General features: G+C 37.3%; 5 protein-coding genes and 1 pseudogene across 10 annotated transcripts; 3 read left to right on the top strand and 3 right to left on the bottom strand.

The window, feature by feature from the left end:
- The first annotated feature begins 7219 nt into the window (after window positions 1-7219).
- On the top strand, window positions 7220-15264 carry LOC110768136 (Calcium-binding EF hand family protein). Of its 3 annotated transcripts, none has more exons than XM_088253140.1 (13): window positions 7220-7633; window positions 8247-9318; window positions 10133-10351; window positions 10435-10673; window positions 11524-11598; window positions 12345-12416; window positions 12496-12594; window positions 12905-12976; window positions 13060-13174; window positions 13713-13781; window positions 13952-14255; window positions 14358-14430; window positions 14524-15264. In XM_088253140.1, exons 1-13 carry the CDS (start codon window positions 7499-7501, stop codon window positions 15043-15045), a joined length of 3066 nt encoding a protein of 1021 aa, XP_088109266.1. In that variant the 5' UTR covers window positions 7220-7498; the 3' UTR covers window positions 15046-15264. The 3 variants fall into 3 exon arrangements, with proteins under 3 accessions (XP_088109266.1, XP_088109265.1, XP_088109267.1); XM_088253139.1 differs by having other exon boundaries at window positions 7221-7633; window positions 14355-14430; XM_088253141.1 differs by having other exon boundaries at window positions 7222-7633; window positions 10435-10661; window positions 14355-14430.
- Window positions 15265-15669: 405 nt separating this feature from the next.
- Window positions 15670-18537, top strand: LOC110768132 (Pentatricopeptide repeat (PPR) superfamily protein). 2 transcript variants are annotated; one of them, XM_021971815.2, is made up of 6 exons: window positions 15670-15905; window positions 16031-16149; window positions 16582-16764; window positions 17042-17098; window positions 17573-17637; window positions 18073-18537. In XM_021971815.2, the coding sequence occupies exons 1-6, from the start codon at window positions 15774-15776 to the stop codon at window positions 18111-18113; spliced, it is 597 nt and encodes a 198-aa protein (XP_021827507.1). In that variant the 5' UTR covers window positions 15670-15773; the 3' UTR covers window positions 18114-18537. The 2 variants fall into 2 exon arrangements, with proteins under 2 accessions (XP_021827507.1, XP_021827508.1); XM_021971816.2 differs by having other exon boundaries at window positions 18103-18537.
- A 2039-nt stretch (window positions 18538-20576) lies between these two features.
- On the top strand, window positions 20577-25192 carry LOC110768142 (U-box domain-containing protein 43-like). Of its 2 annotated transcripts, none has more exons than XM_021971828.2 (4): window positions 20577-21072; window positions 21896-22464; window positions 22552-22861; window positions 23409-25192. In XM_021971828.2, the coding sequence occupies exons 2-4, from the start codon at window positions 21910-21912 to the stop codon at window positions 24983-24985; spliced, it is 2442 nt and encodes an 813-aa protein (XP_021827520.1). In that variant the 5' UTR covers window positions 20577-21072; window positions 21896-21909; the 3' UTR covers window positions 24986-25192. The 2 variants fall into 2 exon arrangements, with proteins under 2 accessions (XP_021827520.1, XP_021827519.1); XM_021971827.2 differs by having other exon boundaries at window positions 20578-21072; window positions 21893-22464.
- A 350-nt stretch (window positions 25193-25542) lies between these two features.
- On the bottom strand, window positions 25543-28873 carry LOC110768146 (F-box/kelch-repeat protein At5g42350). Of its 2 annotated transcripts, none has more exons than XM_021971835.2 (2): window positions 28677-28873; window positions 25543-27734 (listed from the first exon to the last, which is right to left on the bottom strand). In XM_021971835.2, exon 2 carries the CDS (start codon window positions 27674-27676, stop codon window positions 25934-25936), a length of 1743 nt encoding a protein of 580 aa, XP_021827527.1. In that variant the 5' UTR covers window positions 27677-27734; window positions 28677-28873; the 3' UTR covers window positions 25543-25933. The 2 variants fall into 2 exon arrangements, with proteins under 2 accessions (XP_021827527.1, XP_088109158.1); XM_088253032.1 differs by lacking the exon at window positions 28677-28873 and adding an exon at window positions 28465-28665.
- A 1468-nt stretch (window positions 28874-30341) lies between these two features.
- Window positions 30342-31137, bottom strand: LOC110768154 (putative galacturonosyltransferase-like 10 pseudogene; annotated as a pseudogene).
- Window positions 31138-44132: 12995 nt separating this feature from the next.
- Window positions 44133-44447, bottom strand: LOC148294357 (uncharacterized). The gene has a single exon (XM_088253716.1). It carries the CDS (start codon window positions 44445-44447, stop codon window positions 44133-44135), a length of 315 nt encoding a protein of 104 aa, XP_088109842.1.
- Between the last annotated feature and the right edge of the window lie 14045 nt (window positions 44448-58492).

Below are 58492 nucleotides of genomic sequence, written 5' to 3' on the forward strand. Positions count from 1 at the left end.
TAGCCATACGATGGTAATTCAACTGCTCACTTGCTTAGGTTCATTAGAAATTTGTACCATCATTTTATGCATATGAAGAAGTGTAGGAATGTTACTATTGATGATATTTACCGGGCTATAAGACACTATTTTCCTCATTAGATATGATACATTTTGAATTGTAGATCTAACTATTTTTATGTGTGATGCATATGTGATGTCGCAAGAATATTACCATTGATGTTCTATTTTGAAATGAAGATTTGAATAAGCTTTTTGTTGTTCTTTTTTTTCTTTTCCTATATCATTAATGTTGCTCGCTAGGGGTGGAATCGGTTCGGTAACCGACTCGATGGGCTCCAACCGATAACTGACCGAGGGTAGTCGGTATACCCAAAATTGAAATCGCTGCCGACTCCGACTATGTCGGTTTACCGAATTTCGGTTGAACCGAAACCATCGGTCGGAATGGTTCGATGATGGTAAAAAACTAGATAGATCGATAGATAGAGAAAAAGAGGAGGAGAAGAAGAAGAAAGATGAGGAGATGAAGATGAAGGCCAGCGGCAAAGAGGAGAGAGGGAGGAGGAGGAGAAGAAGAAGAAGAAGAAGGGTTGCGATGGGGACAAGAAGAGAGATGGAGGAGGAGAAGAAGAAGAGATGGTGAGATGAACTTCGAAGAAGAATGGTGGCAGCGAAGAGGAGAGAGAGGGAGAAGAAGAGGAGATCAGCTCGTGAGGGGGTTGAAGAAGATGGCGGCTGGAGAGAAAAATAAAAAGAAAAAGATAGGAATAGGATCTGGAATTAAAGAGATGCTAGGGTTAAAACCCTAATTTTTTAAAAATATTTTTTAATTCTTTTTAGAAGCTATTAAATACTCTTGTTGTACAAAGATTTAATAAGAAAGTCAAGCAGTCAAGTGGAAAGATGGAATGATTTGAAACCCTAGGTCAGGGGATCAAATCCTCTATAATACATATTTTTGCACAATTTCACACGCATGTCGATTCGGTTCAATGAACTGTTGGTTTGGGGTTTCCTCAACTGCGACCGGTCCGATTTGCTGTGGTTTGGTTCAGTTTGCAAATCAAAAATCAAAATTTGAGTAACAAATGTTGAACCGATCGGTTTAGTTCGGTCTGATTCAGTCGATTTTATAGTTTTTCGGTAGAAAATGCTAGCCTTATTGCTCGCTAACAGGTTTCTTGATATAAAATTTTGTTTGTTTACCCTTTGATTGTTCTTGCGATCAACATTAAAATCTCGAGAAGTGGTTGTTTGTGCATATTTTGGCATGAGAATTAGAGCATTGGAGGATCCATGATTTTTTTACAGAACGTGCAATATTTAAAAGACTAAAAGCTCATTAATCTAACAAAAATAAATAAATCTAACAAAAATCAATCTTAATTAATCTAGTCAAAATAAGATTACAATTTGATTAAACAAATAAAAAGAGAACAAACAGAAGAAAAAAAGTAGTATAGTCGGACACATACGAGGTCGTACCCACAAGGATTGAGAAGTTCATATTAGTTATGTACTTAGATTACCTAATTCAAAAACAAGGAGTTATAACTAAAACAAAACTGAATTTAAAAAACAAGGTTTTAAAAATGATCTGAGAAGATTGATTTGAGTACATTAAGAAATAAAAAAACAAAGATCTATTTCACATAATGAATTACTTTATTAAGCTTACAAATTTTAGTGGGTAGAGGGAAGGTGATCTCCATGAGGTGTTTTATTATGATGCTTTTAATATTTTTGTTGGATGTGATGTAAGGCTTAGGACATGTGATTTTCTTTTGGAGTTGTATAAGTATTCAGGACTTCAATGGCCATATGATGGTACTTCAACTATTCACTTGCTTTGGTTCATTAGAAATGTGTACCATCATTTTATGCATATAAAAAAGAGTATAAATGTTACTAGTGGTAATGTTGACCGGGCTATAAGGCACTATTTTCCTAAATTTTTAGATATGATACACTTTGAATTATATATTTAACTATTTTTGTGTGTGATGCATTTGTTATGTCGCAAGAATGTTACCATTGATGTTCTATTTTGAAATGAAGATTTGAACAAGCTTATTGTTATTCTTTTTTTCCTTCTCTTATATCGTTAATGTTGCTCGTTGGGGTGGAATTAGTTCGTTAACTGACCCGATGGGCTCCAACCGATAACCGACCGAGGGTAGTCGGTATACCCAAAATTGTAACCGCTACTGACTCCTACTCCGTTGGTTTACCGAATTTTGGTTAAACCGAAACCATCGGTCGGAATGGTTCGGTGATAGTAAGAAACTAAATAGATTGATAGATAGAGTAAAAGAGGAGGAGAAGAAGAAGAAGAAGAAAGATGAGGAGATGAAAATGAAGGCCGCCGGCAAAGAGGAGAGAGAGGGAGGAGGAGGAGAAGAAGAAGAAGAAGAAGGGTTGCGACGGGGACAAGAAGAGAGATGAAGGAGGAGGAGAAGAAGAGATGGTGAGATGAAATTTGAAGAAGAGGAGAGAGAGGGAGAAGAAGAAGAGATGAGCTCGTGAGGGGGATGAAGAAGATGGGGTTTAAAACCCTAATTTTTTAATAATATTTTATAATTCTTTTTATAAGCTATTAAATACTCTTGTTGTACAAAGATTTAATAAGAAAGCCAAGCAATCTAGTGGAAAGATGGAATGATTTGAAACCCTAGGTCAGGGGATCGAATCCCCTAGAATGCATATTTTTGCACAATTTCACACGCATGTCGGTTTTAGGGTTTCCTCAACCTCAACCGGTCCGATTTGTTGTGGTTCGGTTCGGTTTGCAAATCAAAAATTAAAATTTGAGTAACAAATGCCGAACGAACCGATTCGGTTTGGTCTGATTCGGTCGGTTTTACAGTTTTTTGGTAGAAAATGCCAGCCCTATTGCTCGCTAACATGTTTCTTGATTTACAATTTTGTTGGTTTACATTTTGATTGTTCTTGCGATCAACATTAAAATCTCGAGAAGTGGCTGTTTGTGTATATTTTGGCATGAGAATACAAGCAGTGGCAGATCAAGAAATGTTTTAGAGAACGTGCAATATTTAAAAGACTAAAACCTCATAAAAAAACTTAGACAATCAAATGCCCTGATAATTAATCAATATTATTATTTATTCATAGAAGAAGGAAAGAAGAAAAGATTACAATCAAGCTACAATTGTTGCCAACTTTAATCAAAATCAATTAATCTAAAGAAAATCAATATCAATATAAATTAATCTAACAAAAATCAATCTTAATTAATCTAGTCAAAATAAGATTACAATTTGGTTAAACAAATACAAAGAGAAAAAAACAAAAGAAAATAAAAACCAAAAGAAAAAAAATAGTATAGTCGGACAATTACGAGGTCGTACCTAGGAGGATTGAGAAGTTCATATTAGTTATGTACTTAGATTACCTAATTCAAAAATAAGGAGTTGTAGGTAAAACAAAACTGAATTTAAAAACAAGGTTTTAAAACTGATTTGAGAAGATTGATTTGAGTACATTAATCAAGAACAAGGATCCACTTCACATAATGAATTACTTCATTAAACTTACAAATTTTAATGGGTAGAGGGAGGGTGATCTCCATGAGGTGTTTTATTATGATGCTTTCAATATTTTTACTGGATGTAATGTAAGGCTTAGAACATGTGATTTTCTTTTGGAGTTGTATAAGTATTCAGGACTTCAATAGCCATAATTCAAATGTTCACTTGCTTAGGTTTATTAGAAATGTGTACCATCATTTTATGCATATGAAAAAGTGTTGGAATGTTACTATTGATAATGTTGACCGGGCTATAAGGCATTATTTTCCTAAATTTTTAGATACGATACACTTTGAATTGTAGATTTAACTATTTTTGTGTGTGATGTATTTGTGATTCGCAAGAATATTACCATTGATGTTTTATTTTGAAATGAAGATTTGAAGAATGTTTTTGTTGTTCTTTTTTCTTTTTCCTATATCGTTAATGTTGCTCGCAAAGAGATTTTTGAATCTACAATTTTGTTGGTTTAGCTTTTGATTGTTCTTGCAATCAACATTAAAATATCGAGAAATAGTTGTTTGTGCATATTTTGGCATGAGAATACAAGCAGTGGGGGATCTAGGATTTTTTTTATTTTTATAAATAGAACGTGCAATATTTAAAGGACTAATTAATCAATATTATTATCTATTCATAGAAGAAGAAAAAAAAAATACAATAAAGCTATAATTGTTGTCGACCTTAATCAAAATAAATTAATTTAACGAAAATATATATATCAATATAAATTAATCTACCAAATATCAATCTTAATTAATATAGTCAAAATAAGATTACAATCTAATTAAACAAATACAAAGAGGAAAAAATAGTATAGTCGGACAATTACAAGGTCGTACCCATGAGGATTTCGAAGTTCATATTAGTTATGTACTTAGATTACCCAATTCAGAAATAAGGAGTTGTAGCTAAAACAAAACTGAATTTAAAAACAAGGTTTTAAAAATGATTTGAGAAGATTGATTTGAGTACATGAATAAAAAACAAGGATCTACTTCACATAATGAATTACTTTATTAAACTTACAAATTTTTGCGAGTAGAGGGAAGCTGATTTCCACGAGGAGTTTTATTATGATGCTTTCAATATTTTTGTTAGATGCGATGTGAGGCTTAAGACATGTGATTTTCTTTTGGAGGTGTATAAGTATCCAGGACTTTAACAGCCATATTAATGCCAAAAATTGGTTCAACAGAAGATGACCACTTTGAGATCGAGGTCTAGCAATTCTTCTGGACTAGGTTAGCATGACCAACCAAGTCGTCCTCCAGAACCTGCAAAACAGAAAAGCTAATGGTGGGTGACACCGATGTGGTGTCGGCCAAGGGCCCTCCGATACTTAAGTCAGTTGAGTGTTTGAGAGTAAATTGGACAATGGGTTCTAAGTCTTAGAATTGCATACCTTTCATGGATGGTGGCCTTAACCTTTTATATATCATCCTAGATGACCTAATCCTTTTAGGAGTAGAACTACAAAGCAAACCAGCTCTCCTCGAACTAGGACTCCATAACAACCTAGTCCTCCTTGGACTAGGACTACATTTAAATAGGCGTCTTGGTGATCTCGAAACATCCCAACTTCTCTAGGACTAGAAGTCCTTTTAATGATATGTTGCCTTAGGCTCGATGAGATGCAATTAATTGTAAATCTTGCACCATGTAATTTAATCAAGGTATTATTCATAGCTGTGTTGGCGTGCAATTTTCTCACGGAAATAGTCAAATTATATAAAAATTGCAATAGTAAAACTTAATATGGTGTAGAAGAGTTATTGTTTTTGTAAAACTTAAAATGAAGAGTGATGGGGTTTGTGGAGTGTGTGTATAGATGTACTAAAAGTTAAATATTAAGTTGGATGACCTTTTTTGTCTTTGTACACAAAAATAAAACTTAAGCTTAATGATTTACGTATTGGGGTGAACAAAGGGTTTAGGGCTCGGTATATAGAAAAACTCTAATATATAGGGCTCAGTATTAGCAATCCCATGAGGAGGTGTTTTTGATGGCCTTGGTAGTAGCAATCCCATTTAAGACTAGGAAAGAATTCTTAGGTTTACATGCGTGCTCACAAGTAAAACCTGTCATTAAATTCCATCCAAAAGTCTGTTAAATTGATGACGTGACACACATATAAGCCTCACATATCCAATAATATGACGCCATGTGGATTAAATGAAAATATATATATTTTAAAAAATATTAAAAAATGATAAACAAAAACGACACAACTTGTTAGTTTTGAGAATACATTTTGAGATAAAGAGCTTGAAATAAATTAGAATGATTTACATGAAATAAGACACGAATAAGTATCTGCTTCATTGCTCATCTTTGACTCCCATCATACATAGCATCTCTTCACATACATGCAATCTTTAATTAGTTCATAAGAAAAAATATATATATGAAGATAATTTTTTTTCCTTTTTGTTTTGGCATGGACTAGATATATATATAGATATTGTACAAAAAAAAAAAAAAAAAAAAGGATGACCATAGATCGATGAAGAAGGCTGTGATGTACAGAAACCAAAAAAAAAAAAAAAAAAAAACAGCACTCAAAATAATAATAATAACAGCAATCATAAACCCTATATATATATGATAAAATAGAATAAAATAATAATAATAATAGCAACAAAAAATGTGTTGATATTTAGCAATATGTACAGCAGCAAATATTTACAGCAACAAATGTGTTGATGTTGATCTATACATGACGATGGCAACAACAACAACCATTCAAGCATCAGCTATTCATATTATGATGTACATCGATATATATGCTATTGTTCATCGAAATATGGTGATCTACAACAATAACAAATATTCAAATACACAATAAAAGATCATACATATATAAATCCACTTGACAAGTACACATGTTCAAGGACTGGAAAGCGTAGAGTACGTTCAAAGTTTCTAGGGTCGACATAAGATTTGTTAGGGCCTTTTTTTATATATACTTACCACTTTAATTTCTAACGAAATCGGGCAACTTATTAATTTCTTCAAAATAAATTACTTTTTGAATACACATAAATTTTATTTGATTTTTAAAAAGTCATAATTGAATACACCTAGATTTCGATGTATTTTTTATTATTATCAATTGAAATCTGAATTGAAATACCTAAATTTTTACAAACTCTTTTAAAATCTGAATTGAATACACCCAAACTTTTAAACTCTTTTAAACTCTTTTAAAATCTTTATTTAATACACCCCTCTTAAATATATATATATATAAAGCAAAAGGCAGAGAATGAGGAAACATTCAAAACATCACAAAATACTCTCGCTTAATTAAAACATTAAGAATTGAAATTATGAATTAAATGAGGATAATATGGTAAATTCACTTTTTTCATATTAAAAAAATTAAAATTAAAATAAAATCATATAATATGTCCTATTTTTATGGAACATAACTACCCATTTTATCTTTTCTTAATTTTATATAAGTTTTTGTAATTATATACACACATGCGTCAAGGGGCTAATGAGTTATTACATAAAATTAATTTTTTGGCGGAGTTATTACATAAATCGAGGTAAGTCAAGCAAATTGTTTTTGACAAAAAGAAAAAGAAAAAAGAAAGTAAGTTGTTATATTAATCCCAAAAATATAATTACAATTTGAGACAACATGCCACAACTGTTCTGATGTATTTTCTCTCTAAATTATTTTTTATATTTAAAAATAAAAATAAATAAATACCCACATTTCTCTCTGTCCTCGCCTCTTAATCGATCCAACCAGCAACCACAATCTCTCGATCCCACGCATCTAGCATTCGATTTGCCATCGTTTCTGTAAGAAATTCTTGAGAGATTCAAGCAGTGTGTGCGTATATACACATGTATATGTGTTTGATTTGATTTGGGGCTTCGGATTTTGTTGAGTGGGCGTGGTGGTGATCTGGTCTGAAATTGGAAGAAAATGGCGGGTGCGTATGCGGATCAGCTGGAAGCCTACTTCAAGAGAGCAGATTTGGATGGAGATGGCAGGATCAGCGGAGCTGAAGCCGTCGCTTTCTTTCAGGGTTCCAATTTGCCCAAACAAGTTCTTGCTCAGGTTCCTCTCTCTCTCTCTCTCTCTTTCTAATATTTGTTTGCTTTTTCTCATATATATAAAGATCAGCCTCTGTCTGTGTGCGCATTTTTGGATTGATAAGATTCAATGTCTATGTCTTCGCCTTTCTATGTCACCAATTACCAATTATCGTAAATAGTAAGTAGTCTATGACTTCTGTAATTCGAAAACTAGGAAGAGTACGAGTTGATGGATTTGCGATAGACCAACTTCACATTCACTGACCTTGTTCTCATGGAAATGAATCTCTAATTTGTTCTAGTCGATACCGGTGAACACTGTACAAAGTTAGTTAGTCACATGCTGTCCTGGGCTCTTCATCTCATTATTATATGTGAGCTTATGATTAAAACTTAAAAGAGAGTTCAGAGTGTTTATGCTGCTCATGCTTGTGCTTATTGGAGCTACTGTAACTGTGTCTATGTTTCATTTATGTCTCTTTTAGTCCAATTTTCTCTTGATTATAGAACCTTTTTGGACTTATTTAATCTATTTACCCTTTTTATTTTTGGATTTATCTTTTACTCTGAAATTTGAATTTTTATTTGGCATGGCACTTCTGGCTAATAAAATGTTGTATGTTTATGAGTTGCAGATATGGATGCATGCTGATCAGAACAAAACTGGTTTTCTTGGTCGCCCAGAATTTTATAATGCTCTCAGACTTGTGACTGTGGCACAGAGTAAGAGAGAACTAACGCCGGATATTGTCAAGGCTGCATTATATGGTCCGGCCGCTGCAAAAATTCCTGCTCCACAAATTAATCTTCCACCCACATCTGCACCTCAATCAAATCCAATGGCTGCCACCTCAGCTCCACAGATGGGTATGGGAACCCCGCCAACATCTCAAAATTTTGGATTTAGAGGACCAGGAGTTCCTAATACAACTATGAACCAGAATTATTTTCCGCCTCAGCAAAATCAGTCCTTGAGACCTCCTCAAGCCATACCGGCTGGGATGCCTACTGGTAGCCATTCTCGTCCACCACAGGGTGTTGGAGGTGGTATGGGGGCTCCCAGTGTTCTGAACTCAAATGTCTCAAGTAATTGGCTTAGTGGAAGCACTGGTACACCTCCTGCTGGGCCCAGAGGGCTTAGTCCTTCCATGCCCTCATCTACCCCAAAATCACAACCTCCAGTTTCAGCATCTTCCCTGCCAGCAGCTAATGACTCCAAAGCATTAGTTGTTTCCGGAAATGGGTTTGCATCCAATTCAGCTTTTTCAGGTGATTTATTTTCTGCAACCCCCGCTCAACCAAGACAGGAATCTTCTGGATCAACATATTCTGCTAGAAGTACACCCACCTCATCAGCCACTGTGCCAGTTTCCAGTGGGCCCCAATCTTCCAGTAAGATTAGTGCACTTGATTCACTGAGTGCATTCACGATGCAGCCTTCTGGCACTCAGTTTCAGCGGCCCCAGGGACCCTTGAACCCTAGTCAGCAGGTATCAGCTCCAGCTTCTTCCTCTTTTGCATCATCTGGGGTTTCAGTTGGAGCGGGAAACTCTACTTCTGAAAATTCACAGATTCCTTGGCCGAAGATGAAGCCATCTGATGTTCAGAAATATTCAAAAGTGTTTATGGAAGTAGACACTGACAGAGATGGGAGAATCACTGGTGACCAGGCACGGAATCTATTTCTGAGTTGGAGGTTACCAAGAGGTAAAGTTTTTTTTCCACCTGAAAGAAAGCATAAATGATACATTGGGTTGGATGACTCATCTTTGAAAATTGGAATAAATAACCTAGTAAATTCTTCTTAAAATCAAGTCCATCATTCAGTATTTAATAGGGTTATTTTTTGGAGTTTCATGGTTTAGTTTTAGTTCAGATTTTATGTCTACATCACACTTGAACCTCTTGATTATTGACCCTGTGAAGGGGTTGATTTAAATTATATCTTTGGGTGTCATTAGTGGTAAATTCTGTAGGTCATATGGTGGATTCTAATCAGTAAAGTCTTTGCAAGTAATCAGGATGTTGGTTTACATTTTGATGGTGATTTGGCTGATTCAATTCAGTTTCGCATTCATCTATGATTGGGTAATCAATTTACTTTTACTATGATGTAAGTGTTTGTTATTGGACAGGTCAAACACTTCTCGTTGATTTACATTTTGGTAGATAGTGGCCAAAACTATTTTTTTTTGGCTCTTCTACTTCATTTTTGTTTACTTTTTTATCATTATTATTTTCCCGTTCTCTCTCTCTCTTTTAAAAAAAAAATTAAATTTCCCTCCCATCATTCCTTAAGTCCCATAGGTTCGATCGTATAGAATCTGACCCATTTTCTCATTGAGCAAAAGGTACGAAATAAATCATATTGATGTTTCGATCAAAAGTAATATGTGAAATCTTTGGTTAAGATAATGGTGTTGATGGAATTATTAAGATTTTCCATGAATTTGGACAATCTTTGTGAAGACGTTGTTTGGTCCTACAAATGCTCAATAATTTCAATTTTTGCCTTTCTCAGAGGTTTTAAAGCAGGTGTGGGACTTATCTGATCAAGATAATGACAGCATGCTTTCCTTGAGGGAGTTTTGCTTTTCTCTCTATTTGATGGAACGTTACAGGGAAGGTCGCCCTCTTCCAGACACACTCCCACATAATGTGATGTTTGATGAAACACTGCTGTCCATGACAGGTCAACCCAAAGTCCCATATGGAAATGCAGCTTGGAGTCCCAACCCTGGTAATGGCTGGAGTTGCTTTTTTTACCTTTAATTCTCCTTGTTGGATATTTGCTGATTAAATACGTGTTCTCCTTGCATTTAGGTTTTGGACAACATCAAGGGATGCCAGGTTCCCAGATGATGGCACCTGCTGCAGGTTTAAGGCCACCGATGCAGTTAAGCACCTCCCAGGCAGATGGTGCATTGCAACCAAATCAGCAGAATTTGAGAGTGCAAGGGATGGAGGGTTTGAGTACAACCCAACTTGGTAATGGGAAGCAGGATTCATCTAACTCAAAACCTGAAGAGCCTAAAGATGCAGGGAAAAAGGCAATTTCCTTTGTCATTTTAGTTCTCTCTTACACAATCTTGCTTGAACTGTATACAGAGTCTCTCTCTTATTTATTTATTTTTTCTGCAGTCTCAATTGGGAGGGAATAAGGATAACATGAGACAATTGAATTTGACTGTTATCCCTCACCCATGTTTGGTATGGTATCACAAATAATGAAATAATCTAGCAATCTCAGATAAGCATTTATTCATAAATAAGTTAGGCACCTAGTTGCCCCGAACATGCCTCCTTCTTCCTTTTCCTCTTCCACGCAATAAACTCATCTTTCAAGCAGATTTGTATGGGAATAAATGGAATAAGCTATTTAGTATGTATTATTACTGAAAGTTAAAGTTATTCAAATTTGAAATAAAATTTATAATTAGTGTCCTATCTGAACACCAAACTCAGGGAAATATCATACACAGTACAGTCCTATATTGTATGAAACACTGGACAACAATTAGATTCCAAAACCCAGTCCATTTTAAATGTCCAGTTCAGTCCAATGTACCGAACAAGGAAAGACAGAGAAATTACTGTTTGTTTAAAATCATTTTGAACTTCGTAATATTCGTTTACACAAAAGTGAAGCCATGATTTTTTGTTTACGTTCCTGCAATATCATTGATGTTGATATATTTTTGGATTTGAGAGTTTGTTGCGTTTGAATTTGTGATTACTCGATTCTTCTTCTACTTCTATTTACTGGTTTTAATGAGGGCGGAACTTTTATATGTTTGGAGAAAATAATGTGCTTTGTCTGGTTTCTTATTATTAAGTTTATATTTTTCTCCAACTTTATTTTTTTACTTTGCTTTTCCAAGGGATAAGAAAGAATTCTTTAATTCATGGCAGGTTGAACAAACTGAGCATGTGATTTTGGATTCAAGAGAGAAGATGGAGTTCTACCGGACAAAAATGCAGGAACTTGTCAGTAGCTTCTAACTTTTGCTATTTTTCTTCTAGTCATTTCTCAATAACGACTGTTAAATTTCTTTCCACTGAGTTTGATTGTTTGGATAGAACATGCTGATTGTCTAATAGGATGTGAGAATATAGACCTTGCTCATGCTGCTTGACATTATATTGTGTAGTGATTCTATAATCTTAGTGTTGGGTGAAGAGTTTTACTAGAGACAAAGGAATAGAATATTTGGCAGTGTTATTCTTCTCTCAAAGGAGGAAATAAATAGGATACAGCAGATCAGATTAAAGGAAAGTAATTAAGCCTAAAGTCAACTACTAGAAGTCCGCTAATTACAACTAATTACTAGGCTAAGTACACAAAGTCTTATAACTATATACAGAAAGAATACACATGTCAACATAGTTTGCTTTTGTTTCTTATCATTCAGAATCCATTAAAAAAAAAAAGAAAAAAAAAAGTGATTTGTGTAATCTTGCTACCTGTTTACGGTTACCGTCTGGCTCAATTGATCCTTGATTCAATCATAAAGTGACTTTCTGATGGGAAAACTATTAAGTTTTGGGGCATAATGCATTGTTGCATTGCCTTTGGCTCCATGTTTCTTATTGGTATTAATTAGCTATTGAAAACCTTAAGCTATTTCATGTAAAATTATCTTGTACAGTGTTATAAGTTTTGTAAGCAGTGGAATTATGGTCATAGTGCGCTATTTCTGCCTCCATTAAGTTTTCCTTTGTCATTGCTACAGGTTCTGTATAAAAGCAGATGTGATAACAGGTTAAATGAGATCACAGAAAGGGCAATTGCAGACAAGCGTGAGGTATTTTTTTATAAATATGGAATTGTACCACTAATGAGCATGGTTTCCTGTTAATTTATATTAACGAGTGGTATTGCAGTCTGAGTCTCTGGCTAAGAAATATGAGGAGAAGTATAAACAAGTGGCAGAAATAGCATCTAAGTTAACCATTGAAGAGGCCACATTTCGTGAAGTTCAGGTATTTATATTCTTTGTTTCAGGATGGCCTGAATGTTTTATTGGGTAGTAACTAGTCAGTAATAACTATACTTGCCATGTGCTGATCTCAACCATGTTTTTTGTTGCGTGCATAGATATGTACTGCTCTTTCTTCTGCTGTTTCTCCCATTTTTTCTTCTCTATCCATACATCAGTAATCATACTCAATTCTTCCCAATAGCTGCTGTATTTGTGATGTTTTGTTTAATGAGTATATTTAGTACTTTGGGGTGTGCCCTTGTTGAATGCCTTAGATTTCATGATTTATATTTTATCTGATTCATTCTCAGGAGAGGAAGATGGAATTGCATCAAGCAATTGTTAAAATGGAGCAAGGAGGTAGTGCAGATGGTATTCTTCAGGTACTCTTTCACATTAGCTATGATGAGTTATACTGTGACTATCTGCAAATTTGTCTATCACTGATGCATTATGTCTGCTCTAGGTCCGTGCTGATCGGATACAATATGATCTTGAGGAGCTAGTAAAGGCTCTTTCTGAACGTTGCAAGAAACATGGATTAAACATGAAGTCAAGTGCAATAATTGAGCTCCCAATTGGTACCTACAGACTCATTCTTTTTCCTTTGTTCTGGGATGTTTCACTTAAGCAATGATCCATATTGAAGGAGAATACAAATAATCTAGTACATCATACACATAGTAGCTAATAAAGGTTCTTACTGAACTGTGCAAGAAACATGGATTAGATATGAAGTAAAGTGCAATATTAATCTTCCAACTCATTCATGAACCCACTTAAGACCTTCAACTGAGTTTAAGACTTGAGCTTACCTGCTTATTTATTCACAACACAAATATCCATGTAGGTTATCTATGTATAAGAACGTTAATGCCCTCAGAAGTAGTGAATGTGTGATGTGGCCCTGTGGATGGGCAAGTTTTGTGGAAACTTCGAAGGAAGAAAATTCCAAGTTGCTTTACAATTTTACACCTTTTGTATATTGTTCAATGTGTTACTCATTATGCTTGAAGTTAACCTTATTGACGTCTGTATAAAGACTCTTTATTATGAGCTCTCAACAATTTGCCTTAGTATTTTGGTTGTTCTGACATGTTGCATGCGATGATTCTTAAGGCTGGCAACCTGGAATTCAAGATGGAGCAGCTGTTTGGGATGAAGATTGGGATAAGTTTGAAGATGAAGGTTTGCCAATAGTCACAGATTTTCTTGCTTTTATACCTTATGCTTCTCTATTATTATTATTTTATTTTTCTCTTTATCAAGGTAGCTCTCTAGTGATTATTCTCTAGCAACAGAGATGTTATATAAATACTTAGTCATTCTTATATATGGACGTGCCAAAACTTTTTCAGGATTTGCCAATAATCTCACTATTGATACCTCAGCAAAAGCACAATCTGTATCTGTTCAGAGAGACAAGGCTTCCCCAGATCTTAGTTCCACTCCTGATTCATCATTTGCTGATGGCAAGTCAAGGAATGGTGAACATGCCCTTGAAAGTGAATCAAGTGAATCTGCTTTCACCCATGGTGAAGATGAATATGCAAGAAGCCCTAATGGCAGTCCGGCTGGAAGGACTGCTCCAGAAAGCCCGTCTCAAGAGTTCTCAGACGTCCATTATGGTAAAAGTTCTGAAGCAGACGCAGAAACACATGGGTACGTGGTTAATACAATTCTTAACTTATTCTCTCTCTCTCTCTCTCTCTCTCTCTCTCTCTACATGCTATCGCTGATTTGATATATTTCTGGTGACAGAAGTTTTGATGAGTCGACCTGGGGCGCCTTTGACAATAATGATGATACTGACTCCGTGTGGGGTTTTAACACCAAGGTGAGCCCGGACATCCTGAAGCACCATTCTAGCTCCTGATTAATGATTACACCAAATGTATTGATATTTCCCATGTTTGATGTCAACCTGCAGGGGTCAGATTCTGATAAGCATAGGGATTTCTTTGGATCAGATGACTTTGGTCTCAACCCAGTAAGAACTGGATCCCCCCATGCAGAAACCGCCTTTCAGAAAAAGAGTCTGTTCTTTGAAGACTCTGTTCCTAGCACTCCGCTCTCCAAATTTGGCAACTCTCCAAGATACAGCGAGGCTGGGGATCACTACTTCGACAATTTCTCGAGGTTTGATTCCTTCAGCAGCAGCAGGCATGACGGTGGGTTTTCTTCGCAACCGGAGAGGTTCACGAGGTTCGATTCCATGAATAGCACTAGAGATTTCGGCCACACAAGGTTTGATTCCATAAGCAGCAGCAAGGACTTCGGCCAAGGGCGTGAGCAGCTCACAAGGTTTGATTCCATAAACAGCACAAAAGATTTCGGCCAGAGTGCATTTTCTTTTGATGAGACTGATCCATTTGGCTCGTCTGGCCCATTCAAGGTCTCATCAGAGAGTCAAACATCAAAGAAAGGTTCCGATAATTGGAGTGCTTTCTAATGCGCAATCCAATCTGTTATATTGTACCTTCACAAGAAGCCCCAATTTGTTAACTTGTTTTCCCCGTTTTGTTTGAGGGTTGTTCATTGTTGTAGCCAAATTTTTGTGTGATGTATAGCTTAGAACAATCGCTGGACACCTTTATTGTTGTTTGTATGGTTTTATTGTATTATTTGACGAAAATTCATTATTTGTTCAAGCCGGTATACCATTTGCCAATACCGTTTCTCAGAACTTAATATTCTAGCACAACACTTTGTTCATCGACTATTTATCAACCAGAGGCTATGATGAGGGGATATGATATAATGAAGGGGACTTGCATACTCATCTGACGAATGAAAATATTTATGTTCAATGATATACCCATACATTATTGGATGGCTAGATCGAACTTCTCAATGTACCCCCTTAATATGAAGGTTCGCATTTATGGTCTGTATATGACACTCTCACCATGGAACAACTCCTATCTCATTTATGAAGACTCTCACCATAAAACGACTCCTCTCTCATTATAGAAGCGGGGCAGGCCTGGGCCAATACCCAAAATAAGCATAATGGACTTCTGAATTGGGGGCCCAACAACGCCGTAGCTAACCTAACCTAACTGGATACTTGGGTAGGACCAAACCAACGGCTAACCCCTCTCCCTCTCCCTCTCCCTCTCTTCCTCCTAGTTTGGATTTGAGTCACTGTTTGAGTCTGTCTCTGTGGCGTGGTATGCGATGGAGGCGATGGTGAAGAAATACCAGCAGAGGTTCAGGAAGGTCAGGGACGAGATGGACCGCTGGTCCGAGCTTCAGTCGCGCCTGATTTCACAGTTCAGGAACGCCTCCTCCATCATCCAGAGGTTGCAGGTCTCGCTCTTCCTATCCAATTGCTACTGCATATGCCACCAAACTCTATTTATTATTATTTTTATTACAAAAAAAAAACTATTTAATTGTTAATTTAGAATTTCGGGTTGTTGGGTTGTGATTAGGTGCTCCGAGATTCCAAGAAGTATGTTCGTTTGAAGGACGTTGTTGGTATTCAAGAGGCAGTACTGGAGAAGCAGATGGAGTCGTTGCAGAAAATCTTGTCTTCCATGAACAACACCATGTAGGTTTCCTTTGTTCCTCTTCTTTTCTTTTCTTTTCTTTAATTGTAATTTTTATTTTAATGACAAATTATGGGGCATGTAAGATGACTTATGTCAGTTGGCCTAATCACGTGTTATGATTATCGTATTAGAATGAGATAATGGGGTTTATGTTTATCAGTTAATGCCATGTCTTCTTCACTAGGTAAGAATCAATCGATAACTCTGCTTTTATTCATGTGTTTATTGTATTTTACTTCAATTATTCTTACAGGGCAACCATGGTGCTCATCTGCATTTAAGTATTGGCAGTAGTTATTTTTAAATAGGATTTAAAATTTCATGAAACTGTCTTAAGCCTGCCATTTTGCAATATATATATATATATATATATATATATTTCTTTTAAAGAAAGGAAGAAGAAAAAGTTGAATTTATGTTATTAATTTCAGGGAAGAGTTTCATGGAATTGTATTGTCTCTTGGGAAGATTCATCGTGATGGTAGGCAGATGGTGAAAGGTGGCGGTTCTAATCAGCTGACTATAAAACAACTGCAGCAACGAGTTGGTGTAAAACCCAGTCTTGCATATTGCTTAGATGGGCTTATGCTTCTTCAGGAGATGCATTGCTCTGAGTATGTAACTTTCGATGTCGTAATGATAAATGTGTTCCTTGTTAGCTTTAAAATGTCAAATGAGGTGTTGCCAGATTTCATTCCTATAGTTCCTGTCACTTATGGTGTTTGTATATCAGAAAGTTTATCTAAATTGCTGCAGATATATCTGGCCCACTCCTTCCTACGCACACACACAAACTAGTATAATTGAACTTGTTTTCTGGTTATATATGGGTCAAGATCACTTTAACCTAGTTCATGCTTAATTTGCTTTTTTCTTTCCCTCCTTTATCAGGTACCTTTTGAAATCATCATTGGTTTCAGCACTCTCAGCACTTGCCTTGAAACCCAGGTGTGTGATGTACTTGTCTTCTAACCATAACTGCTAGTTTTACCTTTCTGATTTGTTTAGGAACTTGATCCGTTCGAATTTGGGGGGAGTCTATGGTAGTCTGGAAGATGTTCTTTATAATAGATTATTGTTATTCTTCTTTACCAATGTCGAGGGAGGATGAACTGTCAATACCAACACCCATCTAGGTTGTCCAATCCATTTTTCTTTTTATTTTATTTTATTTCTTTCTGGGCCTGGGATTGGTGGACGGAGGGGATTAGTAGACTGAGCTTTATTTAGACTCCGTCTACTATAAATTTTACATAGTTTGGAACTTAGGTGTAATCTGCAGATGCATAACCCATATTTTACCATGGTTGTATTTCAAGAAGTTTCTTTTCTTTCTTTCTTTTTTGAGATTTATTTAAGTTCTATGGTTTTACCATGGTGTCATAAAAATGGTATGCTTATCCTGAATAATCAATTTTCCAGTGCGAGTGATTTGGGAGCGCTCCAGCAGCTCTTGGTTGATCAGCCTAACATCCCGAATGAGGAGGGTAAGAAAAATTGTATAATGTGTGGAAGATTATAACAATATTTTCACATAAATATGCTAAGTTGAGCCATTTGTAATCTTTTCTTGAGCATAAAGATTTTGTGTTATGGCTGTTTTTTGAAGAGTTGGTTGATATGAAATCAAAATTGAAACCTTCATCCTACTTCTTAATTTGATATTTGGTGCTGATTTATCTAGGTGACACCTTTAATATGTATATGAAATACTGTGTTAGCCCGTCACCTTACTTTTATGGTCGACTTATAATATCCACACTTTAGGTTATCTCATTCTGTTTCTCTTTGATAATTACTTAATTTGTGTAGTTGTCTTCTCAGTAATTGTTTATTTTATGTAGTTGGCATCTATTTTAACTTTTACTGATGATACTGAAGTACTAAACTCATCCCCTGACTGGTAAAATTTTTGTTTGCAGTTCAATTGATCTTTGATATCATATTTGCAGAAGAAATTTGATGATGTTTTCTGTTACATTGGCTGCAAACTTCGTAGCTCTGGAAATGGGAAGCAGTTTGAAACCTCTTGGTGTTCTGTGTGAGCGGTGAGTGATGACAGTTGTATGCCTGAACTCTAGTGTTGAGACTTCAAAAGGTGCTGGCAACGTTTTATGTTTGGAAGTGCACAAGAGGGGGAATTCAAAGAAAATTCGAACTTACCTGTATATTCATGGAAGTGATGCAGCAGAAGGTTGGAATATTGAAGTTAATTATTACTGTTGTTTGTGCCTCAGAAGAAGGGATGTGTGTGAACTTCTGGATCTTTTCAATCTATGTTATTGAGGTAAATGTTTCTGTGCCCAATTGATATAGTAGTAGGAGACATAATGTGAATATCAATTTTGTAGACATTTCTAATGATTCTATTAAAATATTCGGCACCTCATGCGAGAGCCATATGTCCAGCAGCATGGATGGCTGGGGATCAACTACCCTTCCCAACTTTTTAGGCCCCTGGCCCTAGCTGCTTGTTATTGCAGACCATGAGCAGTAAGTGCCATCTCAGAATTACTCCAGCAGGTTTAACCTCGAGTCTTTTTTACCAAGTGGTTTTATTTTTTTGGGTCATATTGCCAAGAGGTTTAACCTATAGTTTTGAGAAGGATATTAATTAGGTGTGGGATGATATTTTGGCATTCCTTCCTTCCCAGGCAAACTAAACTCGGGTTGGGGTTGAGTAGAAGTGTATCATGGTTACTTCCATCTACGAGTCACGAATTGCAATTTGCGACAACCTAGCTTGTCGTTTTGCCGTCCAGTTACCAATTTTAATTTCAAAGCCTACTTTCCATTTTCAGCAAGCACCTTCCTTAATTTCATGAAATCCCGAATTTCCTCAACGTAGCTAGCTAGCTTGTCATTAGAACCCATGCATAAAGTTGCTCGCTTAAGTAAGGCATTGTATAATCAAGTAGAAGCATCATGCAATGTGAAGCCGAGGCAAAGTGAAAATGTGCTCAAATTGATAGGCAACATGTTGGCCTGTCTTCATTGTTCACCTCTTTGCTTATTGGGTTGCCTGTTGGCATCGATGCGAGAAAAACTTCCATGGGACGGGACGGTACAGTTCTGCAACACTCTTGTTTATTTCTCTTATGGAGAGATGTCTACAGGACCGATGAGACTGTCTCTATTGATGCACAGTTATGGGATGTATTCACTTATCACTTGAAACAAGTTTTGAAATTTGATATCCAAATCACCTGACCGCCACACCACTTGAAAGCTTGGCATTCAGTGAGAAGTTTCCGTAACTCCACCGGACCATTGACAAAAGGCCAAAAAATATAAAGTTTAATTTGACCTGTGGTCCTGCCGTCCAAAGCACGAGAAAATGATTTTTTATTTTTTATTTTTTTAAGTCGAAAGAAATTACAATGAGGATCCATGTCAGATTTCTAAACCGCACAAATCATTACAAATCACTGAAAAAGGACAATTACGTAACCAGATGGAAGGTTGGAATTGATCATGATTCAATTGATATTTTGAAGTAGTTAGAATTCTATGGATTTCAATTGACTTTTATAAACTCCACACATCTTATCATGGAGTTTGATAGATTTTTATAAAATTTTATAAATTCAAAATAGTGGTGGGACATCATGTTTGATGTTAGTAATAGTAGTAAAGACGATGGTGTTAGGGTGGTAGGCGTGGTAGCAATGGTTGTGGTGACAATAAGGGTGATGGTGGGGGTGGTGGTGTTGATACTGGATTAGCCATGACAAGATGGTGGTAATAGAGGTGGTGAAATAATATCTTAAGAATAAAAAAAAATTTGTAATGGCCTAAAATTAGTCTAAAATCAATCGAAATTCACAACTTTTTGTATTTCCTTTCAAATCAATGAGTTTCTTAATACACCCAAACTTTTATGGAGTATTTTGAAGTCATGATTGAATACATCCAAATTTGGATAGACTTTAAAAACTTTGGATTGAATAAATTCAAAATTTTAAAATTTCAATTCTTGAATAACCTTATTTTTAAACTTCTTTAAAATCTTTTAAAATCTTAATTGAATACACCCCATGGTGTTGTGAAAGCATTTGTTACCAAAAAACACCCGAAAATTTTGGTAAAAAAAAAAATTACAAAGATACAAAACGTCGCCGTCTGCGTGTTCACTTCTAAGTTTTAACCGGTAGTTGAAGAAAAATGCTAAGGAGACCAACTTGGGATACCAACTCTCTAATAGAGCGTGGGACCCATTGTATTGGTGGGCTCCACCTCTATTAGAGAGTTGGTACCCAAATTGGTCTCCCAAGTTGATCTCCTTAGCATGACCCGTAGTTGAATAGTAGTTGGTACGCGGGTGTAGTCGTAGAACCGCCAGCCTGGTTTCGAAAGCTTTTAGTGGGGTCGGCGGAGGGTGAAACACACACTTACTCTCTCTCTCTAGAAATTGTTTAGAGAGAGAGAGTCCGGGAGACAGAGATGACTATTCTCATTCAGTCAACCTTCTCTCTCTTCATTTCTTCCATACAAAATATCAAAAATGAATTGTCTCTTCTTATTGTTGCTGTTGTTGTTTCTCTCTTGCCTTTTGCCCTTCAGCTCAACCCACAAGCCCTTTTTGGGGTTCTGGCTTTTCTCTCTCGTCTCTTTCTCACACCTTTCTCAAATCATCAAACTTCATAATTCAAACAACATCATCATCACCAATCACAAGTTACAACTAACAAGAGGAAGAAAAAAAATTTGAAGAAAAGAAATTCCCAATTCTATTTCCTCTTAGAAAAGTCGAATTCTTTGTTTTTTTCCATGGAAGAAGATGAACTTTGTGTTTGCTCTTGCTTTTCCCAATCCTTATGCAACCCCTCAAGTTTTCTGAGCAAATTTTGACCTGAATTGGGGATTCTCTGAAATCAAAGCATCTTTGACTATAAGTCCATAACTCAAAGACACAGGCCAAGGTATGCTTCTGTTCATATATCCTATAATAATATCCCGTCTTTCTTTAATTGATGATTTTCTTGCATTTATTTCCTTGTGCTTTTCTGGGTTGCTCCTGATCAAAACTTAATTAGACATGGTCTTCATTAGCAACTATATAAGCGTTTGTTAATTCTATCTGAATTACCTGGAAGGTATACACCTAGGAATCAGATTATTCAAATCGAATCAAATCAAAACCTGCTTTGACCAATAATAAATCTGTATCCACCCTATGACATAGCTTAATTTGCAGTTTCTTAGACCACATTCTAACTGGGTAAGTACTTGTTGCGCTTTATCTTTCTTATTGTGTATTTTTACTTTGGTTTCTACCACTTTAGTTGAAATTCCAATATTGTGCCAGTGCGTGTATTCCATAAAAACTGCATCAAGCCATTGGCGTTTCATCAACATCTCCCCTACCAACTTTAACCCAAACACATACAGTTGTGATTCAACGTAATAGTTTTAATGATCTGCCTGATATAGGAGATTTGGAATGTTTGATTCTGGCTTTGAAAATCTTGTGTCTAACATGGTATTTTGCTGAAAAAGAGCTGCTTTAGTGTCTCATTGACCTGTTCTTTTATAATTTTGTCTAGAACATTCATACAATACAAAAGCTGCTGTATACTTTTTACATTGGAATGGAGTTTGAAGAATGTTCAGTTCACTTCCCAAACACTTTTCACCAGTTCCTTTAGATTCTCGTTTAATTTCAGAATTAGTTTAGTTTAACCACTTGTTCTGTGATTGTTAGTATCTTACTAAACCTTATGTTATATTACTTTGGTGCAGTAGGAGATTTAGGTCAGATGGCTGAAAGTTGGCATGGAAATTATGACTCTGGTAGCCAGTCAGATGACAGCTATAAATTTGAGAGATTGCACATTGAACCTATTTATGATGCATTTTTTTGCCCTTTAACAAAGCAAGTTATGCGTGATCCTGTTACCTTAGAAAATGGGCAAACATTTGAGCGCGAAGCAATTGAAAAGTGGTTCAGAGAATGCAAGGAGAGTGGAAGAAAGTTGGCCTGCCCGCTGACACTAAAAGAATTAAAAACCGCTGATCTAAAGCCTAGCATAGCTTTGAGGAACACCATTGAAGAGTGGAATGCTAGGAATGAAGCTGCTCAGCTTGATATGGCTCGTAAGTCATTGAATCCGAGCAGCTCAGAAAGTGAAGTTCTTTTGGCCTTGAAGCATGTCCAGCAAATCTGCCAGAAAAGCAGATCAAATAAGTATGTTGCACGCAATGCAGGGCTGATACCCATGATAGTTGACATGTTGAAGAATGGCAGCCGTAAAGTAAGGTGTAAAGCTTTGGAAACCCTTAAAACTGTGGTGGAGGAAGATTCAGATAATAAGGTAATACTAGATTTTTCTTATTCTCTGTTCATTTTCTATGAAATTACAAGCATCTAGGACCTTGTATTAAGTTCTCTTTGGTTGTAGGAAATATTGGCTGATGGGGATACTGTACGCACTATAGTGAAGTTCTTGTCTCACGAGCAATCCAAAGAGAGGGAGGAAGCTGTCTCTTTGCTGTATGAGCTGTCCAAATCTGAAGCCTTATGTGAGAAGATTGGTTCAATTAATGGAGCGATTCTTATGTTGGTTGGAATGACAACCAGCAAATCAGATAACATTTTGACTGTTGAGAATGCTGAAAAAACTTTAGAGAATCTGGAGAAGTTTGAGAACAATGTGAGACAGATGGCTGAAAATGGTAGACTGCAGCCTCTTCTGACACAAATTCGTGAAGGTACTTGCACTTTCTTTTATCCTTAGACTTTGCTCACCATGTTGCTAAAAGTAATGTAGCCAAACAGCCAATGCTCCTTGCTTAATTTCTTTCACATTTAGACATGGGCCACGTGGCTGCAAATATGGAAAATAACCATTCTTATTGTCTTTGTTTGAGAAGTAAAAAAAATCGTGTTGAATTATATTCTGCTGTTGTGTTTGATCTAAGTCAATTCATCGTATTTATGGGGAAATTTTCATTTGTTGTGTACTATAATACTTAATGTAGTTGTCCAGTCTTTGTTTACTTCTTGGTCTAAACTCCAGTACACGTTAATACATGTCTTCCCCCTCGGATTATTGTAGTTCATGGGGTTTGTCTATTGAGCAGATAATTCAGATATTCCTAATGGACTTTTGGCATAAGTTTGAGCTATGCTTCTCTTTTCTTGTTTTGGTAATTTAAACCAAGATACTCATTTTTAAATTTCTCAAATGAAACACAATATGTTTCTGGTTAATGTGTTGAGCATCAACTCTTATTTTCCTTGATGATATGATTGCAGGCCCTCCAGAAACCAAACTGTCCATGTCTAATTTCCTTGGTGAGCTAGTTTTGGACAATGATATAAAGGTCATAGTGGCTAAAAGTGTGGGTTCATCTTTGATCAATATCTTGAGAAGTGGTAATATGCAGTCAAGAGAAGCTGCTTTGAAAGCTCTCAACCAAATTTCATCTTGTGAGGCAAGTGCCAAGGTGCTGATAGAGGCAGGAATACTTCCGTCTCTGGTCAAAGATCTCTTTACTGTTGGGACTAATCAGCTTCCTATGCGACTGAAAGAGGTTGCTGCAACAATTCTTGCTAATGTCGTTATCTCAGACTATGATTTTGATTCCATCCTGGTTGGACCTGATCACCAGACACTAGTCTCAGAAGACATAGTCCATAACCTACTACATCTCATTAGCAACACTGGCCCAGCAATTGAGAGCAAGCTTCTCCAAGTTCTTGTTGGACTCACTAACTCTCCTTCTACTGTTATTAGTGTCGTTGCTGCCATTAAGAGCTCCGGTGCCATTATTAGTTTGGTGCAGTTTATTGAGGCTCCACAAAAGGAATTGCGTGTGGCTTCCATTAAACTTCTCCAGAACCTCTCCCCACATGTTGGTCAGGAACTAGCCGATGCCCTACGTGGCACAGTGGGCCAACTTGGCAGCCTAATTAAAGTCATATCGGAAAATATTTCAATCACTGACGAACAAGCAGCAGCCATCGGCCTCTTAGCTGAACTTCCGGAGAGGGATCTAGGCCTCGCCCGGCAGATGCTAGATGATGGTGCCTTTATGCTGGTGTATTCCAGAGTAGTTAAGATCCGGCAAGGGGGGAGTAAGGGCGGTCGCTTTGTGACACCATTTCTAGAAGGACTTGTACGGGTTCTAGCAAGGGTTACACTTGTGTTAGCTGATGAGCAAGATGCAATTGCACTGTGTCGTGAGCTTAATCTTGCTGCACTCTTCATTGACCTTCTACAAACCAACGGACTGGACACTGTACAGATGAGTTCTGCCACAGCATTGGAGAACTTATCACAAGAATCCAAAAATTTGACAAGATTGCCTGAGTTGCCTACACCCAGTTTTTGTGCCTCAATCTTTCCGTGTTTTAGCCAACAACCTGCCATAAATGGATTGTGTAGGCTCCACCGCGGGACATGTTCACTTAAAGAAAGTTTTTGTCTCTTGGAGGGACAGGCAGTGGACAAATTGGTGGCTCTTCTTGACCACCCAAATGAGAAGGTGGTTGAAGCAGCACTTGCAGCACTCTCTACTTTGTTGGATGATGGGGTTGATATCGAACAAGGTGTTATGCTGTTGTGTGAGGCAGAGGGGGTGAAACCTATTCTTGACGTGCTATTAGAGAAACGGACAGAGAACCTGAAGAGGAGGGCAGTCTGGGTAGTTGAGAGACTATTGCGGAGTGATGAGATAGCGTATGAAGTTTCTGGAGATCCAAATGTCAGTACTGCACTTGTAGATGCCTTCCAGCATGCTGACTATCGAACCCGACAGATTGCTGAACGTGCCCTGAAGCATGTTGACAGGTTACCAAACTTCTCTGGTGTCTTTCCAAACGTAGGATAGGCATCTTCCACTGGTTGTATTGTTATGGTTTGCGAAGCTGCAAATGGAGGGTATATATTGTTGTATACTGATTTTTCATTTGTTTTGAAAGCTGTTCATTGTTTCTAAGGATGATTTGTCCATCAACTTTCTGTTCTGCTCATGAACTGCTTTTTGTGTAGCATTTGCGTATTAAATTCTAAATTTGTTTTATGCCTTCCGAGATAATTTTCTGAGTAAACTTAGTAATCTTGGTTTACCATCCGTTTCAGAGGCTGATATTGCTTTTGACCTTTGAAATGAAGTTTTGATCTCCCCCATGTCATCAAAACATGCTTTGATTGATGCCTGAGATTTAAAACTCATTTTGATTATATGAGCACTACATAGCGATAACCATAAGAATGGACCGGTATAAATTAACCAATAAATATATAAAAATTGTTTGTATAAAGCAAATATTTTGTTAGCATGCTATGCATATCACTAAACGGATCGGAATCAGAATGCTCCATCTCCATGTATCCAGCGTGCATTCTGCACCGCTGACAACCAGAGCCAAAGGGAACCCAACCATATTAAAATTTTAAAAGGCTTGAAAGTGCCCAAAAATGTTGATGCTCATTTTAGAAATAATAACAGCAGGACCAAATTCAATATAGTTACAACACGAGGTGGGAACAATTAACATAGGGGAGACATAAATTACAGAATCAATTTTATGAATGTTGGTGAACAAATAACATCCAAGACTACATGAGCATACCTTATCTCTCTATTCGGGGTTTTTATTAAGAACCTCCATTCAAATCTACACCAGGATACAAAATGATTACACCGAGAGGATTCAACATCAAATTTGCCAAAGCAGGTACGCCCAAAGTGCTCGTGAGTGAGAGTTCAAGATCATGCGTGTAATTTTCTGTTTCTGCGAATTACAATGTGCAGAGAACTTTACAAGCTGTGCACTTACAGATGTAGTACAGCCATTGATTTAGTCAAGCACGAAGAAGCATCCAGTTCATGAGTTACATGGTTCCTTGAGATATGACTCCATTTCATCTCCATATCAGACACATCACATACAGTAAAAAAATCCAACACTTGACCAAATATTTTGAACATCTCAATGCCAAATATCATGTTCCCGTCTGCCACAAACGCAGCATTCCAGTCCATTGGAGCATCAGGATGCACTGAGACCTCGGCCCAGTTAAGGTACATGAGATCCAGCTCCCATACTTTTCTAACAGCCTTGTTTCTCCGGCCTATCTGACCATCCCCTTCACACCAGAAGACAGAGAGCATGAAAAGCCGGCCATTACAAGATACTAATTTTGGGTAATATTCATGAACACGGGGTGGGAAAGGAGAGGTTTGGATTCCAATCCAGAAACCCCTTTCTATGTCATATCCTGCGAGCTTATCACTTTCGGAATAAACATAAAACATCCCATTACAAACAACTCCAGAACAAACAATCCCAAAGTCCACAGGCAACCCTTGAATTTCTGTCCATTTCTTAGATACGGAATCATAAATTTCTCCAGAATCTAAAGGCTCATCCCATGATCCAAGACCGCCTACAGCAATGATCACAAACCTTCTATGACTCTTCATGGATGAGTGATCACTTTTCTGCTTCATAAATTTATATGACTTTCTATTGGGCAACAACGAAGACTCATTTTCATCAACAGCATATCTGCATTGACGCCTAAGAGAAAGCCTGTGAGGATCTTCATAAACATCTGACACTCCACCTAACCGTGATCTGGGAATACGTCTATCTTGGCGATTTTGATAACTTTGACTGGTGGAAAAATCTGAAGTGACCTCAGAAACTCCTAAAATAGGCATTGATCTTGCATACTTCATAGGTGAAACTTTACGCCAAGATTTAGTTAAGGGACTGAACAGCATTACCCCTTTGTGTGTCTTAAATGAGCTCCTATCCACCCTCCCAAAGTTGTTCAAGCTTGAGCAACCACCAACAACGTAAATATCATCTTGGATACTAGCAACAGAAAACATGAACCTCCCCTTTAGAATATCAGCACCTATCACATGCCATTGGTTTAGAGACACATCCAATGCATATATCTCACCAGAGCAATAACCATCTTTAACAGCACCAAAAATAAACAGCCATGGATTCTGATGTGAGCCTTCCCGTCTCATCTGCAGGAACCGAGGAGTAGTAGTCAAGTGTCTCCATTTCTTGCATACAAGGCGTGCAGTCATGAGAGTGGTTAGTGGGAGCCTCACCAAGCACATTTCCAATATGTCATCTGGAAGAAAAATGTGCATTCTGCTATTTCTTATTGATTCTTCAAGCTCAAAATCCTTTCTGTTATGTTTCTTCCAAAATCTCTCCCTTACCCCATACGAGAAGCAGTCCATTCCAGATTCCTCGGTACCACATATCGGTCTGTATCCCTTGCCTTCATCGCTGGCACTTGACCTCCTCCGGTTACTCGGATCCCCAAAATCATCCCCTGTGTCAGCACCTACTTTGCAACCCCCACCCCTACCATACAGAGTAAGACACCTCAAAGATATTCCCCTGGCATCATCCTCCTCTTCTCCTCCAGGTCTCTGATTCTTCTTCCTCAACTTCTGGCTAACACTTCTCATCAGACGCTTTGACACACTCAAAGCTTCAAAATCTTGGCGAAGAGATTCTTCACCAGAGAGTCTCTCCGAATACATTCTGTTCTATAGTCATTAGCACGAAAAGGCATGCACTGTCTTACAAATGTCATGAACCCTAATAGAAGCAAAATCATATGCATAAGATAGCAATCAAGAGTGCAAGCCCAGAAGGGTGAGTTAAAACACAGATCTCCATATATTTATGGTAATCCCAAAATGTAAATGGAATAAGAGCAATGAAACCATGTGCAGCATATTCAAGATATGGTTGGGGTTGTTAAACACTATATCCTTGAAAGTAAAAGGAAATGTTATTCGTTTTAGGCTACATGAAAAGAAATTTTATTTCTGAAACGAAACTCAGTATTGTACAACCACCGAAGTCCTTGGACCTCAGGACAAGAACCCTCATAAACACATTTCCATCTCAGAACCCAAAAAACCAAAGGAGACAGATACTTAAACTTGCACAAAAACTATATAACAAACACAAGTCAAAGATTAAAATTAAGAATTACTTTTGTCCTTTCCGGGTTTTACCATCAGTTTTCTCGGCAACCAAACACAGAGCAAAGAACTAGCTCGAAATAAACTATGGGTGTAACAACACATTCAGTCAAATTCCCCATAGGAGGAGTTAAAAATAACACTAAAACAGGACAAATACCCAGCAAGAAGACGAAATCATCATGAATTGATAATTTTAATATACTAGATGATCCAATAACATTCAAATCCAAATGAAATGAACAAAATAATAATAAATAAATAAATAAAAAGATATGTAGTTCATTTGGTTGCCGATAATTGAGAAAATAAAATAGAAGCAAAAAGCAGCAACTCACTGGAATCAGCACCCTAATGAGATCAACATTTTGACATACGAATGCGAACACCGTAAACAGAAATGAAAAACGAAAAAGCCATGTGTTTGGTTGCCGAGAAACAAAGAGAAATAGAAAGAAAGGAGAAGTAAATTGGAAAGAGGCACGTTCGAATCGATTGATTTGGAATAAATTGAAAAGCAAAAGACAAAGATGAAAAGGCAAAAACTTACAAACGAAGAGGTGCTTTGCCTTGAGCAGAGCAAAGCACTGTTGCAGTGAGCGATCTGAGGTGAGCTGTAAGATTGAACAATAGAGAAGAAGAAGGTAAAGAGAGAGAAAAAGGAGGAGGCTCAATCTGATGAGATTCTCGTATTATGAAATTCGATATTTCGAATTTTTTAATCAAAAGAAATCGTAAAAGATTAATTGAATTTTGTTTATCTTTTTTAATTTATAATGGGAATTAAATTCATTAATAAAGAATATTTAGAGTGGTAGGTTGTGGTCGTGGTCGGGGCTGGATTTAGTACAGTGACGTGGCCTTTCACTTGATCCACTTCATTTATCAAATTCTAAAAAGTGAACATAATGAGTAGATTTTTTCTCCATATTTTTGCTTATCACACTTAATTTTAGGGTTATTTTATTTGGACCCATCAATCCTTTTTTTTTTTGGTCTAACACTAATTTTAAAAATGAATAACATATTTTACCCTAATATGTAATTATTGTTAAGGACAAAGAACATTTAAAATATAGAATAAATCTTATCATTAGATCCATCATAACAATATACATTTTTACAATCCTAATCAGACTTATTTCTCATACTTGTTCTCTCAAACTATCACGTTCAGTGGCGAATCCAGAAATTTTCATTCCGAGCGTCAATGTGTAAAAGGTTAAAAAAAAATTTATACAAAATAGACCCATCGAAATGAAAAGATAATATTCTAAGGGTTAATTACTGTAGACGTCCGTGAATTATGGCCCCAGTTGCAATTGGGTCCGTGAACTAAATTTTGTGGCAATTTCGTACTTTAATTTGACAATAGGGTGCAATTAGGTCCTGCCGTCCAATTCTGTCAATTTATCTGTCAAAATGAGGGGTAAAAGCGTCCTTTCGCTCTGTCTCTCCCTCTCTTTCGCTCTGTCTCCAAACCATCGTCTACCAACCACCACCTAGCCATCGCCAAAAACCATCAAGGCACCCATGCCTACTTCTTCGCGAGTTCATAGCTTTACCGACCAAACCCCTTCCTTGTTGCGAGTTCATAGACTTAGATAGAGAGTGACAGAGACAGACAAAGACAGAGAAAAAGAGAGGAGAGAGAGAGGTTCACATAGAGACAGCCAAAACCCAGCCTCGACATAAATGACCTCTACCTTCCGCTCTTGCCCAGCCCCCAAAGAATGGAGGGTAGTCAAGGGTCCAAGGGCTGGTCTCGTCAAAGTACCATTGAGAGAGAGGCAGAGAGTGGGTTATAGCAAGCCAGTGGCGATGGACCTCAAAGTCTGTGCTTTTGTAGGCTGGGATCAGAAGCAGCTTTACGCAAGCGGCTGCGGCGATAAACCACCATAGCTCTGTCATGGGCTTGCTGGGTTTTGGAGGTTTTTTCAGTTGCGGGGTGGTTTGTGCTTCCATGGATTTGAAACTTCAGAGAACAACCAGGAATTCGATTCAGTCAAAACTGACTTCAAGAGAAATGAAGGAGAAAGAAAAAGAAAAAAAAACCTGAGATTTCAATGCATTTTGAATTTCATTGCTATGAACCCTTGTGTTTTCTAGATTTATTTTGTTTCTGGGTTTTCTTTGTGGCTTGAAATTATGGTTATTTCAGATCTGAAATTGTAGCCATGCTGGGTGTATTTGATTTGGTTGAAAGTATAAAGTTTCAGCTATTTGGGGCTGAGATTTGATCTGGGTATTGAAATTTCAAATTTGATATTTGTTGGGTAATTGATTTTCTGGACTCAGCAGAGTACTTCAGTAGTATCAGTAGTATTGGGCTCAGCAGAGAACCCAGCTCATAAATCCTCCTCTCCTTCTGAATCTCCATCCAATTCTCAATCTTTTTCGTGTACTCACCCTTTCTCTACCTCACCAAATCCATCAACATAACACCTGTATTGAAATAACAAGGCTTTTTCCCTTCAAAAACTTTAGAGAGCTCAGAGTCTTTCCAAAACCCATCAGAAAAATACTTGGTGAAATTTGCATGGCAATACTCTGGAGCACCAATCAGATAAAGAGATCTTCCATAGCTTCTGCACATCATCCACAACTATGACATCAGAGTCGAGATAAATCACTCTCTCCACACAGGGGTCGAGCAAGTCAGCTAAGTAGTTTCTCGCGTAGTTCAATGGGTTGTCGAGAGCTTGTCGAATCGAAGACGAAATCAGATTCTTGACGCGGCTTTCCCTGAACACATAAATTCGGAAACTCAGTGAAGGGAAGGTCGATTGGACAATGCGAGTGAGGTCCTGTAAATTGACTAAACTTGAATATGAGGCGATGAAGTGGAAGAAGGTGTTTTCTGGGCAAGAAGCGTGCTTGAGAATAGAGTGAACTGCAGCCATGGTGCCTCTCAAGTACTCTGAATCAATGGTCATCGCGACGTGAACAAGCGAGGGATAGCAAGCCAATGCCAAGCTCTTCAAATTCAGACCCAAAATAGGGCAGCTCATGCTCAAAACCCAGTTGCAGGTTGGGTTTGGATTTGGGTTTTGAGGGGGTGGACTAAGGAGGAGGGGGAATGGGTTGCAGGAGAGAGGGAGAGACAGAGAGGAAGAGCTCTGAGAGAGAGGAATTTGGATTTGGATTTTTTATTTTTAAGTTTATTTATTTATTTTATTATTATTATTATTTTCCAGATTTTTTAGTTTTTCTTTTCAGTTTTACAAACTGTATATTATTTATTTACCCCGAAAAGACGCTTTTACCCCTCATTTTAACGGATAAATTGACAAAATTGGACGGTAGGACCCAATTGCAACTAATTGTCTAATTAAAGGATGTAATTGCCACGAAAATTAGTTCACGGACCCAATTGCAACTGGGGCCATAGTTCACGGACATCTACAGTAATTAACCCAATATTCTAATTAATCCTAATAGTTAATAGATAAAACCATACAAAATACTGATGTTCATTATAAAGAGAAATGCATCAACTTCAAAAAATAGACACACACAGCAATTAACCAGAAATATCTCTAAGAATGTGATAATAAACCAAAAAATTAGCGCAATTCTCTTCTCCTCCCAAGGCATCCCATCCTATTCGACTTAAGAGCTGACATATATTAGCAGAATCCTGCTCATTTTATGGCATTTACGTCATTCTTGTGGTTTGTTGTCGTTTTGTTTTTGGACTTTATCTGCATTTTTTTTGGGCTCCAGCTCTCAAACGTTGGGCCATATGACTATTGTCTTAGGGGTGCTTATTCAAGCAAATATTTCTTCTAGGTTTTTCACACAGCTCTCTTTGAGTACGAGAGGGCGACCCTTATAATGTTTTAGGGGGCTAGACTTGAAATGACTATTTTGCAACTAAATTTGACAAAAGATCGGCACACTGCAACCCTTTCCCTACCCTTCATATCCCATGCCTTTTGGGATGGAATTGAGCGGCTCATGAAAAGAATTTGAGACCCAATCTTCAAATGATTTTGCTTATGGACAACGTCAACCAATCTCAGATCCATATAGGTGGCATGTTAACAACCACATGCAAAACTATTTTGGGGATTTATCATTTGATGACTACTCTTCACAATACACTTACTCTACACATAGAGATGATGAAGACAATGAAAAATTTGAACCTCATAGAAACTCTATGTGGTACTAAGTCACTCATGTATCTTATCATGCAATGTATAAAGTTTAAAATACTGTAGTAAATCATTATAAATAAATGATTATGATGTGTTTAATCTTCTTTCATTATACATATTTTCTACACTCGTAGTGTTTGTTAGCTCACTAGATAATCAACTTAAATTAGTTAAACCCATCATGCAATGCATTTCTTTCCAATTTTTTTTTGATAAACTAATAGATAATTTGAAGGGAATATTGTGGGAATGGTGGTGCTGTGTAGAGATTTCTAAAAAACTCTACAACGAAACTTTGAGAGTATAAATCACCTAGCATGCCATATTTAATATGAAATCAAAGTAAGAGCGGAAGCATTAAATAAACTAGGGATTCATGCAAGTCTCATTTGGTCCCAATCTTTATAAGTCTATGAAAGTGTGCACCAAAGACTCTCTAAATCCTATTTGAGAGAAAGATAAGATGTTCATATCCTTGGAGCGAATCTTGAAACCAAGAATGGTGTTCAAGTAGAAGGAGTGGTCCCTTTGTTGTTGGCTTTCTCTTTGATGTTGATTCTCCACCTTGTAGCTCTCTATAGGTACAAAGATATGCACCTCCCCAAAGCTCTTCACCAAGGTTTGAATGGAATGAGAGAATGAATTGACAACAAGTGAAGAGTGGTGCTTGCACCTTCACTTGATGTGATGGATTCAAGGGGTTAGTGAGAGAGAGCTTGATGTTTTCTCTCTTCCAATTTCACCAACTTGAAAAACCCTATAATGATAGGATTCCATAGCTACACACTTATATGATCAAAAATGTCACAAGAGTGACAAAATGCCCCCAAGCCCTAGTGTAGCCACACTCCCTTTTTGTGTGTCATCTTTTGCTATCTTGGTCCAACACATTAATCCTATAATGTGTCACATATGTGCCTAAGTTCATATAGTCAAATCCCTTTTGAATTTTCAAATCAATTTAATTACTCTACTGACTTAACTAATTTAATCACTCACTTGTCTAACGAGTGTTGGTCCTAGTCATCCTTAGTTGACCATGTCAAGTGTTGGGTCAACCATTTGACGTTTGACCTTTGACTTTTGACTTTGACCTTTGACTTTCACATTGACTTTGACCAAGTCACAAAATCATTCATTCTCTTCATAATTTCCCAATCGATTCCTTTTCGGTGTGCAATCTTATAAGTTCTAATTAGTGAGGCAGTGGGTATGAATGATTCACTCTGAATCAAGTGTGAATTGTATCACTCCATACAATTCTCCCTATTCGTGAAGGCTAAGTATAATTAGTCCTTACAGGGCTTCCACAAGTCATGAGTGACACCTAGCAGTATATCATGGCCACTCAAGCTAAAAAAAATTCATTTAGAGAACCTAGTCAGTTTGTGATTACAATGCAATTCGATCATTCTCTAATTCAATACACTATGTCATATTCTCGGAATACGGTAAACTTGTGTCAAAATCCCTAATATGACATCTCTTGATTATATGATTCAATTTGATGAAATTGCAAACATTCTTGTTTCAATTTTCATCCAATACTTCGGTTAAAGATTCACGAATCATATCTTTAGAGTATTCTCTCTTCTTACTAAAAGCAGAGTTCCTTGTTGTACATTCACCTGTCTCTACGTATACGCTGAGAATCCTGAGGAACACCTTTAATCACATCATTTTGATACTGTTTGGGCCTAAATTTGACGCACTCAGCCCGCCAAATAATCAGGCCAAGGCTATACACTCGACCCAAACGTTGGAGGCCCAGAAATGTCAAAACTGTGGATGACTTGGGCCTCGAAGGAACCCAAATTGAGCTTGAAAAAAAATTGGACTTGGCATGTTTTTAATTAAAAAGAAGCCCAAAAGAGAAACAGACCCACGTGACCCTCTGGTTTGGAAAAGTCAACAATTTCAACTGAAATTAATAAGGGATGAACAGGGGCAGGTATAAAGAAGAACGTCTCTGAAAAACTCTGTTGCCAGGAGATCAAATTCCGTTTTTGTTTATTCAAAGATATTCTTCTGCTCCAAAGAAGGCACCATTTTCAAGGGATACACAGACTTTGATTTATGAAAAGGAGATAAGCGGGAAACAGGGAGTTGTTCAAGACTGAGAACTTACCATCACAGTTTGAGACTCTTACAGAAACAGTTGAAATGAAAGAACGGTATGGTGCCCCATCAAAATACAGGGAAATGATCGCTTCAGGAACTGACTATTGAGTGCTTATTTGCCAGGATTGATAAAACCCCCTTTTCTTTTCATTTAAAAATGAAAGATCTTTTGAGAATTTTTGCTGCCCATTATTAAAAGAATTAGAACTCCCATTCTAAGAGCATCTCTTATAAATATAGAAGAGGGTGAACAGAAAAAGAGGACAATCAATCAAAAAACAACCAAAAATTGCCAAGAACAAAAACTCAGAATGACCACTTGATTTCAAAAGCCTTCAAACAGATGTCAATCAAGATACCCAACTTCAGTTCATACTTACAAAATAAACCTTTCAAATCGAGATTTCTCTCGTTACAAATTTGATTCAGCATAAGCCAAAGCAAGCAGAGTTCAAGCAAAGTTCAGGTTCCCACAAATATGAAAACCTCAACAAATTTATGAAGAGCCCTGACCAAGAAGGACAGATACCAAAGTGCAGCTCCAGCCACTTCTGCCTCTTCCAGACTGAAGAAGTCCCAATTCTGCCTAGTCAAAAGCCTCCTAGGGTTTTGAAATAAATTAAAGCTCTGCCAAACTCGAACGTTGGTAACGATTTGCAGCTGAAACAGACCAGTTGAAGTTGTTGATAGTCCAGTCCAGCACAGGCATACCCAATCCAGCTCGGATCAGAAGCATCTGCCCAGGCAGAAATGGAAGTCCAGTCTTCTTTTTCTCTTTTTTGAGTCAGTTTTTCCCTTTTGAGTCTTGTAAAAGAGAACTCTGTCTAAAAATAGTCCATTTTCTCATTATCTATTCTGGCCAGAACTATCAGTTTTATACTGTGAAAAATTGTAAAGTCCTCATCAGACTGAGGCAAGAAAAGAACTTACTTGGGAAATATTCCTCACCCAAATTCACAATCACTTGTTTAGAAGTCAGTAACTTGGGGCGCAAGTTATCTACTTTTAGAAAGTCTGCTAGGATTTTTATTGCTAGCAGTGACACGCTCGCACATCAAAGAAAGTTGACTTATTGACCAGTTAATGGTTCTCAAGCCAATGAGGAACTTTACCCTACCATCACAGGAACAAAAGTAAAACGAGTGAACAGATACGACCGTATAGTGCTCTCAAAGAGAAACAACATATACACAAGACAACTGTGATGTCTCAGGTATAAGAATTAATTTGCATTATCATAACTTAGAATTCTTTGTTTGACACTTGTGAGTAAGACTTCCATACAAGAATTCTAGAGTTGATTGCGTTCAGTGGACTCCATCTTCTATAGAGCATCTACACATCTGTCTCAGTGTCTCTACACGAATGTCTTGAGACTAGTCATCCTCCCAATTAAGCAGACATAATGTGTACCAGTCTTTGCGGGTCACCATTGGCCAATTGGTGATCTTATGACCATGAACATTTTAGGATACAATATTTATATGCATGGAAAGGTATCATGCATCTAACTTCTTTAGACCACTTTCCATTTATATCTTAATCCATGGACTTGTTACTTTGTGTACGTTATGTATCTAAAGTAACGTTCTTGCCCCTTTACTATTATATATTATTTCATTAGAATTATCCATTTTACATTGGCTTCTAGGGCATATATCTAACATAATTGACTAAATAAATATCCTCCAATGTTTCAATAAAAATTTTCAAGTTTTTCTTACAATTTTCATGGTTTTTATTCAATTTTTACTGACATCGATAGTTTCTCGACATTTCTATCAAAATTTCCGTGTTTTTGGACCACTGATATTTCCAAAACCATCGACATTTTAGACCTTGGCCCACGCCATGTTTGCCAAGTGAATGACTTTGTTGAGATATGTAAGTGATTGGGGTAACATGGGAAATGAAGATAGAGTACAAGCGTCAAGTGTAGACATGTTAATGGATCATATTTTGTTTTAAATCCAATATAATTGATAGCAGATGGATTTAGGGTCTCAATTCGATAATTCAATTATAATCCGAATTTGAAAACCCATTAACTTAACCAAACAAATATGAATTTAAGTTGATGCGATTCGATAATCATTTTATTTGAAATCTCGTAAAATTTTATTGGTTAACTAGCCTATCGGTCTTTTTTTGTCCTTTAAATATTTTGTGTTTGTACTTCATTTAAAAAAGAATTTTATAGAATTTTATTTTATTTGATATGTTAAATATATAGATATTTCAAAAAATAGACACTCACTGCAATAAACCAAAAATATCTCTAAGAATGCAATAATAAACCAAAAAATTAGTGCAATCCTCTTCGCCTCCCAACGCGTCTCATCCTATTTGACGTAAGAGTTGGCATATATTAGCACAATCCTGCTCATTTTAGGGCATTTATATCATTTTTGAGGTTTTTCGTCGTTTTGATTTTGGGTTTTATCTACATTTGTTTTGCGCTCTAGCTCTCAAACTTCGGACTTTTATGAGTACTGTCTTAAGGGGAGCTTATTCAAGCAAAAATTTCTTTAATATGTAAGAGTTAGGTTATTCTTATAAAACTCTTTGTGGATTGAACATCTAAGGCTTTTTACCTAGATTGACCTTAGGTCCTTTCACGCATTCATATCATACATGAAAAACTGTTTTATGTAAAAATATTGGCTAAGTATGAAAAATGGTTTTTTCGGAATAATCATGTTTTCAAGATAATTTTTGGCAGCTTTTATTCATTATGCATCAAATAAGAAAACTTAATTTTATGGGATTTTAGTATGAAGTATATATTGACTAAATGAGCCATCATTGTTAGCCTAAATCGCATTTTGCACTGAAACCAATTTTTCATATTTTGATTTGGTGGGAATTTGATTTTCTAGTATTTTGATTTGAATCCAAATAGGGGGTACTTCCTTATTTACATTGTAAACTTAAGTAAATTGAGTAATATAAAAATAAATGAAAGTAGATGGTGGATTTCGGGCTTGTAGGGGTCAATTGACCCTTCTTGCCCCTATATGGATCACCCATGAGAAGAAGATTTCCACCATTGATGACAGAGCTTCCATTACCTTCACAAAATCTATAACTTCTTTCTAGTTTTATTTGAAGTTGTAGTTATGAATCTATAACTTCCATTACCTTCACATGATTACTCTATTGTTTTGAAGCTTGAGTTTATGAATTTCTAGATGTTGTTGATGAATTCTTCTTCACTAGAATAATCTATCATTAATGTATGTTTTCTTTGATTGATCACCCTTGAAAGCATGCTTCTTGAGATTGTTGGGATTATATGTATCTTCATATTTTCCTAAGCAACTAATGAATGAAGTAAGAATCAATCATGTGAATTGGTTTCTTTAATGCCTAATGTAAACATCATACTATTAGGATTTTTGTGATGTTCATATTCTCTTCAAACTTAATGGGTTTTTCATATGGTTAAATCGAAGTACTAAACACACCTAGATTGATTGTATGAGAAACACAAGTATTATAGCACTAAACACACACTTTACTTATTTTAGAGAGAATCAATGCGTCCCGGTCTTGATTGCGAACATCTTCATCAACACATTTAGAGTTCATTAGTTAAGTGTCCATGAACGTGAGTAGGATTGTTTAGGGTGGATTCTGAAAACCCCAGTGTTTCTTACTAGGGTGTGCGGTTGGACCGAAAACACCAAAAACTGCCGATTACTGACTGACTTTTGCTGTCGGCAAACCGTCGTTGACTAGAAAGTCAACGTGGTTGCGGTTGAATAACCGGACCGATTAGCTCCTGTAACGGTTGAGGTATCCGAATACCAATTTCGTCGGCTACCGTAACTGACTGAGTATATTAAAAAATAAAGAAAATATTGAAAAACTCCATAGAAGTTGTAGGTCTGCTTCCCACCTTCTCAGACTTTCACTTCATTATCGAACTCTCGACTCAAAGTTCTCCTCCTCTCTGCTCTCTCTTCTCTTCTCTCCCTCCGCCACCACCAATGCGATACGCCATCTCTTTGCTCTCACCTTTACATATCTGTGTTTTGGACTTCTCTCTGTTTTCAAGTCGAAAGAGGCCAAGAGCCTAATCTAATTGTAAAATATATTTTTTTAAATGAAAAGATAAGGTTAATAAAAGAAAACTGACCAAAAAAATAGTTGGGAAGTGGGAGGAGGCGTGCACGTTAAAGAAAAGAGAGGTGAGGTGATGTGTTGGTCGACAACACCAATATCAATGTTATTTTTTCATTAAATAATAATATTTATTTTTAATTTATTTTTCTCACTCTTAATTTTCTTCCTATCTCTCCTTGGGGAAACCACATATTTTTGGCAATTAAAAAACTCATCTTCTCCTTCCTTTCGAACCCTCTCTCTCAAACCAAGCAACCATCTTTGCAATTCCAGTACCACAGTGACCTTCTTCTCTCTAGCAAAATTTTCATCAACTAGATGTGGTACGACAACTTCAAACCCTCCCAGCGTGCAATTGTCTCAGATTTCATCACCTCCCTTGTTTCTCCTTAGGGTTTTGATTCTCATAGTAACCAATTGTCGAACCGGATCGACTGTCGAGTGGTAAGCAGTTTGCAGAGATCAGTGCGGTAATCGCCGCATCGAAAACAACCCTGTTTCTCACCATATTAAGTTACACTTTGACAATCACATTTGTTAAACTTGTTAAATTAGCATTTGGTTACATTGAAGTATTACAAATTAGGTCACTTGACAAGAAACTCCCCCCTCCTTTTCTTTGTGTGTGTTGTTTGAAATATTATATGTCCTTTCCACTGAATGCTGCTCACTTTTGTATCTGCGTGTTGATTGTGCTTATCTTTGATTTCTTGTTTTCTTTCATTTATTTTACCTTTCTTTACTCATTTATAGTATCCAATTTGTATTGTACCTTTGTGTTGTGTTAAATAAGTGTTTCTTTATGTACTCAAACTAGAACTTTGTATAAGCCGACAGTTACTCAAGGGAACGATCCCGTACAAATCTATACCCCAATAGATTCGTACACTTGCGGCTATTTTTAATTGGATGATTAGCACATTAATTTGTGCCAATTATTAATACAACATTTGGCCAATTAGAATCACAATAACCTATCAAATGCAACTGGTTGTTTGAAAAGAAAAGTAACCCTTGACCTGGACTACCTTTCAGATAACGAATAACACGTAAAGTGACATCCAAATGTGGTTTCCTCGGTTGATGCATAAATTGGCCCAGAATGTTGATTGCAGTAATCTCTAATCTAGTGATTGTAAGGTAGATTATTCTCCCCGCCAAGGTGGTGGAGAGGTAAGGAAATTTTCTGGTGAAGGAGAGTCAAGAACACTGTCAGTGTCACGGGGCGATAGATCATCGTGAAAGGGGCGATCTATCTCTTCGTTAATTTGAGAGTTCGAGTGCTCCTTATCAAAAGATGATTGATCGTTTTGGGGGGAACGATCGATCCGTCCAATGTTGGAAGATGCTGTACGATCTTGGGAAGAAAGCGATCGATCACTAAAAGATGGGCGATCAATCGTTTCTGGACAGTTTGTGTATTTGGACGTTGTTTGAGTTTGGGATAGTGTTTCAAAGGGAAAAGTGTCTGGAAACGGGTTAGGAAAAGGTGCATAAGTGATGGGATATGTGTTTGAAGATGAGATGTGGTAAGGAAAGACTTGTTCATGAAACACGACGTCACAGGTAAAGAAAACTTGTTGTGAAAAGGTCATAAACTTTATAAACCTTTTGTCCCAATGGATATCCCACAAAAACACGACGACTTGCCCTAGGTGAAAATTTGGAAGGTGAGTTGGTGTTGGTAGCATAACAAAGGCACCCAAAGACACGAAGATGAGTATATGTGGGAGGTGTTTGGTGAAGCATTTCATATGGTGATTTTTGTTGTTGAGAGTAGGTGTGGGAAGGTGATTGATGAGGTAGGTAGCAGTAATAGCACTTTCTCCCCAAAATTAAGTAAGTGCTTATGTTTACATTCAACCACTCCATTCTGTTATGGAGTGGAAGGGCATGAGCGTTGAAAAGTAATGTCATGTTCACCAAAGAAAGAGGTCATAGACATAAATTCAGTCCCATTATTGGAACATACACTTTTGACAAAGTAATGAAAGTGATTGTGGACATAAGCAAAGAAATTATTGAGAATTTGTCTGCCGTGCAAATCTCACGGCCTGGAGTTCCGGGCCGAGGGGATATGCGTTGACATACGGTTTCCTGCTTTTGGGTGCGGTGCGGTTGTGCGCGGGCGTGCCAGTACGGTCTACCATGCGTCGAGATGTTGATGAGTGTAGGATGGATAAGTGGTGCGCCTGTTTGAACTCGTCTTCTAATCAAACGATTGTAGCCGAGAGAGGAACTACTCTCGGCTGTTAGGTTCACGGCCTGAACTACAAGGCCGTTGAGTGATGGTGTTGGTGGTGGGTTTTGGGCGGTGCTCCGGCGCGTCGCTCAGGGAGCGACGGTCGTATGATATATGGGGTGAGGGAACGAACAACAGAGATGGTGCTCCGGCGCCTTGAAAATCAAGGGTCGTATGATATATTGATGAATGAATTTTCCTTACAGTCTAACACTACTCCTAGGAAAGCAAGTAAAGATATTGAAAGTGCATTACAGGAAAAACTAAGTTGCTCCGTGGGAGGCTTTGGTTTGGTGTTTGAACCCTTTGAATGTAGCTTGAGCCTTGTATTTATAGGAAGAGTTCCTGGAGGAGTAATCGAGGCTGAAAATCTGCATGGTAGAGCCTGATTAGAGCAAGTGGGTAGTCCAATCGACATTTGGGATCGTGAAGTATGGTGGTGTGACCCCATAAATCCCGGTGAATCTCGGCCACCACTCTTGATCGTGGGTTCTGAGCTTCTGGCCGTGGAGATGCATTTATTGCTCTGATAGTTGGTGACCTTTTCTCTCAAGCTGCAAGGATTCTTGTGAGAATGTCTACGTCTAATCACTCTGTCTTCTGTCGCCAAAACCTGACTTCAGTCACTTCCCACCTTCCCTCGTGCATTAAATGCTTATTTGTGGCCAGTGGGTTTGCTGCATTAAACAGGCACTACTTCATTAAATGAAGCATGGGTCCCTGCTATCACGTGATGATCTGACTTTAATATTTCTGGCCGCGATTTTGCTCGGCCTCGGCCTTGGCCCGCAATCGAGGCCGAGATGAACATGCCTTAGCGTTTTTCTTTTGTTTCCAGGAAGGCAAAGTACCTTGGCGAAACGCTGCGTTTCAGCTTCTCGAGAAAGTGCTAGGATCGAGAAAAAGGGCTCCTACGGCCAGCTCATGGCCGTGATTTATTAGGCACAAATAGAATTTGTTGTGTGTTAGATTTGTGATGCATGAGGTGAATCCAAGTGTAGCGTGTGTAATCATCAACAATGGTAAGAAAGTATTGTGTACTCGAATGAGATGCAACGCGGTGAGGACCCCAAATATCACAATGAATTAAATCAAAAAGACGAGTTGTTTTTATCAAAGTGGAAGAAAATAGCAAACAAGTTTTCTTAGCTAAAGGGCATACATCACCATGATGGTGCAAATCAAATAAAATTCCATAAATTGTTTGAGACCAAAGTTTAGATGGTTCTTTGGAGGGATGACCTAAGTGTTGATGCTAGAGAGCAATGGATTTGTGATTGAGGTGACATGTGGTGGTGTTGGATGTGGATGGTGGAGTGGTGACGTTCTCTTTCATAAGCAAGTAGTATAAGCCATTAAATTGTTTTCCCAGGCCAATCATCTTATTCCAAGCCAGGTTCTGTAAGATACAAAAGGTAACGAAGAATTGAATAGAACAATTGAGACTAGATGTAAGTTTGCTAATAGAAAGTAAATTAACACGAAAGGAAGGCACACAAAGAACTTCATCAACAGATAAGTTCGAACCCAAAGAGGAGGAACTAAGGCCATTGATTTTTGCATGAGACCCATTAGGAAGATCAACAGTGGAGTTGAGTGCGTAGTAACAGATAGCCCGGAAGGAGGCGCAATGTGATCGATGCCTCCACTATCAAGTATCCAAGGATTTGTGGATGATGAGGTCGTGAAGGCATAAAAGAAAGGAATTTTACCTATTAAATTAGCATGAGGTTTACCATCACGAAGTAAAGACTTGAGTTGAGCGTACTCCTCAGCGGAAAATTTGAAACCTTCTTCGCATGTGGTGGAGTAGATTGTGTTTGATTTGCTGTGGATGGTTTCTTTGATTGATTGGGTAGCTTAACGTCTTTGCCATGAATTTTGTGCCCAAGCAGAAAGCCATGTAGATAGAAACATCTATCAACCTGATGGGTGGTATAGGTGCAAAAGAGAGGTCAGCGTGAGTTGCTTTTTTGAGCGGTTTGTTTGGAAGAGTTGGTCTCTTGTACTTTGGAGTTGCTTGAGGAGGATGAGCTAGGAGGCTTGTACATTTTGTTACTCACGTTCATGGCATGAGCGACGTCAGATGAAGTGTGTTCTCCCACTTCACGTTGTTGTTCCTCCTGCATAATCATGGAATAAGCCTTCTTAATAGAAGGGACAAATTGCATCAATAAAATTTGGCCTCGTATGGTTGTCTATGAGTCATTGAGACCCATAAAAAATTGTATGACTTGCTCTTCATCCTCACGTGCTCGCATCACCTTTAAAGCTCCACAGGTGCAGTGTGCTACAGATTGATAAGAGCCCAATTCATCCCAAAGGGATTTCAATTTTGTGTAGTATTGGCATAAGATTTGCTGCCCTTGTTTGTGTTCGGTGATGGTCCTTCGAATCTAAAAACACGAGTGAGATTAGACCTAGAATTCTTGTCATGTTTGCAGTGTTCGTGTCAACTCGTTTTTCTTAATGGGTTGACACGACAAGACACGTTAAGAAAACAGGTGAAAAATATCAAACACGAACACGACCCATTACAATTCGTGAATCACACAAAACAACCCATTTCACTTGTTAAGAATAAAATAAATAAATAATAATAATAAAATATAATATAAAACAAAAACAAAAAAAGATCTAGCGTGCAATGCCTTTTGTGGTGGGGAAATAGATCTAGCTCCAGAGAGAGGGAGAGAGAGATGTTAAGGGATAGCAACAAGATCAAAACCAGGGAATATGAATATGAAACGTTTCTACAGGCAAAGGAAAGGCAATAGCATCGGTGCTATTTCTAAGAAGAACAAATCTCAATTGACCACTCACCCAGCTGTTGCCTCTTTCGGCTTGGATGTCACCTAATCCACCGCTCTTATTGCATATGGGGATGGGGATTTCAATTCTTTTTTATGGGAATGGTGATGGTGATATTTGCTCAGGTGAGTAGTTTGATACTGAACAAGGAAGCCATGGCTAGCTAACTAAGTGAATATGTTCTTGTTGTCTAACAAGTTGGGGAGAGAGAGAAGGGAAAAAACACACAAAAAGACAAATATGAAATTACAAAAATACCCTTGATCTTAATGGGTATTTGCGAATTGACACAACACTACATGGTATGTTAACGTGTGGCTAATGGGTTAACACGATACCAACACGACACAATTACCCTGATCCGAATACTAAATTTTTTATTTTTTATTTTTGTGAATTCGTGTCATGTTAACGGGTTGTGTACGATATTGCCAGGTCTAAGTGAGATTGCCAATAGAGAATCTATCATGCAGATCACTCCAAACTTTAGCAGGGGTGTCGACATAGATGATGATGTTAGCGAGGGTTGGGGTGATGACATTCAAAAACCAAGATCACTCCAAACTTCAGCAGGGGTGTTGACATAGATGATACTATTAGCGAGGGTTGGGGTGACGACATTCAAAAACCAAGCCATCACCGTATCGTTGCAGCAACGCCATAAGGGGTATTTGGAATCTTTTTCAAAGAGAGCTTTGATAGTGCCATCAACAAACCCTAATTTGTTTTTGGCACTAAGACTAATGGTGATCGTGCTGCGCCATGTGCTGTAGTTATCTCCATTAAGACGTTGGGAGACAATAACAAGCCCAGGATGATTCAAGGATTGCAAGAAGTAGGGATCAGTATGATCCATGGTTTCTGTTTGGGAGGTTTTGCTAGTGTCACCTATGAAGCGTTAGGCGACTTGGGTTTGTAAACAAAGAGACACCTAGAATCGGTGCTATGATACCATGTCAAATTGATATTGTTGTTTGAGAAGAATAATTCTTCATTATATTGATAGAGCCAAAAGGCTAAGCATTTATACAAAGATTTACAAACCCTACAAGGAATCCTAGGTTTACTTGGAGACTAATCCTAAATCAATTACAATCAATTACAGAAAAAGAAATAAAGAAACTTCCTAATTTCAAACATGGTACATTTGTGTGTGTGACTTACAAAGTTTCTTTTTCTAATTTTGCAGTTGTATTTTTCTAGATAGTCGTCTTAAAAGTTTTATTTAAAGTGATTAATTTTGTCATTTCAAGAAGTTTATTGAATAAAATCATCAATTTTTCGACCAGAAAATAAAAGGAATGAGTTTTGTGAAAATAATTTGAAACCCTAGGGTGTTAGTACAATTTCTAAAATCTAAAGGGATTTTGTGAAAATACCATAAACCTTAGGAGGACTTAGTGTAAATAACTTTTCAACTTCCCCAAATTCCTCAATCTCCAATGCTCCTTCCCGACGATCTCGCCGTGGCTAGCCCTACCCTAGCCCTAAATTTCGACACCTACAAGGAACACATGAAGAGGATTATGAGAGGTTTGGTGGACATTTTGTTTTCTTTGTTTCTTAAAAATATATTTTTACAACGTTTTTTTTTTCATATAGTTTTTATTGTCCCGAAAATTACCAAATTGCTTTTATTATTGACAAAAAATTGGACGATATTTTAAAAATTATTGGCCATGGATATATCCTTGATTTAAATTTAATAAAAAGGTCAATTCTCTCCAAAAATTAAAAAAAAACACTCTTTTCATCTTAATCCTCTTTTCTTTTTTTTTCTTTTTTTTTTTTTTTTCTTTTTTTTTTTTTTTTCTTTCTATAGTTGTACTTGTATGTAAAGATATAAAGATAGGATTTCAGTTGAGGGCTCGTATATATACATCTCTCCCATCAGTTTGCCACGCGTGGGTGGGATTGCTTTCTATCGTGATCTGCAGGTATTATAAGCTTCAGATTTCATAGTAAATTTCCTACCTCTCGTGATTGTTGAAGTTTCATTTATCTGCAATTAGGGCGCACGGCCGTGGAGAAATAATATATAAATAAATTTTTTTTTTTTTGTGGAACTTGGAGATTAAAACCAAGGTGCAAATAGCGCAAGCAAATACAGAAGCAGGAGTCCAATTAGGAGGGGACTACAAGCATGCATATAGCACAGTCAATGACCAAAACATGAGACAAGTTAAAGCAAAAATTGTTGAATTATAAGTCTATAGCTGATTAGTATTAGTGAAATAAGATGAGTTTATTTGTGTATTCACTTGAGCATATCTGCCAAGTGTGAGGTCAAAAGATGTAAGGCTAAAATAGCCAGGTGTAGTGATCCTATAAATTAGCTAGATGTGTGGCTAAGATCAAGTGTGATGTGTGTGGACCCAGCTAAGGCAAAACGGTCATGAAATGCTCGTGTGTGGGCTCAATTTTTCATTAAGAGAAAATATAGTCCTCTCTGTTTTCTGCAGAGAGAAGGAGAACAATTAATTCATCAACGCCTTCATTCTTTTTTCTTCATTTTCATATCTCAGAGCCTGGTTTGATCATCTAAGCCTGGGTGTAAATCTGTGAACTCATTGAGCTGAGTTGAAGCTCGGTGAAAGTCGCCAGAGACCCATTTGAGAAGAGAAATCAACCCATTCAGACCAAAGATGTCTGGATCTAGAGGCTCGGAAGTGAGAACTCCAATTTTCTCCAGTGAGAACTACGAGTTCTGGAGAATCAAGATGATGACGATTTTCAAATCACATGGGTTGTGGAATCTGGTAGAGAAGGGAGTTAAAACTTCCGATTCAAAGAAGAAGAAGGCTGAAGGATCATTGGAGGATGATGTAGAAGAAGAAATGGTCGCTGTGTTGATGTAAGATGCAAAGGCTGTGGGAATCATTCAGAATGTAGTCTCGGATCAAATCTTCCCTCGAATAGCCAATGCTGAATCAACGAAGATGGCATGGGATTTGTTGTATGGAGAGTATCACGGTGGTGATCAGGTACGATATGTGAAATTGCAAAATCTGAGACGTGAATTCGAATATGCTAGAATGCGTGATGATGAAACTTTGTCTGGGTATCTTACTAGGCTAAATTAGTTGATTAATCAAATGAAAACGTTTGGTGAAATTCTTTCTAATGAAAGACTTGTGCAGAAAGTTCTGATTAGCCTTAGTAAACCATATGATCCCATATGTCTAGTCATTGAGAATACAAAGTGTTTGGAGACTGTAGAATTGCAGGAGGTAGTTGTAATTTTGAAGAGCCAAGAACAACGGTTTGATTTGCATACTGTTGATGCAACTGAGAGAGCATTCTCTTCACTCTCTGTGAATCCAAAGGAACAAAACAAGAGTGGTGCTCACTCTGGTTCATCCATATTTCAGGGAAACTGGAATTCTAAAGGCAAGAAATGGGAATCAAAACCCAAATTTCAGCAGAAATCTCCTCTAAACACTTATCAGAATATGAATGCATCTTAATCAATGGGTCAAGAGGTTGCAAAGCCTCAGTGCAAGGTGTGTTCTAAATGCCATTTTGGTGAGTGTAGATACAAAGGGAAACCAAAGTGCTACAATTGTGACAGATTTGGTCACTTGGGTAGAGAATGTATTACAGCTAAAACAGTGCAAAAGGCAAACAGTGCTAACCAATTGGAGATGATAGGGAATCTATTTTATGCAAATAGCACAGTTACAGAACCAAGGGTGAATGGAGAGTGGTACATCGATAGTGGTTGTGGCAATCACATGACAGGAAATGTAGAATTGCTTGTTGATGTAAGAACCAACATAGCTGGCAAAGTTCAAATGCCAACTGGAGACCTTGTGAATGTAGCAAGAATGGGCTTATTGATGATTGATACAAATAATGGTAGAAAGTATGTTAGAGAAGTAATGTATCTGCCTGGTTTAAAAGAAAACTTGCTAAGTGTAGGTCAAATGGATGAGCGTGGATATTTCTTGGTGTTTGGGTGTGGAATGTGCAGTGTGTATAATGGTCCATCACTGGAATGCTTAGTTATGAAAGTAAAGAAGAAAGTGAATAGGTGCTATGATCGGTTCATAATTGTATATCATTTTGTACCCTTCTAGCTTATGATTTGGTTATGTTTTTTAGTTAAACTTGTGCTTTTAATCCTTTTTGTGTTTATCTTTCAGTTCATTGAGATTTAGGTAATAATGATGGCTTTAGAGAGCATAATTCATGCAATTCAAGCATGTTAAGGCCTAATTTGGATGAATGGATGAAGAGCTTAAAGACAAACTCATTTTGGCTACAGCCCCCTGCCAGTCCAGTTCCGTAGGTCATATTGCAAGCTTTGTTTCAACAACCTACATAGCTCGAATGAGGCCACATTCTTCATGAACGTTGTTCCAATTGGTGTGTACTATAACATATCCCAAATGCAGCCCCATTGGATAAATCTGGAGTCCGTTACCTAGCAAACACAGAACCATGCTCAGGATGGATCTTATCAGCGCGGAAAATGAGTTAGCAATTTGTTTTGGCCTTAACTTCCTCCTCCGACCTTGGATTGGCCCAAATAACATATGGCTGGAAAGAAGACATTCTGAACTTCAATTTCGAGTGCTTAAAGTCCTAATTTGATTAAGAGAAGACCAAGTTGTAAGCCCTTGAAGTTGCTGGTCATGCTGACCTCAGCATGTGCTGGTTGGATGCTTGGTCATGGTGAGCTAGGTATGAGCTATCATTTCTGGTTGGAAGCTTGGTCATGGTGACATGAAGATGAGCTAGGGCTGCTGGTGGGATCTATTGGTGAAGTGCATCAACCAATTCAAGATTTTCTAATACAAGTGCATCACCCAATTTAGATTTTCTAATACAAGTGCATCAACCATTTCAGATTTTATAAAACAAGTGTTGTATGCATTAGCCATATTGAATTCAGATTTTCACTTCCCCTAGGCCTATAAATAGGGAAGTTCTCTAAGCTTGTAAACACACCCCAAGGGGGGGAGCTCTCAAACACTTCTCTAGAGCTCCCTTCCCTTCTCTCCCTCAAATTCTCTTAATTTAGCTTTCTAGTTCTCAATTCTAGCTTTCCTTTTGCTTCTTAGTTGTAATTTATTTTTCATTATGTAAATTCTTTTCTTTAGTCTCAAGTTTGATTAGTTTCCAAGTTTCAATTATGGTTCATGTTCTTATTCATTATGCTTATAAGTTAATATGCTAGTTTGAATGATTGATCACCATTAAGGCTTGCATGTTAGCTATCTTGGTTTGAATTAAGAGTATACACCATGCTTTAATTCGAATTGAACTATGAATAGGAAGAGTATGTATGGACATTCGACGACAGGGATTAGATACATGCTTGGTTGTTTAAATTGTTCTTCTATGCTTAATGGGTTCCTAATGCTTAATTTTAGGTTAGACAACAAATGATCAAATTAGGGAATTAGGAACACAAGGTTATGACCACACACCATGGCTTAATCATACATTAGCTAGAATCAATCCGTTAATCTAATTGAACTTGGGAACTTATCTGCTTGAGTTAGTTATTTTCTTTCTTCCTTGTTTTATTTATTTCCCTTCTTTTTCATTTCTGTTTTGTGTAGGGAAAATGAATTGAATCATTCAATCACCAATCCTCGTGGGATCGACCTCGCACTTACATATGCTAAACTACCAACGGCTCGTGCACTTGCGAGTATCACAAGTTGAGGATGCAGCTGAATCCATTTTGGTGCAGCTGTATCTACACAACATGTTATCCATTAGCTTTATTATCTGAGAACCAAGTGGTTTTAAAAGCTAGTGTCACTCACTCTACTGAGACTTGGCACAGGAGACTTGGGCACTTACACTTTGGTGGTCTTAAACAATTGAGAGACAAGGAAATGGTGCATGGGTTGCCCTAGCTTGAAGATTACAATGGAGTCTGTGAAGGTTGCCAATTTGGAAAACAACACAAAGAAGAATTTCCAAGAAATCAAGCGCAAAGAGCAACTGCCCCACGTGAACTAATTCATGTTGATTTGTGTGGACCTATGAAGAATGATTCAATTGCTGGAAATAAGTATTTCATGCTGTTGATAGATGATCTCACCAGAATGATTTGGGTTTATTTCTTGAGATATAAGTCTGATGCATTCAACTGTTTTAAAAAATTCAAAGCTATGACAGAGTTACAAAGTGGATTCAAGATTATGTGTGTGAGAAGTGATAGAAGAGGGGAGTTCAAGTCATCTGAATTCGACCTATTCTATGAAAAGGAAGGAATACAAAGACAATTCACTCTTGCATATACTCCACAACAAAATGAAGTAGTGGAGAGGAAGAACAGAACGGTGATTGAGATGGCTAAATCCATGTTGCACGAGAAGAAGATGCCATACTTTCTCTGGGCAGAAGCAGTGCATACATCAGTGTACATTCTAAACAGATGTCCCACAAAGGCTTTGAACAACATCACACCTTTTGAAGCTTATTATGGAAGAAAACTAGGAATAGCACACCTGAAAGTATTTGGTTCACTGTGCTATGTTCATGTCCCAGTTGAACACAGACATAAGCTTGAGCCTAAAAGCTTGAAAGGAATATTTGTGGGATATGCAACTTGTGAAAAGGGGTACAGGGTATTTGATCCACTATCCAAGAAACTATTCTTTTCAAGAGACATTGTATTTGATGAAGAAGCTGCCTGGAATTGGGAAGAGAACTCAGAGTCAATATCCCTCAATACTGGAAGTTTTATTCATGGTGACATAAGTACAGGAAGAAGTGACAGAATGGTGTTGTCTCCTACATCATCTATATTATCTCCATCTAGGAGAGTTCTTAGTATTGAAGACTCTGAAGTTCAATCTCAGTCACCTATCTCAGGTGAATCTACAAGCATGTCAAACTTGAGTGAAGGGCACAATCAAGCATTTGACCATACACCACTGAAGTGGAGGAATCTGAATGAAGTGTTGGCTCAATGCAATCTATGTATCATGGATCCAAAGAAGTATGAGGATGCCAAAGAAGATGAGTCTTGGTTAAAAGCTATGGAGGATGAGCTGTTTATGATTGAAAAGAATGGCACCTGGAAGCTTGTTGACAGACCAATTGAAAAACCTGTTATAGGGGTTAAATGGGTCTACAAAACCAAGTTAAATCTTGATGGCTCAGTGTTGAAGAATAAAGCAAGGCTGGTTGCAAAGGGCTATGCACAAAAGCCTGGTTTGGACTACAATGAGACTTATGCACCAGTTGCTAGGTTGGATACCATTAGAACTTTAATAGCCTTGGCTACACAAAAGAGCTAGAAATTGTATCAGTTAGATGTGAAATCGGACTTCTTGAATGGAGTTCTACAAGAAGAGGTCTATGTTGAGTATCTTGAAGGTTTTGTAGTCAAAGGCAAGGAGGAAAAGGTGTACAAGCTTCATAAGGCTCTCTATGGTCTAAAACAAGCTCCAAGAGCTTAGTATGGAGAGATTGACAACTATTTCTCACAGTGTGGTTTCAAGAAGAGCTTGAGTGAACCAACTCTATATATAAAAGCAAAGGAGAGAAGATATCTTGATTGTTTCTATCTATGTGGACGACATAGTCTACACTGGTAGTTGCAAATCAATGCTAGAAGAGTTCAAGGAAGATATGAAAATGAAGTATGAGATGACAGATTTGGGACTCCTTCATCACTTCCTCGGAACGGGAGTGATTCAAACTAACTCTAGCATCTTCATTCACCAGAAGAAGTATGCAAGGTCTTTACTGAGTAAGTTTGGATTAAATGAAGCAAAGACTATCACAACTCCTCTTGTAGCTACTGAGAAGCTATCTAAAGATGATGGAAGTGGATCTGCGAGTGAGGAAATGTATAGAAGTATTGTGGGAAGCCTTCTAGATCTCACTGCTACAAGGCCGGATGTAATATATGCAGCAAGTGTATTGGCAAGATTTATGCACTGTCCTACCAGCAGACACTATGGAACTGCAAAGAGAGTACTCAGATACATCAAGGGAACTCTGGATTATGGCCTGGAATATGTGAAGGGAAGGAAAGCTTGTTTAATTGGCTTCTGTGATAGTGATTGGGGTGGCTCATTGGAGGACAGCAAAAGCACATCAGGATATGCATTCTCATTTGGCAGTGGTGTGTTTTCTTGGGCTTCGGTCAAGCAAAATTGTGTTGCACTTTCAACTGCAGAGGTTGAATATATAAGTGCATCAGAAGCCACAGCTCAAGCAATATGGCTGAGGTTTGTTTTGGAAGATTTTGGAGAAATACAAACTGAAGATACTCCTCTTCATTGTGATAACACTTCTGCCATTGCTATTACAAAGAATTCTGTGTTCCATCAGAAGACCAAGCACATTGATAGAAGGTATCATTTTATTAAGGATGCACTACAGGAAGGAATCATTGATTTGGTGTATTGTCCCACTAAAGAGCAGCTAGCAGATATTTTCACAAAACCTTTGGCTAAGAATCATGTCAACTATCTCAGGAGTATGCTCGAAGTGAAATCAGCTCAAGACTTAAAGGGGAGTGTTGAATTATAAGTCTATAGCTGATTAGTATTAGTGAAATAAGATGAGTTTATTTGTGTATTCACTTGAGCATATCTGCCAAGTGTGAGGTCAAAAGATGTAAGGCTAAAATAGCCAGGTGTAGTGATCCTATAAATTAGCTAGATGTGTGGCTAATATCAAGTGTGATGTGTGTGGACCCAACTAAGGCAAAATGGTCATGAAACGCTCGTGTGTGGGCTCAATTTTTCATTAAGTGAAAATATAGTCCTCTTTGTTTTCTACAAAGAGAATGAGAACAATTCATTCATCAACGCCTTCATTCTTTTTTCTTCATTTTCATACCCAGACAAACACAAAACTCTAACAAAAATGCCAGATAAAGAAGAGAAACAGACGGTGCCATAGATGGGCAAAGGATGTCGAAATCTGATGTAGCATTCCTCAGGCGCTACGAATTGGGGGGCAAGGAAGACCATCTTTGTCCAAGATTCCAATCAAAGAGGATGGCGGTCGGTTGACCCAAATAGAAAGGCTCATCCTCGACATAGCTAACTTGGCCAAGTGATCGGCCGCCAAATTTGCGGTCCTAGGGACCCATGCCCAGTTACAATCCCGAAAGGTAGAGCAAGAGTTTCTGATGCTACATAGAATTGGATAGAGCTGCCACCTACCTCGAGGGATTGAACGATTAAGGCAAGATATGGCCTCTTTGGAATTAGATTCAATGACTACTCTGGTGTGCCCTTGTTGGATAGCAAAGTTACATCCTTCCAAAATAGCCAGAGTCTCAGCTTCGATGATAGAGGTTGCTGCAATAGAGCAAGCAAGGCCAGCAGCAAAAACACCACTAGAATCACGTAATATCATTCCAATGCCTTATGGTGCCCAGGTTTCCAAGAAGCATCCACATTAATTTTGATGACACCATTAGTAGGAGGGGACCAAAATTGGGTTGGCCTTTCAGACTTTTACGAGTTGGTGTTGGGTGTATATGCATGCAAATTGCAATTAGTAATTGTAATCTAGGGTTCCTTTTTTTTTTTTTGGAGTTTCACTAAAATACCCAAAATGGGGGCTGAAATTATAAAAATACCCAACACCCAAAACACTTTATAAACATACCCAAAACTCATCATTACACACACTCAAAACCCATTTATAAACATACCCAAAACCCATCATTACACACATACCCAAAACCCATTTTGGGTATGTTTCTATGTTTAAATAGTGCTTGGGTATTTTTATAAATACATGTCTAGGATTGGGTATTTTTATAAATATCTATTATTTTTTTTGGGTCAATCTCTCCTAGCAAATCTCTGTTTTCTTTTTGTAATCTAGGGTTCGTTTTTCTGCAATTAAGGCGAGTCCTTATTGGTTACTTACTTATTTATTTAGTCATATTATTGTTGAGATTTATTTTTTATTGTAATTTAGATTTATTTCCTATTGTATTTAAGGTTAATACATTGTTATACTTCTTTATAAATATACGTACTTTGTTTCGACATTTTGCAAGTCAATTTTTTGTAAAACCAAAACCTAATAATCTAGGGTTGTGTTCGTCTGTTGTTGTTGTTGAGCAGTTGAATAATTAAAAACTCTTTCATTGACAGGTTGGTTGACGCAAAAGGAAAGGAACAATTTTATAAGATCAATCATGCAGAAGAAGGCTAACTTTTGCTTTCCAAGTTTACCCTATTCAATTTATCTTTTTTTTTTGGACAACTTTCTTACCATCTTAATAAAAAGTTTTTTTTTTATATTTTATTTTAAAGTCAGTTATTTTTTTGAAAGAAAATGTCTGGTTTTTAAAACAGAGGAAACGTCTATTTTTTTAACACAAAAGAAATGTCAATTTTCTATTTTATATATAAAAAAGACGTCATTCACATCCGTAAGCACCCCAATTGTACAGAGTTTATAGACTAACTTTTTTATTATTATTTTTTTAATAAAGGAAATTGCTTGATTGCATTATTTATAATACTAAATAAACCAAAATATCCCCTAACAACATAGGCTTGAGATAAAATATATAGAAGCAAAAGAATAAAAAATCACCAAAATCGAATTCAATATGAAAATAATAAATGTATTACAGTTTAGATTAACAAAAGAAAAACGAAAGAGTGGTTTGCATCTATACTATACAAATGGCTATAATATGTTGCTCTACTCTATTTTTATTATTTTTTAATGGTCATGAAGATAAACATTTATAACAACCCAAGGCAAAAGGCTTAGAGGAGAGCCAAAACCTGTACAAACAAGAAGCAAAGACCAAGAAAAAAATAATTTATTAAGATGGTAAGAAAGTTGTCAAAAAAAAAAAAAGATCAATTGAATAGGGTAAACTTGGAATGCAAAAGTTAGCTTGTGTATTGCATTAATGACATTGTTTTAAGTGTAATGAGAATGACACATGTCATGAGGAAAATGGAGAAGGTTAGAGAGAAGGTTGCTAGCATTCCCCATATCTTACATATTAATTAAGAAACAAATTTAAAAAACTAGAAATAAAAAAGGAAAAGCTTAAAAAACAAAAAACACTGAGCCCTTCCCACCCTCTCTCCATATCTATGTAGCACGAACACTTCATCAGGCTGAAGTATCGGTGTGTCTGACATGCGGACACGACTTGGACACGGTCAACGGTGAAGACACTTTTTGGACACGTTCAATACACTTCTGGACACGGTCAACTGAAGTCAAGACACAGCATGGACCATTTTGGAAAATTTAAAACAAAAACTGGGGTCACAACATAATTATTGAAACCATTGTGGGCATATTTGAAATAGTTTTAAAAAGTGGGCTTTTCTTCTCTCCTAGCCAGCCGAATCTTTCAGGAATAAAACCCACCTTTTCTTCTCTCACTCTCCACATATTATTTCTTCTCATCTTATTTTAAAGGCTAAATTGTATCAATGTCCCTAGACTAAGACCAAACTTTACTTTTCGTCCCTTATATTGCTAAATTGTTATAATGATACTTTAATTATGCCTCCACTTTCAGAAATCGTCCTTTCTGTTAGCTCAGTCAACTTTTCCGTTAAAAATGATGACAAGGCATGGACAAATCCTACTTGGCATGGGCAAAAATGTATTTTCACACAAAAATTTAAAAAATAAATCTCATCTCATCTCATCTCTCTCTCTGTCTCCCCCCCCCCCCCCCATACACCCAGATTTCTTCTCCCCCCCACCCCACCACACCAATTTCTCCTTTAGATGTGGACTCTTGGCTCCAAGTCTCTCTCCCCCACACCCATATATTTGATGAGATAACACACATCAGACCCAAATCCTCCAACAAAACCACACAACAAAGGAAAGAAAAGAAATAAACGAAACAAGCCTCAATGGATGAATTTTTCTCTTTCCTGTAGTTGCTGGAGTTTTGTAGTTGTTGGAGTACTGGGTTCATGGGGGCAGGTAGGTCATGAGGAATGGGGGGAGAAGAAATCAGTGGGGAGAGAGAGAGAGAGAGAGTTTTTTTTGTTTTTTTTATTTTCAACATTTTAATCAATTTAAAATTAATGAAAAGACAAATATGCCCTCATTTTTAACGGAAAAGTTGACTGAGATGACGAAAAGTCCTATTTCTGAAAGTGGAGGTATAATTAAAGTACCACTATAACAATTTAGCAATATGAGGGACGAAAAGTAAAGTTTGGTCTTAGTCCAGGGACCATTGCTACAATTTTGCATATTTTAAATTACTTGAAGTTAAACATCAATAAATGCTTACGAACTGTTGTAGGTGAAGGCGAGGGTCTGATTTATTTTATTTATTTTTTTCTCAGTTCTTTTTTAATGCTAAGTCGATTCTTATTTTATGATGTGGGAAATCGTTTTATGTGTGAATAGATATGTGTATAGTGCTTTATTTTGTTACGAGTAATGCTAATTCAAATGAGACCTCCTCTCATTGTATTAATTATTATGTGGTGTATTAATTATGAATATGAGTACTTTGTTTTGTTTTATTGTATTATGACCTTGAAGTATCGAGTATGAATTATTTTTTTAATAATTTTATTAGAATTTTATTAGAATTTATTATTATTTTAATTGTTGTGTCCTAGCCGTGTCTGTGTCCTAATTTTTTGAGTTTTTCCGTGTCACCATGTTCCGTTTTCGGGTCCCCGTGTCCGTGTTCGTACAACTTAGCTCCATATATCCCCAAACCCCAATGGTAGCCACCCCCAAATAGGGGTGAGCATCGGTTTGAAACCAATGGTTTTTTTACCAATCCAATCTTTTAATGGATTACAGATTTTACAATCCAATCCAATATGATCGGATGTCAGGATCCAATCCAATCTTATCCAATGTACATGTGATTGGATTGGATTGGATGATCGGTTTGTATAAAAAAATAATCATCACAAAAAAAACTTCATAATATTTCATTACATATAATACAAAATTCAATCCGATCAAAGATATGACATTAATATATTAATATATTTAATATGTTAATGTTTTAATTTTTTCAAAAGTAAGATTAATATTAATGAGAAGCAAGATGAAAGTGTAGGTATTATACAATATTAATGTATATTAATGTGTATATTAGATTGGTTCGGTTTAGGTTGAATTTTAAATTCTTGATCAATCCATGCCAATATTAGATTGGTTCGGTTTTATGTATATGCAGATGCACGAAGACCTATGCGTTCTGGATATCAGTAAATTATTGGCATGGAGCTCTTTGGACAAAGTCTCAGAGGCCTCGAAGGCCTGAGTTTAAGCTTGTGCATGGTTCTTGTTTTCCAGACGGAAGAAGCTTGCCGACTATGATGGCATATATGATTGTGGATTCCAAATCATATATTGTGGGGGGTCGCTTTCCTTTGCAGCCGCCCAACCTTGAGGTTTTTGCGTGTGAACCCAATCCTGATGATCCAGAGGGCCTCTGCAAGAGTAACCTTCCCGCATTGTCTGGTCCTAAATTGGATCCATTCGTGTTCACCATCGAGGACAAAATTAATGTGTTGGCCACAGAGTGTCGAGGAAGTTCGGTCGAACAAACATCTCTAGCCCTTTTTGAGGTTTTCAATCCTATAGGTCATGGAAAGTTCTTCCAAATCCCCCATTCATCTTTGGTCATCGTGAATTCCCTACTATTTTTGCCAACGACTGGCACGTTTGGGGCCACAAGATCTTGATTTCGAACTGTTGGGAGGCACACAAATATTACATCTTTAACGCTCATGAAGAGAAATGGGAGGATGCATTTGAATTCCTGGATGCATCCGCTTATGGTTTTGCAGAATGTGAGGGATTTCTAGTTGGCACAGCGTGTTCTTCTGTTCTTACTTATAAGTTGGATTCCCATGGCATCCCTCGACCGTATTCAGAGCTAGATGAGCTTCGGAAGATATTTCTTCCTCCTCTAGACGAAGGCCACACCGTCATCACCCATCTCGATGATGGTGGCCTGATGTGCATCCTGCATTCTGGAATTGATTTAAAGTTGAATGTGTGCTGTTTACGTTTAGTGGTGTTCCAAATGTTAGTCTCAGACAATGGTTCAAAAATCAACCTGTCGTCCATGCTGATATCAAGGCCAAACAAACTTACTTTTTCCCTCGGCTTGATTCTCCACAAATCAGGCCTTCAGCATTTGTAACGTAAGCAATTATGATTCTCAATTAAGTTTAAGACCATGTGAAGTTACATATATAGAATAGAAGTTTTAATGAAGCAAACAAACTTAGTTTTGATCTTCTTGTCATTTTACAGGCATGATCATTCAGACAAGCATGACAATAAGTGCAATGCAAGTGTCAGGAAGAATGAAATGCCTACGTCATTTGTAATTCACTGTGCTTTGTGTGACTTGGTTTTCTTTATTTTCATGCAATTTGTTTTTAATATATAAGGGCATGTTGTGACTTGGGCGAGTGTGGTGATTTTTTTTGGAGCAGCCCTCATTTGGTATGAGGCACAAGAAGCAGTCTACAGTGCCTATGATGAAACTACAACCACCTAGGCGCAAACCAGTGAGTAGTATAATGAAACTAGATATATTTTGGTTTTGGTTTGCTTGAATTTTGTTTGCATGTATGCTGAAAATTAATTGTTTGATGCAGAAAAAGAGATTGAAGACCTTATCGAATGAATCTATCGATATCAAACAATTGAAGACCCTGGTACACCGAACACTTGAGCCTCGCTGCTGGAATCGCAGGCCCGGATCTTCTGAATTTGCAGCTTCTTCCTGGATGCACGACTCGAATTGCATGAATCCAAAATGAATGAATGAATGGAATCAGGACCCGTATCTTCTGAATCTCCAGCTTCTTCTAGAGAATGAATGAATGGGACAATAATGATTGAAGTCTGAATGCAGATAGATAGAGATATATATATTGTAAGCATGCAAGCATTTTATAAGCAAAGTGTTTG

Source organism: Prunus avium, chromosome 5, assembly GCF_965620075.1.
Source record: "Prunus avium chromosome 5, drPruAviu1.hap1.1, whole genome shotgun sequence".
In the NCBI taxonomy this organism is placed as follows: Eukaryota; Viridiplantae; Streptophyta; class Magnoliopsida; order Rosales; family Rosaceae; genus Prunus; species Prunus avium.

Coding starts and splice junctions, on each gene's coding strand:
- LOC148294357 (XM_088253716.1), bottom strand. CDS start 44,447: ATGGATCATACTGATCCCTACTTCTTGCAATCCTTGAATCATCCTGGG.
- LOC110768132 (XM_021971815.2), top strand. CDS start 15,774: ATGGAGGCGATGGTGAAGAAATACCAGCAGAGGTTCAGGAAGGTCAGG. Junction 16,765..17,041: donor CAGGAGATGCATTGCTCTGA/GTATGTAACTTT, acceptor CTCCTTTATCAG/GTACCTTTTGAAATCATCAT. Junction 17,099..17,572: donor GCACTTGCCTTGAAACCCAG/GTGTGTGATGTA, acceptor TCAATTTTCCAG/TGCGAGTGATTTGGGAGCGC.
- LOC110768146 (XM_021971835.2), bottom strand. CDS start 27,676: ATGTATTCGGAGAGACTCTCTGGTGAAGAATCTCTTCGCCAAGATTTT.
- LOC110768142 (XM_021971828.2), top strand. CDS start 21,910: ATGGCTGAAAGTTGGCATGGAAATTATGACTCTGGTAGCCAGTCAGAT. Junction 22,465..22,551: donor AGGAAGATTCAGATAATAAG/GTAATACTAGAT, acceptor CTTTGGTTGTAG/GAAATATTGGCTGATGGGGA. Junction 22,862..23,408: donor TCTGACACAAATTCGTGAAG/GTACTTGCACTT, acceptor ATATGATTGCAG/GCCCTCCAGAAACCAAACTG.
- LOC110768136 (XM_088253139.1), top strand. CDS start 7,499: ATGGCGGGTGCGTATGCGGATCAGCTGGAAGCCTACTTCAAGAGAGCA. Junction 7,634..8,246: donor CCAAACAAGTTCTTGCTCAG/GTTCCTCTCTCT, acceptor TATGAGTTGCAG/ATATGGATGCATGCTGATCA. Junction 11,599..12,344: donor GGACAAAAATGCAGGAACTT/GTCAGTAGCTTC, acceptor TCATTGCTACAG/GTTCTGTATAAAAGCAGATG.